The sequence below is a fragment of the Nomascus leucogenys genome, chromosome 15 (assembly GCF_006542625.1).
Source record: "Nomascus leucogenys isolate Asia chromosome 15, Asia_NLE_v1, whole genome shotgun sequence".
Taxonomy (NCBI): Eukaryota; Metazoa; Chordata; class Mammalia; order Primates; family Hylobatidae; genus Nomascus; species Nomascus leucogenys.
The window spans coordinates 90,375,734-90,447,822 of record NC_044395.1 but is presented as its reverse complement, the minus strand read 5'-3'; the positions used below and the strand labels follow the sequence as shown (position 1 = coordinate 90,447,822).

The 72,089-nt window shown below is 38.1% G+C and overlaps 1 protein-coding gene across 1 annotated transcript; it reads left to right on the top strand.

Moving 5' to 3' along the window:
* Nucleotides 1–20,968: 20,968 nt before the first annotated feature.
* Nucleotides 20,969–29,050, top strand: KCNA4 (potassium voltage-gated channel subfamily A member 4). The gene is made up of 2 exons (XM_003254359.3): nucleotides 20,969–21,427; nucleotides 24,535–29,050. The coding sequence occupies exon 2, from the start codon at nucleotides 25,317–25,319 to the stop codon at nucleotides 27,273–27,275; it is 1,959 nt and encodes a 652-aa protein (XP_003254407.2). The 5' UTR covers nucleotides 20,969–21,427; nucleotides 24,535–25,316; the 3' UTR covers nucleotides 27,276–29,050.
* Nucleotides 29,051–72,089: the final 43,039 nt, after the last annotated feature.

Sequence of the window (72,089 nt, the reverse complement as noted above, 5' to 3'; positions counted from 1 at the left end):
GAGATTTGTCAGATTCTTTGTGCAAGAACTGTGCTGAGTAACCCAGCATCTGTTGTCTAATCCTACTTTTTAACCATCCAGTTACTTTACTTATGAACAATTTTTTCCAGCTAGGGTACAACATTGAAGGAAAGCAGTGCAGTCATTAGAAATAGGTTATGTCATCACTGAGTTTAAAATTATGTGCTTTTAAAATTTTATTTCAGGTGTCTCTTTCATTATATTTTTAAGATACTAATGTAGTTTCACATTCCTCAGCTAGTGGGCTTGCTAAATCTTATAATGTATATTGATTACTTATAGATGGAGAGCAACTGAAGTTCCTAACTAAATCCACTCCTTTCTCCTTTCCCTCCTTTCTTCTCTTCTCTCTTTCCTTCTCTCCTCCTTTCCCTCCTTTTATCTAGCAAATATTTACTGAACACTTACTAAGCTCTGGAAGTAGAGTAGTGAAAGCCCTTCTGCACTTAAAAACTTCTAGTCTAGGAAAATTAAACAAATAATATGAGTATTCCAGATAATCATCAATGGCATGAACGTCGTGAAACAGGATGCTGTGATGGTGACTGGGCAGTGGGGGTCCTTTAGATTAGGCAGGCAGGAAAGGCCTGTGACATCTGCCTGTGACTTGAATGATAAGGAGGAGCCAGCCATGGAGAGAACTTAGGTCAGGCCTACCAGGCAGAAGGAACAGTAAGGACAGGGGTTCTGAGGGTGGATAGAGCTTGGTGTTTTTAAGGAGCCAAAAGGCCATTGTGATTGGTCTCTGATAAGAGTGAAGATTGCTGAAGTCAGAGACTGAGGCATTGTCTTGTTACTTAGAACCTTGCGAGTCTCTGTCAGGAGGTTGGGTGTTGATCCCAGTACCAGGGAAATTCATCTAAATGTGGACTTGATATGATTAAAGTTTACAAAGGTAACTCTGACGCGAGGTGAGGAGAAAGAACGTAAGGAATTAGAGTAGAAGCAGAAAGGTGCTTTAAGGAGGCATTTAGAGTAATGTCAATAGAGATGATGGCCATTCAATTTGGGATGTTGTTTCTAAGGCAGAAGGGAGTAAAGGGTGGTAGGTAAGAAACTAGCAATGCTCATTTTAGATAAGATAGTAGAAGACAAGTAAAAGGGGAGGATCTGATTTAAGAAGTGAGAAACAAAATAAACTTGGTTAATCTATATAATTTTTGGAGATTTTGGAGTGTTATGACAAGAATGTGATTTCCTTGTAAATATAAAAATCTACCTAGATCTCAGTTTCATTTTTCTTCAAATCTCTCACAGATGTCACAGCTGAGGCCAATGATGTTACCTTCCTCCTCCTGCTCTCTTCTCTACAACTCTTGCAGGCTCATCACCACTCCAGAGTCTAGGGAAACTCACAAGTTAGGAGAATTTAGGAAGATCCAGATCTGAGACTCAATGCTAAAGCACCCTTCTGATATATGAGGATCACATCGCCTTTAGAGACTTAGATTGACTGGTATTTAAAAATGAACTGTCACAAATTTATATTTTTTAATGATTAAAATTCTAAACACTCAGTATTTTGAGTTTGATATTGTTGTTCATTTTACTAATGAATGGTTCTTAGAATTTTATTGTGCCTGTAGTAGGGAGTCATGTATAAATACTCCTTCTGACAGATAATTTCAAGAGCATTTTAATGGAGGGCCTAAAACATGTATGGCATGACATTTAAGGTAGAGGAAGGCAGAAATCAAAAGTGTTCTTTTTTCCTTTTAATTAGTGTTGGTAACCTCACTATCACAGCTCTCTAAAGTTAAGTTTGACTATATTTGTTATTCTTGAAAATAGGTTCAACTTGACCGGCCAGCCAAGTATTTTCCAACAACCTTCCACATACTCCATTTACACTGAAGCTAATATTGCCCCCACATTTCAATATTATTGTGCTTACAGGAGCATGGCTGAGCTTATTTGATAACACCTCTTTAAATTCAGTTAATTAAATGGAAAAAATGTTAGTAAAAAATCGTTTGTTGCTATAGTAAAAAAAGTTTATTTGACTGGAATCTTTTCTTCTTTTTGGACTGATTGTTTTGGCACTGTAAATCTGCCTTCCAAATTCACCTACAAACATGTTTCTGTGGAAACAGAGCCACAAATAGAAGCAGTGGTTATTGATTTTTCTTTGGGGCTACCACCTGGTTTCTGCAAAACCCTGGAGAGTGTGTGCCAATTTCCATGTGTATTTTATCTCCTCTTTTCTCTCCTTATTGCTCCTATACCCACATGAGTTTTAAAATAATCAGTTATTATTTATCAAAAAGCCAGTAAACTGGCTGTGTCTTACTCATCTCAGGCTGCTATAACAAAATATTATAAACTGAATAACTTATAAATAACAGACCTTTATTTTCTCACAGTTCTGAAGGCTGGAAGTTTGAGATCAGGGTGTCAGCAGGATCAGGTTTTGGTGAGAGCCCATTTCTTCATTTATAGACAGCCACCATATTTGTGCTGCATCCTCATGGCAGTAGGAGGAAGGGATGTCTCCAGGTCTTTTTAATAAGGATATTAATCCTATTTATGGGGCCTCTGCCCTTATAATCTAATTACCTTTTAAAAGCCCCATCTCCAAATGCCTTCACATTGGGGGTTAGGTTTCATTAAAATAATTTTAGGGAGACAAAAGCATCAAGTCTATAGCAAGCTGATACAACAAGGGCAGGGAGTCTGGACTTTTCCTGTTATTTGAGCCTTTTTGATTTGGTCCGCCTATAGCTGGTTTCTTCTGACTCTGGTTTTTAGGAAGCCCACTCAGGCTCAAGCTAACCCATCATCTTAGCCACATCAAAGCTGTTCTTCCTCATGTTCCCCAGTGTCCTCTAGCCTCTCCACAATACTAAGTTCCTTGTCCTTTCATCTGAGCCTTCCACCTGATATGGTTTGGCTGTGCTCCCACCCAAACCTCATCTTGAATTTCCATGTTTTGTGGGAGGGACCCAGTGGGAGGTAATTGAATCATGGGGGCAGGTTTTCCCATGCTGTTCTTGTGATAGTGAATAAGTCTTATGAGATCTGATGGTTTTTAAAACAGGGAGTTTCTCTGCACAAGCCCTCTTCTCTTGTCTGTCACCATGTGAGATGTGCCTTTCGCCTTCCGCCATGATTGTTAGGCTTCCCTAGCCACGTGGAACTGTGAGTTCTCTATTAAACCTCTTTCCTTTGTAAATTTCCCAGTCTCTGGTGTGTCTTTATCAGCAGTGTGAAAATGGATTAAAACAGTAAACTGGTACCAGGAGTGGGGTACTACTGAAAGGATACCTGAAAATGTAGAAATGACTTTGGAACTGGGTAACAGGCAGAGGTTGGAACAGTTTGGAGGGCTCAGAAGAAGACAGGAAAATGTGGGAAAGTTTGGAACTCCCTATAGACTTGTTGAATGACTTTGACAAAACTGCTGATAATGATATGGACAATGAAATCCAGGCTGAGGTGGTCTCTGATGGAGATGAGGAATTTGTTGGGAACTGGAGCAAAGGTGACTCTTGTTATGTTTTAGCAAAGAGACTGGTGGCATTTTGCCCCTGCCCTAGAGATTTGTGGAACTTTGAACTTGAGAGACATGACTTAGGGTATGTGGCGGAAGAAATTTCTAAGCAGCAAAGCATTCAAGAGGTGACTTGGGTGCTGTTAATGGCATTCAGTTTTAAAAGGGAAATAGAGCATAAAAGTTCAGAAAATTTGCAGCCTGACAATGTGATAGAAAAGAAAATCTAATTTTCTGAGGAGAAATTCAAGCTGGCTGCAGAAATTTGCGTAAGAAACAAGGAGCAGAATGTTAATCTCCAAGACAAGGGGAAAAATGTCTCCAGGACATGTTAGAGACCTTTGTGGCAGCCCCTCCCAACAGAGGCCCTTCTCTGTGTGTCTTTGCTGTGTTTCTCTTATAAGGATACATTTCATTGGCGTTAGAGGCCACCCAGGTGATCCAGAATGTGGAGATCCTCATCTTGAGATCTTTGATTACATCTGCAAAGAGCATTTTACCAAATAAAGTGATATTCACAGATTCAGAGGATTAGGACATGGACTTATCACTTGGGGGAGGGTGGTATCATCATTTAGTCTGCTACACATAGTAACTATCAAATAAACACTCTGAAGAAGAGTAGGTGTTAATAATAGGATGATAATAAGTACTTATTGGTAGGAAAATCAGAGCACATCACTGGCTCTCTTTATGTTTTCTTTCTTCTCTAAATTTATTTTATTTTAATTTTTTTAACTTTTACTTTACATTCAGGGGTACACGTTAAGGTTTGTTACATAGGTAAACTCATGTCACAGGGGTTTGTTGTACAGATTATTTCATCACCCAGGAATTAAGCCCAGTACCCAATATTTATCTTTTCTGCCCTTCTTCCTCCTTCTACCCTCCATACTCAGGTAGGCCCCAGTGCCTGTTGTTTCCTTCTTTGTGTTCATAAGTTCTCATTATTTAGTTCCCACTTATAAGTAAGAACATGTGGTGTTTGCTTTTCTGTTCCTGCATTAGTTTGCTGAAGATAATGGCCTCCAGGTCCATCCATGTTCCTGCAAAAGACATGAACTCATTCTTTTTTATGACTGCATAGGATTCCATGGTGTTTATGTACCACACCACTTTATCCAATCTGTCATTGATGGGCATTTAGGTTGATTCCATGTCTTTGCTGTTGTGAATAGTGCTGCAGTGAACATGCACATGCATGTGTCTTTATGGTAGAATGATTTATATTCCTCTGGGTATATATGCAGTAATGGGATTGCAGGGTCGAATGGTAGTTGTGCTTTTACCTTAGTGGACTGTGTCATGCTACTTTCCCATATCAGTGACCTCCCTCTTGCTACTGTTGTGACATGAGAGACTCTTTTGAAATCTTTATATCACTCATTCCTTAAGGTTTAGCTAAAGTTTAACCTCCTCTATGAAGTCTACTATGATCAATACTGGTGATAATGAAAGCACCTAACATTTATCAAGAGCTTACTTGTCATAGTACAAGAAGCATTAATCTCTCTATTGATATCCCCACTGTTCTTCCTTCCTTTGACTTCCTGTAACATTTGTATCTGTACCACCATAAATTCTATTTAATTATATATTCTCAGATGTAGTAATTATAGGTTATGCGTGTAGCCTATGTATAAATTCTTAATAATATATATTATTCATATAGTATTTTACCACCACCATTACTACTATGGTTAACTTTCATTAGAGTACTTAACATGGGCCAGGAGCTGAGCTAACTACAGGTGACCTTCAAACAATACAGGGCTTAGGGCTGCTGACCCCCACACAGTCGAATACATGTATATAACTTTTGACTCCCCCAAAACTTAACTACTAATTGCCCACTGTTGACCAGAAGCCTTACCAATAATATAGACAGTCAACATATATTTGGAATGTTATATGTGTTAAATATTGTATACCTACAAGAAAATAAGCTAGAGAAAAAATATTAAGAAAATCATAAAAAAGAGAAAATATATTTACTCTTCCTTAAGTGGAACTGGATTATCATAAAGGTTTTCATCCTCATCCTCTTCACATTGAGTAGGCTGAGGAGGAGGAGAAAGAAGAGGGGTTGGTCTTGCTGTCTTAGGGGTGGCAGAGGCAGAAGAGGTGGAAGAGGTGGAAGGGGAGGCAGGAGAAGCAAACAAACTCGTCCTATTATTGGAAAACATCACCATATAAGTGGACCCACGCAGTTCAAACCTGTGTTGTTCAAGGATCAACACTGTCCTTAAATTTTCTCTTTTAATCCTCAAAGCAGTTCTGCAATGTATATGCTTCCATTATTCTCACTCTTTAGATGAAGAAGCTGAAGTTTATAGTTGTTATTTGCCCATGGTCTACAAGTGACGGAATCAGAGTTGAGCTAAGGCCATCTAATTTTAGAGACCACACATTGTCTTAAATATTTGCTGCTATATCACATAAGGATTAGCCTTGTCTTCCTAACCATTTGGGTAGATTTGAAGCTTCTTAAGGCTACACCTCTGCTGTCCACGGTTGCCTGTTTCGCTGAGTGTTTGGAATGAATGCAGGTTTTGTCTTGTCTTATATTTTAATGTAGGGGATGATTTAAATGATTCCTTAGCCAAAGACTGTTTGTTTGATTTCCCTTAGAAAGCAGGTAATACCTCTTTGCAATGCAGAAGTAAATGGCTGAAAGACAGCTTAAAAGGACAAAAACTGCTTCTTCAATTTACCTTTGCCCACCTCCTCTTTTGTAAACTTTTCTTCATCACAGGTAGACAGTCAAGAAATTCAGCATAAATTATTTTCCTCCTTGATATTGTAAAGGTCATTAATTAGATAGCATTACTAGCATCAGTGGGAGACTGAGAACTGAAAAAGGTGTGACTTAACATGTGACAAAGCACTCTAAAGTCCAAGTAGAGGAAGATAACTAACATGATTGTTAAGGAATTTATAGGCCTGCTTTATTTGCTATTCTTCAATAGCAAAACCTTTGCTCTCACGGAACCATGTCCACATAAACTCTGACCTGGTGAGATTTCCTTTCCATTCATTTCACTCATCCAAAGAAAAAGAAGATGGTAAGATTTAAAATACATATTTTTTTTTCAAACCATCCTCAGACAGTTGTCTTGGTAGGTAGTTTACATCAGATAGGGTAGAAAAAAGCAGAATTATGGATGTTAACACAGAGAAATACCATTGAGTTTTCTTTGAATTTTATTTTGTTAATATTCAGTTGGTTATTTTATCTTCCATTTACTCTGCAATAAAAAGATTTCTTTTGAAGAAACAAATTAAAAATTCCCCCATCTTAACGAACTGATGAAAATGTTTAGTTATGTTAAGAGTTATCAAAAATTTCTAATAAAATTACCAAACTAACCTGGCAAATAAAAAAGTGAGTCATTGTGTTATAAAAATGTTTACTTTGTCAAATAGATTTTAGGAATAGCAAAACAAAAAACAAAAAAAGGAATAGAACAATTATCTCCTTTCTTATGGCATTCATTTAGTTCTAACTGGTGATGATAATAGTGTTGTTTATGACAGCTCACCAGTTTATGGTCTCGGAATTTTTCATCTTTACTGCATTTGACCTTCACAACAGCTTTATGGTGAAGCTACTGTTTTAATGCCCAATGAACTGATAAGAAAAATAAGAATCAGAGATTGTATATTTTCCCAAAGTCATATAGCTAGTGAACAATAGTCAAGATTTGCTCCTAGGCAGTTAGAATATAGAAAGTGTACTGCGAACTATGCTGCCCTCTCTAACAATTGCTAATATTTTGTTCTTTGTCAACAAACATTTTATATAGTTGACAATGTGACAATGTTGAATTTTGAGTCCTTTGCTCCCAGAAAGCAGCAATGGGGAAGAAATCCTCCTACCCTATAAAGTTCACCCTGACTTGGTGTATTTCAAGCTAAGACCCACCTCCATCCTTCTTCATTACTCCAAAAACTCATGGATGGCTCTCTTTCTTGTCTGTCTTTAAAAAACCCCAGAACCCCTTCCTTTTCTTTGAGATGTTCCTCATTAATGAATATTCTCTCTACTGCAGTAGTCTAAATAAAATCACCTCTTTGGTACACTTGTCTTTCTCAGTTTAGTGCCGTAACCAGGATATGATCAGCCCTTGTCTTGGGAGTACCTGCTTACTCTTCTTAGGTAAGGCCTCTTGGAGCCCTTTGTGGTCCACTCCTGACTGGTGATCTGGGACTCAGGACCCAGTGATGATTCCGACTTCTGGTCCTGTGATGTGGGCTCTTGTCTACCAGTAGTGTGGTAATGATTTGATTTTGTTTCTTTTTGAATATTCACTTGATTCGCGGTGCCCACTTATTTTGATTTTGTGGTCTGAGCATTTGCTGATCTCTGTAAAGAAATGAATGATTTATAGAGATCTTGTCTTTGTTGGGTGAAAGATGTTAGAAACTCTATTATGTTAGTCTTTTGTGCTTCCCTACATGTCTATTTTGAGGACAAATCAATCAAGAGCTTGTACCCACTGAGATGAGAATAGCTCTTTAACATGGACTAGTGAGTTTTGTATTTCTCTGTTTATGCTTGACCCATGACTGAATTTTAGAGTTCAGGCTATAAACTTTTTCTTTCTCTTTACACGTTTATGTCTGTATTTCAGAAAGGCTTTTACCTCTCATTGTATGAGGGTATAATATTTTCCTGCTTCTAGATGGTTTTACCAAATTTGATTATAAAATCTCTTAAAGTTCTATTCTAATTGGCTTAGAGGTAAATTATTGCTCATAAATGGAATATTCCTAAAATTACCAGAAATTCTAAGACTTTCAGTGTGCTAAATTTTTAAAATGTCCTTCTAAAAACTAACTCAGAAAAGTTTTGAGGTTTCAAGCTCATATAATTTAGGCAAATCTTTACCAATGAGACATAAATATTTTTAGTTTAATAAAACAGCCATGTTTTATTTAACTTATCAATGTTAACTATAATACTCATGTAGATTTTTGTTTTACTTGGTTATGTTTTCCCTAAACTTTTACAGGTTTACTGGTAACTATGCTAATATTTCTTCTACTTAGTGTTTAAGTCATAAAAATATAAATGTGTATTTACCAAATTGAATAATTATTTGTATTTACCAATTGAATAAAACTTTATTTCATTAGCAATTATACTTTTTAGTATGCTAGCTTGAAGATAATTTCCAAAATCTTTAGGTAGCTTAAAACCTTGAATTGATAATAAATTGAGTTACTAATGGGCTATTCGTTAGATTCCTCGCTTATTTCTAAGTACCATAAAATATCAAAACAATTACTTATTATAGTTTTAAGTTTGTATGCTTTTTATTTTTACTTTTATATGCTATAAAGAAGCTATATATTTTTGGGCTTGTTAATGAACATGTTCATTTTCACCACTTTGAAGAGTTGTATTGTAAGGATATATATGGCTATAAAAAGGTATAAAAGACTTTTGGAAAAGGAATTTATTTGTCATAGCCAAAGCTGGCTAAAGTTTGATTTATTTATCGCCTTTTTAAAAAGAATATTCTGTCAAAGATTATACTGTTGCAAAACTAGCATTTAGTTTTCTCCATTAAAGTAGCATTTTTAAAATTACTGGTCTGCTCTTCATAAGAGAAAATAAATGGTTATTCCTTAGCATCTGTGTAATCTACCTCAATAGCAAAGATTGTGTTTAGGACTTAACAGACTAACCTGTGGTTTATGCTGACTTTATTATATCCTTGATTATTTAAGAAAACCATGGATTTTCACATAGACTATGAAAAGTAAGCAAGGCTGTGGACAATATCACCAAGAACATGCACATTCTAGCTGAAGAGCTTCAAGACACTTAACCAATGGTATTGCATAACCATAAGATTTCCTCTAGCAACCTCTTAGAATCTGCTGCACTGATTACTCTTAGGTTCAATAACCGACTTTTTAGTGCCACCTATTTTACTAATATTTTCTCTTTTCCAGTTTAGGCATCACTTTTTTAAGATGCCTCACCTCAGATCTCTAAAACAACTGACCGGTTCAACTAGTTTTATAGTAACAATGCCAATAAGAACCATTGAGACTATTTCTTTAACCCTGCCTCACCCCACCTAGGATGCTTATTATTGCTTCTGAGTTGTTGAACGTTGAGTGAAGAATGACATTCGTTTGACCTGGACAAAAGGAAAAGACTGACAATGTTGGACTTTATCTGAGCTCTGTGTTCCCAGAAAAGAGCCATAAGAATAAAAGCCACAAAGGACCACCCTGTTCTGCCATATTTCAAGTTAACGCCCACCTCCATCCTTCCTCGTATCATCTGTCCTATAACACCCATAGGATTCCAGGGTGAACACCTTATGTATCTGCCTCCATAAAACACCAGGCTCCTTCCTTTTCTTTGAAACTATCCTCATTAATGGATGCTTTTCATGTTGCAGTAGGCTAAATAAAATAATTTCCTCAATTCTCCTTTGCATTTTGTCTTTCATATAACTTATTTCATCCAATTCTCACAACAACCTTAGAAAGCAGGCATTATCATTATCATCTTGCAGATGAGAACACTACAGTCAGAAAACTTCAGAAAACTTAATCAAGGTCATATAGCAAGTAATTGATGAATTTTTTTCTGATTTTAGAGTCTGTGCTCTTAACCTATAATTTATATATCAACATAAATTAGTCACATCATTATGTTTTCATACATCACATTCAACTTAGTAATGAAATATTCAATAACTTCCTTAGAGTTGGAGAGAAGAGTATACTATATTGTTCTTTTAGCTTAAAACCAGAGCCACAGTCCACCATTTGATGAGCACTATCTTGAGCAGAAAATTAAATATGTTATTAAATATATTATTAGTACTGGGACTCTGTTGAGCTAAATTTGAAGCACATGGCCGGGCCACTAAGTACATATACATTAGTGGTGGCAGAAGACCATATAAACTGGAGCTCCCTTGAATGATTGCACCAAATACTTTGCATGAGTCCTGGATAGAAAAACCCTCCCAGACGATCACATATCAAGCTAATTTTGTGCATATTGATCTTAAATCTTATTTAATATTATTTTAATTGTCTTGTAAAGGTTAGTATGTCACCCTGCTAAGAATCCTTAGTACTCCTTACATTTTTCAGTAAGTATCTCGCTGCAAATTCTGAAACTTACATACATATTTCTGCAACAAAGAAGGCCATAGAGAACTTTTTAGCTTTAGTTTGTTCCTTTTGAAGAATTTTTTTGTCTCTGAATGAACCTAACAAATAGAACAAGCAATCAAGATATTACTTTGAAGAGTGGCCCTTAACATTTTTGTCAATGCAAGATTCTAAAATAATTGCTGGAATGCTCTGCCTCTCAGAAATGACTCTCTTGGTGCTTTTAACTAACACAGAAGAATTTGCATACATGAAATTATTCTAAGATAAAAGCAATGGTTTGATATTGTCTTTAAAATATCTTTAATTAGGATCGAGTCAGTTTTATCATGCATTATTCAAATTATCTGCCTTTTAAGTGGAGGAAGATTTAGTACAGCTAATAAAATATCAGGAAAATATCATAATGTCTTAAAGAAACCTGCTGTTGTTTAGAAAACTGCAAGAACAATTCCCATCTGCAAATGGTTATTTATTACTTAGTTATTTTTAGATTTTATTTTTGGGTGCATCGTTCACAGTAGCCTCTAGGTGCATTTGCAGAGTTTAATAATTAGCTTTCCTAGTATAGCTTACACACAACATAGAAGACAACATAAACACAGGCTGCATTCACATATGTCAGCATATAAGTCACAAACAAACGAGTGAGGATACTTTTCACAGGGAGTTTATCACCCTATTGGATGATCTAACAATTCTTTAAAAGCCAATAAATTTAAGTATTTGACTGTAATCAATGAGCTACTTCTTTGTGCAGGGATTATGGTTGGTTTCTGGGCCATGCCTTGTGCGTATAAGTTTTTATGAGGCTATAAAATGTTTATGTTCTGAAAATGAAGTTCTTAGCTCTGAATTACAGAAAAAAAAACTGCACATAATTTCATTGTAACATTGTATACTAGTTTGCTGTAACTCAATTGTAAAATAGTTTACCTAAACTCTTATATGGAATGTGTAAATTTTAAGCACACTAGATATGACCATGGGAGGGTCTGTTATAATTATGAGTACCAAGGGTTTCCCAAGATTTTGAAGCAACTGGGCTTGTTGTTGTCAGAATTAATGCACTGGACTTGTGTTGGCTTATGTTCAGAAAATTTCATCCCACCCACAGACCCAGATGACTGACTTTGATTTGGGACACAGGTGACTTGACCACTTAAGCTGGTAAACTGTGATTTCAGTGGCCTTGTTCAAACAGGTAAATCAATTAGATTCCTCCTTTTGGAAAGTTGAAAGTATGTGAAGGACTGTTGACCTGAAAGATCAAGTAACAATGACAAAGTCAGCCATTAGGGGCCCACATGCATGGGGATATGGGAAAAGCAGAGACTCAGAATTGAGAGAGAGGTAGAGACAGGGATGTGGGGTGGGGGATGGGGAGAGAGAGTGAGAGAAGCCTGGCTAATCATCTGTTTTTGTCTTTGAATCTTGCTTCCTCAGCTCTTTTCTGGACTCCTGTAAAATCTGAGTCTTCACCACTGTTCTATATACACTAGCTTGAATTGCTTTCCATTCCTTGCTACCAAAAGAACCTTTAATAAAACAGAAGCTATAACAGAACGCAGCCCATCTTGCCTTTCAGAGAACAGGCAGCACCAGACCCGTGAAAGGAATCATTAACCACATTTACAAATCAGGACACCTGGGGCTAGTAATCATCACTGCCTCTTAAGTAAATGTGAGTGGTATTCAGATGCAGAACTGTGAACACTCCCCTCTAACCCCAGGACTATCTCTCTAACCTCCTAGGGGTGCCCTCCTATCCATTTCCCCGCACTGGGAAGAGTGACTGAGCCTAGAATTAGGTACTAAGTGAAGGAAGGAGAGAGAGATGGGGTGTATTAGGTAGTGGTGTGGTAGAATTAAATTGTGCATTAGATGCTTTGTATTCACTGGGCTCCTTTTGGGAAAGCCTTTACTCTTTACTAACTTTTGAATCACTCTGCCTAATGATTTTTCTTTTTTTCTGCCCCAGATCATCACAGAGCAAGCTTTCTTGTCATATAGTCCTCAGCTCAACTCTTACCTCAGTGAGACTTTCCTTAGCTACCCAAATAGAATTGAAACTCCCTTCCCTGACACTCCATTATTGTGTATTATTTTCTGGGTAACATTTATTGTTGTCTGCAATTTCTTGTTTGTTTGAGAGTAAGGACCTTGTTTTCACTTATCACTACTGCTTAGTGCTTTAGTGCTTAGACTAATGTCTGAGACAAAGTAGATGCTCAGTAAAATTTTGTTGGCTGAGTGAAAAATGAATACTGTTAACATTCTGAATGTTCAAGCTAATGTAATATACAGCCATTTTACAAGAAAAACTGCCAAAAATTCCAAGTTGGTTGAGGAATAAGTTTTAGATGATGAAGGCCTAATAAAATTTTAGTATCATGTTATCACACTGGTGGGTTGCTTGCAAACCTATCAATTCCTTTAAAGAGAACCTATAAGAACCATTTATAGACAACACGTTCTTGAGTTTCAGATACCATTGCGAAGTTTGCTAGTCAAAACAGTCTATGTATCTATTACGCAGTTCTGATGGGGTCTTAGCTCAGGCTGCAAAGACAAAATACAGGGTGATTATCCTTTATCTGAAATGCTGGAGACTAGAGGTGTTTCCAATTTTGGAATTTTTTGTTTTTTGGAATATCTGCATTACATTTACTGGTTGAACATTGCTAATCTGAAAATCCAAAATCTGAAATGTTCTATTGAGTACATCTTTTGAGTGCCATGTCAGTGTTCAAAAACTTTTGAATTATGAAGCATTTTGGATTTTGGATTTTTGGGTTTGGTCTACTCAACCAGTATCACAGTCTGAGTGGCTCAAACAACAGAAATCTATGTTCTTATAGTTCTGGGGGCTGAGAAGTACAAGATCAAGGTGCTGATATACTAGGTTTCATTTCAAGGCCTCTTCTCTAGGTGTTGAGGTGGCCGCTGTCTTGCTGTATACTCACATGAGATTTCTGTGTGCTTCCTGAAATGGTATCTCTTCTTATAAGGATACTAGTCCCATCATGAGGGCTTCAGCCTCAGGACCTCATCCAATCCCGATTACCTCCCAAAAGCCCCATCTCCAAATACCATAACACTGGGAATTAAGGCTTCAACATATGGATTTGGTGTGATCACAAGCATTCAGTCCATGACAGATGGTTATTGTTTTAAAATGATGTCCTATATTTATGTTGTATTTTTATGGTTGTAGAATTCTTTCCCATACACTTTTTCATATGATCCATATTCATGATTTTGTGAAATAGGACTGATGCTATAGTACTCATTTTTACAGACAAGAAAATTTAGGCCTACAAAAGTGAGTTGTCTTAGCCAGAGGCTCTGCAGCCAAGAGGCTGGAGAGAAAAACCTATAGCCCTAGGATCTGGTCTTTGCTCCAGGCCCTCAAGCAAGTCAAGAGCAATTGCTTTGGTCAAATGTTTACATAGCTCTTTTCAAGGGTTGCTATGAATAGTTAAAATTTCACTGTAAACTTACAAATTTAAAGTTATAAATTTACTTCCAAGTTTAAACCTATATATGAAGGAAGAAAAGGTCTCTTTGCTAAAAACCATCCAAAGGAAATGGGTAGTGTTTGTACCCCCATATAGCCTTTGGAGATGACAGCCTAAAATCTCTGTGTTTATTCAGAACAAGAGCTGATATGTGAGACTAACTGAGAAATAAATTGGAGGAGCTTCAAGTGTACATAAAATCTGATGTGTGACATGCTGTTCTCCAGAGTCAATGATGAGAAACCGAAAGTTAGCATCCTTATGACACCCATACTCTCAGCTTTGTTTGTTTTAAATTTTTGTTTTAAAATATATCAGTTGGCTAATCCCTAAAATTTTGTTTCTATCTTTAGCCAGGAGTGGAAAAAAGTGAACAAGTTACAGAAATAATTTTGGGTAGATTTCCCAACTGATCTGTACCCTGTGGGAATTTCTTCCACATGAGAATATCCTTCCTACAAGTATAGTCCTTGTTTTGAAAAGCATGTGCTAGACAAGCTTTTTCTAACACTTAAACAAATCAAAAGGAATGCTGGTCTGATGAAGTAGTCCGGATGCTGGCAGCCTGTAGAAATGCATGTAAACATTCTTATGCTGGAGAACAGAGGCTCTCTGTGAGCTTTGGTGATGGCTGTCCTTGGGCAGTAGGTGAAAAGTGTTGATCAAAATCAAAATGGGAGTGGAAGGGGAGGAGTCAACTCTCAAGAGAAGACTCCAGCCTGACTTAATGTCATTGACTATATTTAAAGGGGCTGCCAATGATTTTGAAACCCTTTTTTTTTTTTTTTTTTTTTTTTTTGCAGGGGATATACCATGATCTCTAGTTTTTATAAAAAGGATCATGTTTAGACATCTGGGGAAAACTCTTTGACATGAACAATTACGCGTTACTGCAAAAGGCATGGTGGTGGTAGTATCTGTAGAACTGAAACACCATCCCATACCCAAACCTTGTCTTGATTCACCTCTGCCCCAAGTTTGCTCCTGATTGGTGCCAGCAGATGAGGCTATGGATAATTTCTGTCTGCGCCAGGATTGGTACTTCACTTTCACTGAATCTCCACAACCACCCTATTTCCTAAGCACATATGAGGAAAACAAAGAGCTAAAAGGATGGTTCTATCTGACAGAGTGGATCTCAACACCAGTGATGCACCACAGTATCAGTGTTAATAATGGGTTGTGTTGCAAAAACCGAGTTATTTCAATTAAAGAGGGGCATTTTTAAATAGACTTGCATTTAGAAAGCGAAATCTGAGATTATTTAAGGTTATGCCAATTCAATTTCACCCACTTGGCCTCTGAGATGCATTCATAAATGAAGGAGAAAGTGATATCATTGCAGCTAGGAGGCCCGGAAATGCCTGCAACTCAGTCTATTTAGTGAACGCTGCAGTTGCTAATCTGGGTTTGCTCAAGGGTGTATGTAGTGCATATAAACTACATCTGTCCTGTGTGTAAAGGTGGAAAGGGTTGAGAATCCTATCATGCAGTGTTTTTCATGGATCCTACTTTGAGCATGGCATATCAGAGTCCTCCCTCACTGCTTCCCTTTCCCATTTCATAGTGGATCCTCAGCTTATCTTTCTTTATTTTCACGCATGCTATTGTTGTTCAGTGAGCTTTTGCCATGGGACTCCTTCTGCCCTGAGAACCTTTCTCTATAACTTCAATTAGGTGCCACTTCTTTCTGCCCCTTGTGTGACTTCTATCGGCATCTTACCACCCAAATGTGTTGACTTGTCTGGCTCTTGCCATCTAGACCACAAGTGTCCACACAGGACAGGCAGCAGCTGTCTTAATCACCATTGTGCCTGGCACCGTGCTGCAATCAGAGAGTCAGAGAATGAGTAGTCAGTCTTTCTCTCCAGGGTTGATGTTCTGTTGCTGCTATGGTCTGAATGCGTTCTCTCTAAATTCTTCTGTTGAAATCCTAACCCCCAAAGTGATGGTATTAGGATACAAGATTTATGGTGAGGTGATTAAACCATGAGGGCTGAGCCCTTATGAATGGGATTAGTGCCCTTATAAAAGAGGCCTCAGAAAGCTGCCTTGCCTTTTCTACTTTGTAAGGACCTAGCAAGAAGGCGCCATCTATGAACCAGGAAATGGACTCTCACCAGACATTGAATCTGCTGATATCTTAATTTTGTACTTCCCAGCCTCCAGCTCTGTAAGAAATCAATTTATATTGTTTATAAGCTATCTAGTTTGTTATTTTGTTATAGCAGCTGAAATGGAATAAAACACTAATTGTAATAAGAAACAAATATGCTCTTCTGATATCTTAAGTTTTGACCAGTGCTGATATGCATAAGATAGATTAGGAAGTGGTGGTGAACAGTCATTGAAAAACCCAAGAAAAAACTAGCGGAGTGAGTCACATTTTATAAGGAATGATGGGCTGCTCAAAATATCCCCATCCATAAATTTGGAAATGGGAGCATGGAACCAGCTCTCCAGGGCCTTCTCACCACCCCCACCCCCATCGCTTCAGAACTTGAAAAGTGAGATAGATAGTTGAGAGGCTGGGGTGAGCAGGTGAAAAAGCGAACTTCTAGTTCTCTCACAACACATTCACTGAACTTTCTTGGCAAAGGGAAGCCTCTACCATTATTCATTCACATTCTACTCTGGGTCAAGTACAACGCTAGTTGCTCAGGATATAATGTCTGTTCTCAGTGAAGTATCACAGGCATGTTTGGGGAGATAGAGGAGTAAACAGAACATTGCAATTCACTGTGGACCACAGTCCTCAAAGAGAACAAAAACATTTATAATGGGCCTAGCTTGTATCCCACAGGGCTTCCTATCGTGCTTTGTACAGAGACGATCTGCTGGCCTCTGCCACTTTCTATATAAGCAAAGGCTTCACAGTGTGATCTGGAACATTTGTACCACCACTGAGAGAATTCAAAGCCAGGGATACATTCTTTGTGGTAATAGGTGTGTTTGGTGGTGGAGAGCTTAAAGAATTTTGACTAGTTGATGACTAAGAAAGGCAAGAAAACAATTTTTTCCTCTTTATAGAAAAGAGGGGCTGGGCACAGTGGCTCGTACCTGTAATCATGGTGAGCAGTTTGGGAGGCTGAGGTGGGAGGAGAACTTGAGGCCAGTTTGAGACCAGCTTGGTCAGCATAGTGAGACCTTGTCTCTACAAAAACCAAAAATAAATAAATAAATAAATAAATAAATAAATAAATAAATAAATGAATAAAAATAACTAGGCATAGTGCCACATACCTGTAGTCCCAGCTACTCTGGAGGCTGAGGCAGGAGGATCACTTGAGCCCAGGAGTTAGTTTGAGGTTGCTGTGAGCTGTGATCATGCCACTGCACTCCAGCCTGGGTGACAGAGTGAGAGCCCATTTCAAAAGAAAATAAAAAGTAAACAAGGTTCGGGGACTAAGACAAGGTAGATTTTTATTGGTCTCAAGCAAAGAATCTTTACTACTGTTTATGGGTTCCTAGAAATTCCTAGGATGATTTCAAGGAGGTTTGCTTTATGAATTAATTATTTAAATGGGCAAAGAGGTAGGGGTGTGTGTGTGCATGCGGTGGGAGAAGGCTGGGAGGGGGCATGCTCTTCCCAGTTGGTCCTAACCTATCTCCAGCTCCAGTTAGTTGCTTCTGTTCCATCCCAGCACCATGTGCCTGTGCATTCTCCATGGCAGCCACTCCAACTCTTACTATTTTTCAGACATTGCTCTCCTTTCCTTGGGAATTCTTGCTTACTTCCTCCACACTAGATGCTGCTTTACTCTTTGCACAAAGGAGCAACATTCTCATACCTCCATCATAACACAAATCCCCTTGCTTCATAATCTGTGTACGCATCTGTGACAGCCACTAGCTTGTATGAACAAATGGGCATAGACTGCATCACTAGCACAGGGTCAGTCTACACTGCGGAGTCACATATGTAAGGCCTTGTTCTGCTACATAATTAGCTATATAACCTTCGGGCAAGTTAGCTAATCATTGTAAGCCTTCATTTCCTTTTCTATAAAATGGTGATTATAATAGTACCTACCACATAAGAAAGCATTTAGTTATGCAAATAAAATTACATAATATACATTCAAAGAACTTAGCACAGAGCCAGGTATGAGGCAGACACTCAGTTAATCTTACCTGCCTTGACCAAGTCCTCCTGAGAGTAGAGATTTCCTCAGCAGCATTCCTGTTGCATTTTAGTAATTCAGATTACCGACACCTAAGAAATGCAAATATTAAAGTCCTCAGGCATTGAAAACTTTAAAATTATCTGGGATAGGAACAAACAGCAAAAGGGAAGCATAATTCATAAAGTTTCAACACGATTCAATTAAAATATCCAAGCTTCAATACAACTATCATCTTTAGTACGGCGTTCCATCTCACTTTTCATCTCCCTGAAAGCATTGCATAGCTATACCGGATTGACCTCATAAACTGCTTTTGGGAAACAGGTCCCAGCCTGCTTTTTACCATCCCAAGAAATATCCTTCTAATGAGCCAACAATAAATATTACCAGTTATTTGCTTCTGGTACGTATGAAACCGCACAGTGATAGCACATTGTGGAGGTACAGAGAGGGTTTGAGGGGAGAGAACATGACCGTTCTCACTTTTAGAGAAACCCGGTCTTCCTGCTCTTCGAATGAACTTCAGTAGGGAATAAATTGAGGCAAAGAACGTCTCTAGAGCCAGCATGAAGATACTTTTCTCTCAGCTCCTCCACCAAGGTTGAGGCCAGGCGGTTACAGTTAAACTTATTCATGCCAAAATTTCAAGCTGCACTAGCTGAAAGACGTTAGAAAAACCAGGGTCCACTCCAGGTTTCATTTCTTCTTTTTCTTTCACACTGATTACAATTCGATTTTGTGTGTGTGTCCGGTTATTTAAAAAGATAAAAGAAAAATCAAACGGCAACAAAAAGCAGCCCTCCAGGTGTCCTTTTCCGAGCCCGCGCGGTTAGGTGAGTGAGTGCAGGGCATATCTATAATTCAGCTCGGGAATATTTCCCTTAATAATTAATTAAGCATCACAAAAGGAGGAGGCCCAATAGAGCCCTTGAACAAAGCTGCTGCCCCGAGGACGACAGTGACAGTCCCGACGCCAACCAACCAGCGGAAGGGCGGATTTGCTCCAGCAGTCCAGGCATAGCGCTGCCACTGCCTGCTTGGTCCATCAGGCGAGCTGGGAGAGGTGTCTAGGGAGACCCCGTCGCCACGTGGGCTTCTGGTTATTTGTGTGTGTGTGTGTGTGTGTGTGTGTGTGTGCGCGCGCGCGCGCGCGCGCTCGCGTGTGTGGGAGTGGGGGTGGGGGGGGGCGGATGGACAGCAAAACCCTTTTTTTTTTTCCTTTTTAATGGAGATGGGCAGTGGGAGAGATCACTAAGATAGAGACCTCCCGGGAGCCAAACCTCTCGCCCGGTTGATTCTGGCAAGCCTGAGACAGGCAAGCTGTCTACTTTCCTGTTTTGATGTGGTCCGAAGAAATAAACAAGAAACAAGGAGAGACCCTTCCTTAAACTGTAACTCCAGCCAATTAGCACGAAAAGCTCAAGAAGCTATTAACCAGAAGTTTCAGCTTTAGGGGACCAGGGACTTGCCTGAGGCCCTGGCATGCGCAGCTAGGTTTAACTTTCAACTCATAGTGACCTTTTCCTTAATTTAATGCAAAAAATCACGCCCAGAGGTGGAGATTTAAGATGCTAATGATACATACGTCCTATGAAGAAGCACGTTAAACCACTATGCATGCACCAGAAAAACTCCACCTCTACATGCCCTGTCTATAGTTCTCCTTATTTCCCCTTACGGAGAGGCCCGTAAAAGAAACCCACACCCTGACTTCGAGGAACAGCCCACTTTTTTTTTTCTTGGTGTTAGCTCCCTTGTGCGCACAAGCTTTAATTAAAAGAAAGAAAGAAAGAAAACCAAAAAACTTGCTTTTTGCTGCGATCTCCCTTGATTTCTATCCTGAAGGATCCAAAGAGCCCTCAGGGAGTCGATATCAGAGCCGCATTTGTTTGTGCAGCAACAGGTTGGCTGCGGGATCTTCCCCCGCCTTCCAAAGCCCTCAGCCCCTGGCCCACCCTGCAACTTACTCATCTCTCCAACCCTCCTCCCCTAGGACTGCTGCCTCCTGTGCGCAGCCCCTAGCCTGGGCCTGATTCCAATTTCTGTAACATTCCCCTGCCCGGGGTTGAATACAGGTTGAAAGTCGGTCTCCTCTGCGCCCCGGAGGCCCAACCCCGGCGCTGAAGCCGCCCAACTCCTGTGTGCAAGGGAGGCGGAGACTGAGGGATCTGGGCGCGCTGGCAGGCACAGGAGGGCTCCCCGCCCGTGGCCTCGCCGGAGATGCACCCGGCTCCCAACCCAACAAACCCGCTTTGGGAGGGGGTGGGGTGGGGAGAAGAAGACGGGGCTCGGGGCTCGAGGGGAGATATAGAGAAAGCAAGTTAGGGAGAGGAGAAGATGTCCCAAAGGACCCCATTTTCGAGACTGCACCTCCCATTGGAGCTCCCCGCTCCCAAGCCCTCTGGGGACTCCCGCGCTGCCGTCGAAACCCCTATTCCGGCCCCAACGGGGACACTTCTCCAGGATTTGCTCCTCGCCTCTGGGGACCACAGCCAAAGACTCCTGGAATCGATCCCAGATCCTGGGAGTCGGGGGGCCAAGGCGGGGTGCGGGGAGTCTCGGCGTCGTGACTGCGCCCCCCCCCCGCCGCGCCTGGAGGCGCCCCTGGCGACCGTCGCGAACGCCACACCCTCGGTTCGGCCCTGGCCCCGCCCCCGCCCAGCGCGCGTTCGCGGCCAGGGGAGGCGTGTGCTGCTCCCGCAGCCAGCGAGAGCGAGAGAGGGATGGATGTTGGAGGAGGAATTCGGGCTTAACAAGTGATCGCTGCTGTCTAGGATTTTGTTTCTTTTCGGGGGAACCTTGACTTCCTTTCCCAGGCAATCCCTCCTGTGCTGAACTCCAGAGGAACCAGGAGTCTTGGGGTCTTCTCTGGGGCAGCCCCAACCCCCACCCCCAGGCTCCAGCCGCGAGGACTCTGTGCACCCCCCGGGCCAGGCAACAGAACTTGTTCTGTGGATATTTGGAGCCTCCACCTGCCAAACCCGAGTGATTCCTTTTACCACCGCCCCCCCGCCCCACAAGATCATTCTTCCCCTCCTCCAGCTGTTGCAGCTTGAGGGGGAAAAACAAGCCAGCCGGTGGATTTTCTTTATTTTTATTTTTCGCCCCGCCGGGGAACGGTAAGTATGATACCTTTTTTTTTTTTTCGATCTTTTCTCCACCCTCTTCTTTTGGCTGTTAAGAAACAGTGGACATTTGAGGGATAAATAATATTGGGAATGTGACAGAAGGGCATGAATGGAAGGCGGTTAAAAATAAACCAGGAGGTGGGAGAAGGGAGGTGCGGATGCTGCGCGGCGCTCCGGGGGGCCAACAGTTGTTATTTTCCCAACCCCGGGGATGCGGTGAGTGCGCCCTGCTTAACGTGCTGGAGCGGGAACCGAGGTCTGGAGGCGAAGGCGCGATTAAAGATGTCGTTTCCCAACGAGAGGGGGGTTAAGATTTAGCATCGTTTCGCCTCCTCCCAGCCGCACCGGTTCCCTTCTTTTGGGAACAGCCGGTGAACGGGTCTAAATTTCTGCCTCTCCCAACGTTTGGATTTGCGTGCATTTTCCGAGCATCTGAGCAACATACATAGGGGCTGCATAAATGGCGTGCGTTGAAGTGTATATTTCTCACGGTGTTGGCTTTTCTGATTCCCTCTCTCAGTTTCTCTCTCTTTCTCTCTCTCTCTCTCTCTCTCTCTCTCTAAGGTTCAGGTACCACCCTGACAGTGACACAGTTGCAGGAATTAGCACTGAGAGAAGAACAGCCTTGTTGTTGGAGGGGTGAGAGGAGGAGGGGCGGGATGCTTGGCTGTTGTTTGGGGGCGCCGGGATTGGGGAATAGGTAGTCTGCAAAATCCTATTAGTTTAATGGTGTTAAAGAAGAAGACAAATTCCTCTGCAAAGATCTCTCTCATAAAGGCTCCTGGGAATTGGCTTGAATAGATTCTCCTAACAAGAGTACCTTGAGAAAGAAGAGGGATTTTAAACCAGTCTGATTTGCTGGGAGGAATGATTTTTCTTTTCTCTTCTTTTCTTTCTCTCTCCCTTTCTTTCTAGATCAGGGATAGTGAAGTAACTAGTAGATGATTAAAAGGAAGGCAATTTGCTACTTGTAGGGTGGAGAGGCAGTTAGGTAAACAAAAACTAATAATCCCAAATAAATAAATAAATATGAAATTATTTGGTGTAGAGCAGAAAGAGGGCAGTTCTAGAACTCCCGAAGAGCTGTTGGTGAATTAGAAGACTCGCGAATTCATGACCTTCTGGGAGTCAGTTGGGTGGGAAGGCAGGTGTGTGTAGTATTCAACTATACAGGAACTTCGGTTACATTGGGGCTTCATTGAAATTATAATTGTTTTGGGGGAGTTGGGGAAGAAACTGAGCAAACTCTCAGGCTATTTGGTCTGTACCAGTCTTGAAAGGATGTTGGCCTGACACTCCACAGTGAATGTCACCCCAGGATGGTTTTGTAAGTAGGGATTTGGAAACTCCTTGAGGGTAAACATTTCAGAGTATGAGATGATGTTAGGAGTCAGGCAAAGGAAGGGAGATGGCATGTGAGATGCCCTCTGTGGTGTATTTTCTAGAGTTTGTGTCACAATCAAATGCCCTTCTTGCCCTAGGAAAATGTGTATGATTGGGAAGGGGTGTATGATTGGGAAGACCTCTGTTTGCCACTTCCATGCTTGTCACTTCATAAAATTCAGTGTGTTTAGGCTTTTAGGCTGACAGGATCAGCAAGGAGCAGCAGGTGGTCAAGAGCTGAATCCTGTTAATGGCTTCAGAAAGCCATTTCTCTTATGCTTTCCAAGTGCTTCCAGTAATAGAAGCTGGTAGATGCCCTGAATTCTGACTATCATCATTCTCTCCAGTTCTCTGGGTTACTCCTTGCATTCTTGGAAGTCCTGTTGAACAGAGTACGTGGAAAAATCAAGAAGAGACAGGAGATTTGGATGGGGGCTTTTACAGGACCTGGCTGAGGAGATGAATTACCTGGATCTTGGGAGAGCAAACTAAGGAAGAAGAAGGGCCAGGAATAACAGGTGACAGAGAGAGCAGATCGGAGATGCAAGGGACATGCAATTCAGAAGTGTGAGATTGTAAATAAAAGTGGGCAGAGAGAGAGAAAGAGAGAGGAGGGGGGATGTTAGGGATGTGGATTTTATTGAAGTGGGGGTAAGTACGATAGGCTAAGAATGAAGTCCACACAAACTGACATTTAAAAAAATAAGGAGATTGTCCCTTGAGCAGAGTGGAGGAGGAACCATTGAGGTGAACATGGAGTGACCGCCAAGGAGAGAAGACGGTTATTAGAGATGTGGAAATTGGCATTAGTTCCTAGTCTGTGGGTGGTAGGGAGTGTTCAGGATTCAAGGGAACAGAAAAACAATGGGGACATGCTGCAGGGAGTCAGGCAGTGCCAACTTAACAAGGACCATTGGTGAGTCTCAGGATGTCCTGTATGTCCTCACATCCCATCTTCCCCTACTTTAGTTTGTGGCCTAAGGACACAAACACTTAGGGCTGTGCAGATAGACAACAAAAACATAGGTTGCTGTCATGTTATTCATAATTGCCAGTGTTTATTGCCATTCATTAGGTAAAAGGCACTGTGATATTCTATCAACATCCATTATCTCTTTTAATCCTTACAAACATGGGATGGGGGAGGTTGTGTTATTATTTGTACTTTATAGATGAGGTGACTGAAGTGCATTCAAGTGGTGCTGTCTGCACAAAGAATAAGAATATTATTTTTTTTTCTGACTTCCCCAGTCCTGAGTCAAGACAGAGAGCAGTAGAAGGGCACTTAATTCAGAAACACTTTATGAGTGGAAATTTTAAAAATTGCCTTGAAATAGATGAATGATGGAAGCAGCTGTAAAGTCACAGCATTATTTTTGTGGAATGAAGAGAGTAACAGTGAGAATTAAGACCTAGCATTGGTGAAGGGGAAGATAGAAGCAAGAGCCATGTGGGCCATGAGTGGAGAGAGGAAAAATAATTGAGTTACCATAAAAATAAACTGAGCTGAAATAATAACTGAAGAAGGAAAGAATGATGTTTAGTGAGTGAGAACAGCCTACCCCATACTCTTGATAATATTGGTGCTTGGTGTGTTACATGACTTTCTTGAAGAAAAGAGAAGGATGTGTATGTGAAGAGAAATGCTCAGTTTTCTCTTTATGATTTGTTTCCTTTTTATTTTTCTCCTATGCTTGTTTCCAATCCTTTTTCAGGTGAAGTGCTTCTTCTGCATGATTTTGGCTGAAGAATGCTCTGCATTTCCTTGATTTCTATGGAGACCTCAGAGCTGGTTTTGCTTCTGCTGACACCTCATCTAGCACCTTCTCTACCTCCCAGGGTCTTTGCCTCTATCTATGGTTTGGCATTGTACCTGGGTCCAGGAAGCCTTTGATGAACTTAAAAGGGGAGCCTGGAGAATCATCCTGATAGACTTTGAGTAGAAATGGCTGGACATACTTCAAACCACATCTTAACATGGTTCGAGCCATCACTAGAAGGCAAGTGCTAACAGTAAAGGCTTATCTGCGTTTTATTTACATTTAATGGACTGAGCATTGGCCAATTTCCATGGCAGAAAAATATATTTCATTTTCTAGGCACAACTTCTGGCTGTCAGACACTTGCTGCCTTTGAATCTTGCAGCATCATCACTAACCACATCCCAGACATATTTCCAAATTTCAACATCTACCCCCAAAACATAGGTGTCTGAGAGACTCCAGCATTTTCGGACTTCTTAGTCTTGAGAGTGCTAGGCTATTTATCTCGACCAGCCAAGCTCTGGAGAGCAATGTTGAATCCCTGAGAAGAGAGAGCATGGGGCGTGCTGATTTAAAAACAGAAAATGCAAAGTTGGACTGAAAATATCCTTAGTCTTCCAAGCAATCTGCTTAAGGGTTCCAAACTTACCTTAATTTGGTGAGAAAAGAAGCTGCCCTATTTTTCTTTCTTCTTCTTCTACAACTGGAACCAGCCATTTCTGAAAACCACCACCATGGAGGTTGCAATGGTGAGTGCGGAGAGCTCAGGGTGCAACAGTCACATGCCTTATGGTTACGCTGCCCAGGCCCGGGCCCGGGAGAGGGAGAGGCTTGCTCACTCCAGGGCAGCTGCAGCAGCTGCTGTTGCAGCGGCCACAGCTGCTGTCGAAGGTAGCGGGGGTTCTGGTGGGGGCTCCCACCACCACCACCAGTCACGTGGGGCCTGTACCTCCCATGACCCTCAGAGCAGCCGGGGTAGTCGGAGGAGGAGGCGACAGCGGTCTGAGAAGAAGAAAGCCCACCACCGGCAGAGCAGCTTCCCTCATTGCTCTGACCTGATGCCCAGTGGCTCTGAGGAGAAGATCCTGAGGGATCTGAGTGAGGAGGAGGAAGATGAGGAGGAGGAGGAAGAGGAGGAAGAAGAGGGAAGGTTTTACTGTAGTGAAGATGACCATGGTGATGAGTGTTCCTACACTGACCTGCTGCCTCAGGATGAGGGCGGTGGCGGCTACAGTTCAGTCCGCTACAGTGACTGTTGTGAACGTGTGGTGATAAACGTGTCAGGCCTACGCTTTGAGACCCAAATGAAAACTCTGGCCCAGTTTCCAGAGACTTTGTTAGGAGACCCTGAAAAGAGGACTCAGTACTTTGACCCTTTGCGCAATGAGTATTTTTTTGACAGGAACCGCCCCAGCTTTGATGCCATCTTGTATTATTATCAATCAGGAGGCCGCCTGAAGAGGCCAGTCAATGTCCCCTTTGATATCTTCACTGAGGAGGTGAAGTTCTATCAGTTGGGGGAGGAGGCCCTGTTGAAGTTTCGGGAGGACGAGGGCTTTGTGAGAGAAGAGGAGGACAGGGCCCTCCCCGAGAATGAATTTAAAAAGCAGATTTGGCTCCTCTTTGAATATCCAGAGAGCTCCAGTCCTGCAAGGGGCATAGCTATTGTGTCCGTCCTGGTCATCTTAATCTCCATTGTCATCTTTTGCCTGGAAACCTTGCCTGAGTTTAGGGACGACAGGGATCTCGTCATGGCACTGAGTGCTGGCGGGCATGGTGGGTTGTTGAATGACACTTCAGCACCCCACCTGGAGAACTCAGGGCACACAATATTCAATGACCCCTTCTTCATTGTGGAAACAGTCTGTATTGTATGGTTTTCCTTTGAGTTTGTGGTTCGCTGCTTTGCTTGTCCCAGCCAAGCACTCTTCTTCAAAAACATCATGAACATCATTGACATTGTCTCCATTTTGCCTTACTTCATCACACTGGGCACTGACCTGGCCCAGCAACAGGGAGGTGGCAATGGTCAGCAGCAGCAGGCCATGTCCTTTGCCATCCTCAGAATCATTCGTCTGGTCCGAGTATTCCGGATCTTCAAACTCTCCAGGCACTCCAAAGGCCTGCAGATCCTGGGCCATACCCTCAGAGCCAGCATGCGGGAACTGGGCCTTCTGATCTTCTTCCTCTTCATTGGGGTCATCCTCTTTTCCAGCGCTGTGTATTTTGCAGAGGCAGATGAACCTACTACCCATTTCCAAAGCATCCCAGATGCATTTTGGTGGGCTGTGGTGACCATGACAACTGTGGGCTATGGGGACATGAAGCCCATCACTGTGGGGGGCAAGATTGTCGGGTCCCTGTGTGCCATTGCTGGTGTCTTAACCATTGCTTTGCCAGTGCCAGTGATTGTCTCTAACTTCAACTATTTCTACCACAGAGAGACTGAAAATGAGGAACAGACACAGCTAACACAGAATGCAGTCAGTTGCCCATACCTCCCCTCTAATTTGCTCAAGAAATTTCGGAGCTCCACTTCTTCTTCCCTGGGGGACAAGTCAGAGTATCTAGAGATGGAAGAAGGAGTTAAGGAATCTCTGTGTGCAAAGGAGAAGTGTCAGGGAAAGGGGGATGACAGTGAGACAGATAAAAACAACTGTTCTAATGCAAAGGCTGTGGAGACTGATGTGTGAATCTCTTTCTCCACCTGCCACTGCTCCCCCCTCAGCATCTCCAAATATATTTATGCATAGAGAGTGCAGTTATGAAAATGAAATATGCAAATGATCCAATGCATACAGTAGTACACTATTTAATGGTTATACATGGCATAATTGTTACTAAACTTGTATTACATATCAAATAAATGATACATCTTGGAGAAGAGGGAGGAATAGGAGCAAATGTATCTTTATATTTTTATTAGAATGCAAGAATTTTGCACATTAACTGGAAAAGATGTTAACAGTAAAGATGGAGAGAGAGTGTGTGTGTGTGTGCGCGTATGTGTGTGTGTGTGAAGTAAATTGTCAATGTTAGTAATTGTGCGGTGATGGGAAAAGTTGGCATTTTGAAGTATTTACTATGTAAGAACTAATGAATTTGAGAAGTCACTTATCAGTGCTTTAACAGCATATCATATGTCTTTGGATTCTGTAGTTGTTTTTTAAAAATTGTAAGAAATACTGTGTAGAGAAAAAAGAAAGTAAATTATTTAATAGAATATAGGTCACAATTTTATCTTGGATTTAATTAAAATTTATTTTTAACTGGAAATTAACTTTTAAAACGGCTGCAAGGGCCTTTAGAAATTGATTATATTTTGTTATTAATTTTGGGAAGATTTAACAGCAAATGTCTAACATTATAGAATAAGTGAAATTGGAGAATATGTAATAAGTTTTGTTTGCAGGTAACAGGACTGGATTTTTTTTTTCTTTGCACTACTTTATATGCTGGAGATTGAGAGAGACTTCATACTGTGAATGTTTACTAATGTAACAGTTCAATGACAATCATTGGAAGAATGATTTCTTTAGTCTTATTTTATTGTTTACTTTTCATTGTTTGAGACTAATGACCATGCAGATAATATCACAGGATTCTCTCCTCTTTTAAAATCTACATAACTGATTGACAAAGGAATTATGAAGTAAAATTTAGCAACTGAATCTTTTGAAATTGGTCTGTTACAATGATGCTTCTGAAATCATACTATTTTATATATTCTTCTGCCTTTTAACTCCAGAATAATTTAACCAAAGTTAATGCATGCACTGAAAGAATTCTTGAAGAAGTAAGATGCCAAGCAGCTACAGTGATTATGGCTTAAAATTTTTCTATTAAATGTGAAACATAAACGCTAGATTTATTAAGTTTATTTTTTTTGTGCAGTTATATAAGAACAGAATTTGGGGATTAATCTCTGATTTTAACATTATATTTGCTAAAATGGATATAAGGAAGAATTGTGTCAAACATTAGGTTTCAACATCGCCATCATTATCATCTTTATTAAAGCAATTTATGACACATATAACTGCATTTAACTCATGACAAGCATTCTAGAATGTGAGATAACAACTAGCGATCAGCCTTGCACTATGAAATCATGAGGTATAGGTTAGAAAACTCAGAATGCATAAGAGGCCTTATTATACAATATTTAACTTCTGTTCTTTATAAAATAATTGTCTTGAGCTCTGGTTGGGGACGGGGGAAAAAACAAAACAAACAACACTGCATACACTATATCGGCACATAGTGAACTCTGGTAACTGTGAGCTAAAAGCAAACAAACAAACAAACAAACTGACCTAGAATAGCCTTTCTCAAGCTTTTTAAATTCCAGTCCATCATTTCATAATTGCATAAATCCTACCTCTCCTTTAATGGTATTTGAAATTCAAAGTACATTCAACATTAGGGTTAAAAGTAAAACTGCACCCCCTCTCCACTCTTTCCCCACCACTTGTAGAGAAATACTTTTCTAGAACACCTTTTAGAGAATGAAAACAGCAAGCAGGGCTTTTGATTGAATGTGAAGAACAAAGATCAACAGAAGACAATAGAGAATGATACAACAAGAAAATGCCATCTTACAATAAGATTTCAAAGATAATGTTTTAATACATGTTAGATTTGGGGCAAAAATGTAACAAGCATTAGACAATGGGGGTAAGGCTATTTGGACAGGCTATAATTCATTTGGAAAAGTCACTTAACATCTCTGCACCCAAATTTCATTATTGGTAAAAAAGAGGGCAAATGAAGCATGTTACATTACAGAGTTATGCAAAACAAATGAGAACATGCGAAAACTCTGAAATGTTGAGTTCCATACAAATGCCTGATGTTATGTCTAAATTGTTTAATCTTCCTCTGGGAGAAAAAGGGATTTAGAATGCACAAGCATACATCTACTTTATTAGGATATTGTAAACACTATGAGTAATTGCTTTAACTCTGCAGTCCTTACAAGAAGTTGATGTGCAGATACAAGAGAGTCTATTGCTGATAGATTCAGGGATGTTATGGTATAGAAATTTGACTCTGTGAACAACAGACCATGTATCTTACAATATAGCCAACTAGGTCAGATTATATCTTAAAATAATTTAAGGGCTAGTTAGTATATAAGGGATGTTTATTGAACTTTCTATGACAGCAATGACAACGATTTGGCTATGTTTGGAAGGGAAATGTACTGTATTTCATTGTTTCTATAATACCTGCTTTTAAATCTGAAAGTTATATTAAATTTGATTGACAAAACACATTATATTGACAATTCTGAGAATCCAGGAAATGTAGTCATTTGGGGCTTACCTTTATTTCACATGACTGTTTTTTTCTTTTTCTTTCTTTTTTTTTTTTTGGATAAGAAGGTCAAGAAGTGACAGACATGAGCTTTCAAACCAAATATTATTAGGTTATCATTACTAAGCTCATTGTTTCTTTCCCCCTGCAAGATGCATTTATTTTAGAGTATCTAGATCTTGATCCCACACTGAGAAGGAAGCTTTTAAGCCCTCAAGATTTGTATGGGGGTACTTCTGTATGGAACACTTCTCTTACAAGATAATTCATGAATTCAGTACATCCAGTACAGTTGTGAATTCATAACATTTTTCCAGTTGAAACTAGTCAAAGTGCTTTAGAACCATTTGTAAAGAATTTATACTGTTGAATATGCTTTCAGGATGTATTTATAACTAATTTAGGAAACTGTATCTTAAAGGCCACTATACACATTTGGTTGTAAGATAAAAGGGAAGTGACCTTCTTTAGAGATCATAATTCTTGGGATCTGGGATCCTTTTATTGCTTTTCAGATGATAATAGATGTTACCAAAAGCACACGATTTGAGGGTCAGCCTAATCAGAGTCTTTTCAAGGGAAGATGCATTGTTCTCTCTTGCAAATGATTGGAAAGGAAACAGGCATAACAGTTATGGGGAAGAAAGAAGGAATAAATAGTCCTTTTGATTTCTGTGAAAGGGAGTCAGTGGGTGCTAGAGGAATGACAGCTGGTCAAGGGAGTCAAGAAAGCTGGCTTGTTAATCGTGGGCAAATCGTTTTATCTCCTTGATCCTCGGGAGTGTGTGTATGTTTGTGTGTGTGTGTGTATCTAACACGGGGATATTGGGCTACATTATTACTTGGTTCCTTTTAGTACCACAATTCTACTGTGGAGTAAAAGAAATATCGGACTAGCTTCATATTTTCTAAGTACCATTCCAGTCGTATCAGCTTGGATTTTTTTAGTAAGTAATAGGAGCAAAAATAAATAAATAAAAACAAAAATCTCACTGTTAGGTTAACCGCAGAACAGGTGTTTGAGTTTTTTCGAATGTAGACTAAGCTGAATGAATAGGATGTATTTTGAGCTGTTGTTGTTCTAACAACTTCTAAAGGGAAGGGATTCATTTAACGAAAAATAACTCTTCAGTCCTCAGTTGAATACATATGGTGAAAATTGGTAAGTAAACATTTTGATGTCTTGCTTTGTTATCGTGCAGTCTTGTCACTAAACAGCATTTTGACCTGTGCTGGGGAACTCATTTTATGCTTAAACACACGTAGTGTTTCCCAAGTGCTACTGCATGCTTTGTCAAGTTTGTTTTAAACAGGATCACAGAAGCTTCCTGAAATTTTTTTCATTAAGCATGTGTTGAAATAGAACCCAATATATGAATAAGAAAGATGTAAAGAAAATACTCTGAACTAAGATACATATTTTCCCATTTTAAAAAAGTCAATATTAACCAATGGAAAATTATTTTTAATCACATTGGAATCACAAACAGTAGCCCCTCTACCTTCCAACAAATCAGAAATGGTGTTCTTCGTTGTTGTTAATTTTCAGGGTTTGGATGAGCCTTTAGTACTAACATTGCAGCTATTGCTAGGGAAAGTAAGAAATATACCTAGATTCACTTCACATTTTTAAAATGAACCTGTGGTGATGTGCTCATGTGCAGGAAACAAAGTGTAACATCCTTCTTTATGTGTGTGTATGTGTTTTTATTGATACAGTTTAAAATGATTACGGGGTGTCATTCAGTGACAAAAGGGCCTGTTCCAGGAAATCTCCGTGACCCAAAAGTCACTCTGAATTCTTCAAGAGACATTTGATGTGGATATAAGGTACCTTTTGGTTTTCCTGCCTGTAAAGAAACTTGACTTTAGGCAAAGGATCTTCCACACCAATGTAGCCATTGCAGGTCAGAAGACAGTGCTACTTTCTAGTATGGAAATCAGTATTCTTATTTGAGGAGAAGGTTGTTGGAGTGGTTGTGTTCAATATTGAATGAAGCAGAGCTATTTTTTTTTGTAATAAATGGGAATATGTACTTCTGAAAAGTAAATTAAGATTAGGACTGTGATATGAGTTTTATTTCTGGCTTGGTTTTGTTTCCATAGCAGTCCCAATTTCTCACAGTAGCTTCTTCATGAAAGTATGCTAATACATATCAGACCAAATGGCCCCATTTGAGGTTTAGAAAATATGGTCATCTTATTTATGGATAAATAAATTAATCCCAGGGCATAAGTTGGTTGCTTAAAAACATGGCACATATTTAATGAGCGGTGGCTCTAAGTGAGATTCAAGCATCCCCCTTTCAGGCCTGTGGGATGGGAATAAATGTATGAGGCAAATAATGTGCTCAATATAAAGTTGTGCTGTCATCTTGAAAAGCATATTCCCAGATTCACTGGAGGTAGTGTTGCTGACTTAAGGTTCAGCTTTTGGTCCATTTGTTGTCATTGGTGTCTTGGAAGGAGATTTTGCATCCAGGGTGCCAGGAGCTAAATGATTTTGTTAGTTGATCCACAAATAGTCCATCCTTGCTTCCTACCTGCAAGCAATCTGTTTTGTAGGTTATCCATAGTTGGTTTCTCACCTGAGGCTGGCTTTACTCAGGCTCAGAAGCCTATTGTCTTGTGTTAAACAACCAGTCCAGAAAAGGTAAAATTATAAAAAGATAAAACAATCCAGTACAAAGAAACAACAAAAACACTAGAACTAGAAAGCCAAGCAAAACCTAAGTGGGAAGCCAAATCTGTTGTTCAAACGGTTACATATGCTAGAACTAATTATGCAGGATTTTGGGGTAACATTGGTCCTGCCTCTTCACCATTAGCAGAAATAACCAAGAAGTGACTGTTGTGATGGAGGACATAAAGCAGAAATAACCTGCCCCATGAATATATAGATCAACATTTTCTGTGAAAATGATAGAAATGCCAACCTACCTTAGCAGTGGTTTTAATAGTAACTATTAGAAATGACTAATAAATATGAAAGATATGCTGGTGTTTTTTCCAGTTATTAGTATTATGTGGGAATGTACTTGGATTGTTTCTCATGATTCCGTACACCAAGGGCTATTTCAAAGTCAAAGAGCATGAAGGCATTTTTATCCACAGCTACTTAAGCTATTGGCTGTTGAGGGGCCAGTTACCTCTTAAATCAATCAAAACAGTTAAATAAATAGTCCCTGTGGATATCAACAAAAGCTGTGCCAGTGCTAAGTCTAAGAATTATATTTGTTTCAAAATAATTATATGAATATATAATATATTCATATGTTCACATACCTTATGTATTTTATATTCTGCCAACAAATATAAGCAAAATGAATGATCTGAGGTATTGGAAGAGACTTCTCAAAGTGAAGTAAAAATGTATAATTCCCATTAGTAGGCAAATGCATGTATTTTGGAGAAATGGTGAGGCTGGAGGATTAAAAAACCTTTCTTTACACTTTTGTGCCCCATAACCACAATAATACTAGTCCTAAGCTCTGAGACATTCCATAAAGGTATATAGAGTTTCATTCCCAGAAGAAAGGGTTAATTTTTATGCTGTATGGAACACTGCAAAATGTTGATTTTATTTTTTTAATGCACATTATTCTCATTATATAAAGGATGCATATAGCATGGAAACTAGACCATATGACCTGTAGAACTACTGTGTGCTCTTTAGAAATAGAATTACTAGAAGCCATTATCTTTCTGTATTTTTTTGTGGTAGCTTTTTTTGATGTAAATTACTTAATTCTCTCAGGTTCAATTACAGCATTAAAAGTTTCAGGTTATTGTTGTTTTTGGTGAATGTTCCAATACATTTCTTAGGCTCTGAGGGCACACAAACAACCATTCAGTAGTTGGAAAATACCATATCTCTTGGAGACTAAGGCGATATTACCTGAACTCTCTCTATGATAGCAGCCACATTAGTTAACATGGAGGATGTATGTTTTTCTATTTATAAACTTAATGCACTCGTACCTGAATAGAATGATGATTTCCCTAAAGAACCCTAACGGTGTTGATAGCACCTGAGTGAGCCTTTTTTTCCTCCTGTTAATTGGTAGGGATCATGATCCAAATGAGGCTTTCATTTGCTATCAGGCAGAGAAGGAAATAATTAATGAAGCGCCCACTGGACTGAAATCTATCAACAGGTGATGGAATCTCTAGGGAATGCGTTAGGATTTTTATTTATTTACTTGTCATTCCTAGTTGGTGTCATTATGGCATGACTGTTGGGGAAAGATATTAATTTTAGGATGATTTACCTAATACTAAAATGACTTGATAAAAAACAATTCGAAATTATAAGCATTGCACTATCTTATTAGCTTTAGGAATATCTCCAGTTAAAAATTTTAAGAAATTAATATGAGATTTGGAGATTGCAATAGTTATTTGGAGAGAGGTGTATCCAAAGAATAATGACTCAGTGATTCAGATTTATTGAGAAATCTGAGTTTTATAAGCTTTGCAAGAGATTCAAAAAGTCTCTTTCAAAAATTTTGCTGCAACCCCGTCAGATTTCAGAAATTCAAGAATTCCTCTTGAGAGGAAAATGGTACCTCTTTTTCTTCTTTTGTGTGTGTCTTTTTCACATTCATGATTAAATTGGTGGATTTTATATAATCATTATCTTCTAGCAAATTAAGTGAAAGACTTGGCTACAGATTGATTAGAGGATGACAAGATTGTCTAATAGTCTTTCTTTGCAACATTTGCTGTTGATCAGTTTAGAAGCTGATTTCAGTATATGTGAATTACAACACAGAGAAATGGCTATGTACTATATTAGAATCTAAGTGACAAAGCGAGAATATTAGGAATAGGATTTACTTTTGAGTTCCTAGAACTGTTATTAGAGCTCTTGACCCATGTTCTCCAGATCTGATCTAGCCAATGAGAATTTAGGAAACTCCTTTTTTTTTTTTTTTTTTTCCCTAGAGCAGCGACAAGATATAAACAGGATCAGTGTCAATTGGGAGATAGGAACAGGAGCAGGGAGGAGGGCAAGGGACGAGGAGTTATGCCTAAATGAAATCACTAATTTGATGGTGAAAATAGCTAGGTCAGTCTAAAAACTGCTTCATTTTGTCGTGCTAACTATTAATTTTTGTTAACCCAAAGAATCCAGGAAAGTGAATTGATCTCTTAGAGTAAGCATATATGTGTATATGTCCGAATATTCCCTTTGCTCCTCGTCTTCGAGGGCACTCACATACAAAACCATAAAACTGCTGCTGGGAGTTAAAACTGTATGTCTCATTAAGGATAAGATTCACCTTTCCCTTCAGAGTAAGGGACTCATGTCTTTAGGAGATTACCACTTGGACATTTACGTTTCAAAGGGAGAGAATTCTCCCCCTTAATCTAATATAGAATGTCAGCATAGCAGTGCATTCAAGCTAAGACAGAAGTAAGCAACCAGTAGAAGCCCTGGGAATGAATGTCACTAACACAGAGCTGAATGATGTGTTTATGTTGTTTATTGCTGGTGTGCAATTCTTAGAAGAATGGAGAAATCATAAAATTTGTGCAACCTAATTAGAACTCTGCCATCATATGCTCCTTGCTGATTTAGCTGCTGCTGCTGCTGCTGCCGCTGCTTCTTCTCATCTACACGGAAAAGAGGTGTCATTTCACTACTAGAATCCACATACTTCACAGGTTTCAAGGCAGTGTGAGAAACAGTGGAGAAAGAAAGGGTTAGATTCGATAGATAAGGATGAAGCAACATACAGTATTTTAAGGTGTGAATCATCTTGTGACACAAGACTATTTTTACTCAAGGGACTAAGCAGAATCTTTGGATGGGAGAAGCTCTGTTCAAGAATTACCATTTCCTTTTTGTATGTCTATAGTATCACTATTAGAGATCAGTCTAGTCTAGCAAGGGGATAAATTCTTCCGTCATTGCTAAAACAAGCTGAAAATTACATGCTGAAACATTTTTTTCCTTATTTCGGTTAAGAAAAATTGTAGTTGTTTTATAAGCTTTGCAAGAGAGATTCAAAAAGTCTCTTAACTGTCAAAATTTTGCTCCAACCCTGTCAGATTCAGAAAGAAATTCAAGGTAGGGGAGCCTAATAGAACTTCAGACCAAATATAAACTTGTTCAAAGTAAGGTATCCAGGGATCTCCTTCCAGTTTCTTCCCCCATTCCCCCATGTTAAGTTTTTCTCTTCTTTCCTTTTAACTGCAGATCTAGACATGTCAAATGTTTGCTTTTCTCACTTTCCCTCCAGCCTATCTCATCCCATTCACCTTTGCATCAACAAAAGCCCAGATCAGGAAGCCTTTTGCAGTCCCTGTTTGCAGATTTCTCAGGGAGAGTTTTTATGTGTGATTTGGGTAGACATCTTCCCATTTTATAAATCAGGTCATGCCAGTGCATATCCAGAAAGCTTCTACAACCACCTGCAATGTGAGTCTGTTATGTTCTGTTGTTATGTTAGCTATTTTCTGCCTATTACTGAACAGCTGGGATTTTAGAAACAGCTGGATGATTAGTTGTGTTTTTTCCATTTTTTCACCCAGATGCTTTATTACTGTGTAGAAACAACCCCAATGTGGAACAACCTGGGAGTATAATAGCGAAAATCTGCTCTGATGCAACTGTTGTTATTAGGAGTTGAATCAAGCAAATTACAGGCAAACAGTTTTGACTATTGTCTGCTTTACAAACATGTTTGACACAGCATTCTCATTTCCATTTCTAGGCAAAATGATTTGATTTAGCAACTTTAAAATGCCTCTTCCATTATTCCTTAGGCTATCGAAGCCATGCTTTGGCTGTTACGTTTATTTGCTTAAGGGGAGATGTCTACACACAATGAGGCATCACCGGAGTTTTCCATTCACTGCTGGCAAGAGGAGTTGACAGAGGCAGGCAAGTGACACTCCTCACACTCGCCACAGTATTTTTAGGTTGGTGCCTTTGTGGCTGACTTCAGCCCTGATGGGATGGATTGACGTTCAAAGACAATGAAATATTTTATTATGAGGATTTGCAGATCTATAAAACTGGATGGTATTGTGAAAGTGACAAATTTAATTCAGGTGCTGTTAGTTGGTTCCTTACCCGGGGCTAAAATTAGAATAAAAAAGATGGGTAGACGCTTTTTCCTTTTCTAATTATTCTTTCAACAGATGTTTGTTAAGCTTATCCTAGCTGGCTAGGCTGTGTCATGTACCCAATCTCTAGATGTACTAAGATTTCAGAGAATCACAGTTCATGTAAGGATTTTTTGAGATATATATTCATTTTTCTAAATAGCAGGATTCTTGTTGATTATTGTGATTCCATTTTCCCCCTTTAGAATCTATATGTGTGGCTAGGTCTAGTTTCTCCTTGGGGAGTGAATTGCCAGGCATCATGCTTTAATAATACTTCCTTTTTATAAGTTCTATCTTGTTTCTGTTATGTACTTCATTTTCTGTAATAGCTTCTGTATAAACTGCAGAGTAAATGAGCCTGAATCCAACTTGCCAATTTTTTATGATTCTTGCATGAGCAAAAACAATACTCAGTGTTTTCAAATAGCAGAGGTGATTATATGAACCATATTTACTCCTTTTCATTCCTGTAATGTATTTCTTCTATTCAATAACATGTGATTAAACTATAACTCAAAGAAAGAAGCAGATTTAACTGAAATATTAAACGTTTGTAAAGCAATAAACAATCTTTTTTTAAATTTCAAAGTAATTTGCTATGACCATGGTTCTTCTTTCCACACAGAAACATTTTTTTCTTTTAATAATAACCATCTGTATCTTTCTATTTGGGAAAGATATGAGTGCCATTGATGGTTCCTTTACAAATTCTGGCTTGAATAAAAACCTGAGTTTATTTCTTCGATGCATGTGGAAAGGTTTGTTCTTTTTGTGGATATTCCTACTACCTAGGCAAACCAGATGGAATTGCATTCATTACTTGGCTAAGTCAGGACAGTTGAGGCCAACTTTAGGGATTTTTCCGAGGTGCCTTCTATCTGCATCGATTGATTTCAAGAGGTGTTTGCTCAGGTTTCCATTTGCTTTCAAGATAATGTCTGATACATTAAGTTAAAGTTAAGGCTTTACCATTTGAAATGCAGTTGTAATAACATTTTTAGCTCTCTCCAACTAGCTTTAATTTCTTAAGAACAACTTGAACTTCTATGAAACGTATTTTGAAAACCACCTTGTTTGTTTTCTGAGTGTTTCAGTACTTATATTAGAGCCCCTGGCTTTTAGTCTTCATTCAAGCCAAACAACCATTATCTTTAATTGAAGCTGCTTCTACTGGAAGCCAAAACAATTGGTGGAGTCACTGAAGAAAAGAAAAAAAAAAAAGCCAAGATGATTGTCTGGCATTGTGAAGCCATTGATTCAATTCTGCTTCATTAAAGCCATTAGAGGCAAACAGATCCTGGATTCTCTTTAACTTTGGGCATTTTTCAATTGCTATCTATTCTGTCAAGGAAATACCTTTAATTGTAAAACCATTGTCTTGTGGGATATTTAGTTTTACTTCAGCAAACTGCAACTATTTCTTCTGCTTTAGAAATGTGACATTCTGTATATTAAAAATGCAAATGAAACCATGATTTTTCTATCTTAAAATGAAGAATTTTTTTCCTTCACATTTCTTCATGAAATGTATTTGCAAACTTGAAAATGTATGTTAGCCTAAATTAGCTGACACATAGTTAATATTTGAAGATTTTTAGACAAATAACTGAGTTGCTCATTATTACTATATGAAGAAGGAAATGACTTACAATTTTTTTACACACTGGAAATTGAAAATGGAAGGCCATATATTTATTTACATTTTCTGAAAGAGACCAAAGGTCATATATTTATTTAGATTTTCTAATGGATCCTAAAATGTTCTGTGTGATTCATTCAGAAGTTCTTCAATGGATGTCAAATACATTTGAACTATGTCAGTCAAAGGGTACAAAGGCTCAGATGGGAGGAATGAGTTTGACTTTCTTTGAGATTAATTCCACAGCATGGTGAATATAGCTAATATTTGAATACTGCACATTTCAGTAACGCTAAGAGAATAAATTTCATATGTTCTTATCACAAAAATGTTAAATATTCTAGGTAATGGACAGGTTAATTAGCTTGATTTAATCATTGTATTAAAAAATCTTAAAATTTCTTTATATTCCTTAAATATATACAACTATAATTTGTCAGTATATAATAAAAATTAGAATTTTCTACACCTAACTAGAAATGTAATTTAGAAATGTGATATTATATTGTATAGATCACATTTCTGATATTTAAAATACATTTTATATTATGTAATATTACCCTATTACATGCCTGTTTTTTGTTTTTTAGCATACTAAATAGCTTAACAAGCTATGCGTGAATGTTGTGAAAATAATTTGACAGTTTTAAAGTCTATATCCCTAAAAGATCAGTTATATTTTCAGAAGAAAATACCTTTTTATGTTCTTGTTTGAATAATAAAAGTTAAATATCGTTAACCTTGATTTTAGATCGTAATCTTATAATTTGGCCTTACGTTTTTCTTTTTCTGTAGTCAAATGGATGGTTCACATGGCACTAATTATTAATTACTTCTATTAGGAACATTAACATTTACATTAAAAATAGGAGGAATAATTTGTACAGATTGACCCTTGAGATATTAACACATAAGACAAAATTCCTCTTTTCACTGGCTATTTAGAGCAATTTTTCAGTAATCATGTTTTTTTGTCTTTTAAAAGTTTCAAGCACATTATTTCACTATTTATTGCAGCCTGGTCATACTATTTATCAAAACCTGATTGCTGTGGAGAAGTAAACCTGTTGCTCGCCATAGAATAGTATTAAAAGCATTTTACAGTAAAACTTTTGCCAGAAAGATGGTTCCATTGCAAGTATTCAAGGAGAGTATTACAGACCACCCCAGGGTATATAATGGAAAGTACAGACATCTTAAGTGATTCAATTTCATAAAAAAAGTCTAGGTTCTTAGCAAGCTGAATGATGCCATAGCTCCGTCTTTTAAACCATGCTAGTTGCCAGCTGTTAATTAGTAGTGTATGGTCAAATAAAAAATTGGGGATGAAGTACATCAGTATAGAGGTTTTGCTGTTAAAAAAAAGAATTTTTTATTTTATTTTTTGCTATTCATCCAAGAAAGTCCTAATTATAGGTAATTCTTGGTATTCTAACTAACAGATAACAAGTACAAGAAGTTCAAAGCTGGATTAATCATGAATAAGGAAAATTTGCCTTTTATGTATTTGTGCCAGAGGCTGTACAACAAACCTATTATCTTATAATTTTTATCATTAGCCTGCTAATATCAGCATATTTTAATAATTTGTTAATTTTCAGGGATGCCTAGGAGGTAAATGCAGCTAGCTAAGAGTTAGCTGATGGACAGACATGGTCAGAGAAGTTTCCCATCATCCATGACTACTAGTTTTATGAACATAATTGTGCTTAAAGCTTTTGTCATATTTCTGTTTTTTGTCAGATTCTCAGAGAAGAAAGGTATAGACAGTTGCAATTTTTTTTCCTATTCTCTTTTCGAAATGGAGATCATGTAGCAATGGAGTGTTTGGAAGAAGCAGTTGTCTGTTTTTGTAGTCTTGGCCACGTATGTTGTTGGTACAATTCAAGACATTCATTCTTTGGTGGATAAAGTGCTTAATGAATGCTCCTTATCTCTGTGAAGTATTTTAAAAGAGACTCATATACAACCAAAAAAAAAAGAGTCTTCAATTTTATTCATGCTAGTGGAAAATAAGCTTCATCCTTAGCCAGGCTTAGGCTACTTAAGGACATTGGAGACTCAAGGGGATGGGATGTGCTCCACGCATTCCAGCAATTTGTAAGATGCTCTGGGTGTATTCCAATTGTGTCTTTATATTGATGAAGCTGACCAAATTATTTACCATGGCTTTTGTGGAGGCTGTGCAATTGTTTATATATATTTTAAAAAGTGCTAATTGAAATATGTTTATCTCATGATATTGATATAAGGTAATATATAGTAATATAGTGATTACATGTAGCCATGACAGCATGGGATTACAATGAAAAAGAGTAACAACTCTTGTAATTAAGGCCCAAGAAGTTATATTAAATATTTTTTTACTATAACATTACTATATTGTGTTTTTAGTATGTAAAATAGAGACAAGAGGAAAAAAATGTGTTTAGTTATCCGAATTTTCTCCAGCTCCGTTTTCGCTATGCATCTTTATCCCACCTCTTTATAATTGTAACATACAGTGTTCAGATACAACATTGACTTGTATCTGAGGAGGATACATTCCAGGACCCCCAGTGGATCCCTGAAACTGCAGATAGTACTGAACTTTCTATATGTTTTTGTCCTATGCATACAACCTATGATAAATTAGACACAGTAAGAGATTAACAACTATAGCTAATAATAAAATAGAACAATTATAACAGTATAGTGTAATAAAAGTTATGAGAATGTGGTCTTTGTCTCTCAGAATATCTTATTGAATGGTACTTGCCTATTTTTGGACCACAGTTGACCACAGTAACTGAAAGAAGCCACCAAAAGTGAAACTGAGGTTAAGGGGAGATTGCTGTATTAATAATCTAGGTTTGAATTGTGTTTTTCTCCAAGCATAGTATCACTGCCTTTTTCTGGTAGGTACATCATTTGCTACATTGCTTTTGTGGATGCTGTGCGATTGCTTTCAGATTTTTAAAAAAGCACTATTGAAGTATGTTTATCTCATGATAGTAATAAAATGTAATATATAGTAATATAATGATCACATGTAGCTATGATGGCATGGGATCATAAAGTAGAGTTTCAACTCTTGTAATTAAGGCCCAAGAAGTTATTTTAATTTTTTTACTATAATATTACTATATTATGTTTTCAATATGTAAAATAGAAAAAAGAGGAAAAAGAGATATTTTGTTATCCTAATTATCTCTAACTCCTTTTTCCCTATGCATCTTTATTGTACCTCTTTATAATTGCTATGTAGTTAGCAAAACTATTCCTTTTAATAATTGCTATGTAGTTAGTAAAACTGTTGTTATGTAGCTTTTTAATTTTTATTTCATCTTTTTGCTGTGATTTTGTGTCTACATCATATTTTATTCAATTGATGTACATACATTTCTTGGTCATTTCAGTATAATATTTCCCAGATTGCTTTACTTTTTAAAATTATACTGTTATACTATTTAAATCAAACTATGATGAATGTTTTCATAAACATAATTTTTTTTTACTATTCTCTAGGCTATCTTCCCAGAGGAAGTTGTTTTAAATAAAGAGATTTTAATTTTAAATGATATTGCATTATTTTATAATATAATGTAATATATTAATAATAAATCTAGTGGGGCATGAAGAAACTTTTGAAAATTATTTGTTTGCTGTTCTCAGTAGTTGAACTAGCATTAATCATGCAAGTATTATCAATAACGTAATACTTATATGTTGACCTCAGCTTTGCCTATTTATATAGCAAATTGTTTTCGATGCTAAATGTTGCTTGAGCAGCGGATGACAAAGTGGTTCCTATTTGTTTTCTGCTCTTCTATTGCAAGCAGACTCCTGCACCTTTCATTTGGCTCATGGTGATCAGGTTAACTACATGTCTCTATCTCTCCATGTCTTAGGTAAAGGTCTTGCCTTCAGCTCTCTAATCTCTTTTAATTCTACCATCACTCAATTGCTTGATTTGTCCTTGAGAAAACATAATGTCCTGAATTACCTAATCTCTGTATGGTTTGTGAATGGTTTCCTAGTAATTTTATGAAGGGGTACTTAACAACTGGACACTGTTTTTATCTTCAGTTGTTTCTCCTCTTTGTTCTCCTCTTTTTTCTTCAATTTCTTTTCTTTATGTTTCCTGAATTGAATATTGAACTTTTTGCTGACTTGATGATTCAATACTGAGGCACACGTAATAACTGGGAAACCCTCGGCACACTTCTTTCTTAACTACTTGGAATTGGAAGATCTCTTAGAAGAGCTTAAAACTGTTTAGACGAAAGCTTACCGTACTATTTCCTAGTAAGAGAATTGAGCTGCAAAACTCAGTAGTCTCACTGAGTTTTCCAGAGAATAAATATATATTTTTTAGTGTAATTGTTTTTGGAAAAATACAGAGAATAAATATATGTTTTTTATTGTAATTGTTTTTGGAAATAACACAGGTTATTCCTGAGAATAATTCGTGCTCTTGAAGAACAATCTCTATCTTCAACATTTTAATGAAAAAAGGCAGGTGTGGAAGGAGCGAATAATTTTTTTTCTTTCCAATGGCAATTGAAAGCATATTTTCAGCTCCCTTTTCCAGAGTTCCTGAAAGATTTCTGGAATCTTTTTAAAACTGTACTTTTTCTGAGCTCTGAGTCTGTAATTCTTTACTATGTTTCTTATTATCTGCTTATCTTTGGGATTGCTGGTTTGGGGGAACTGATCCAATTTGATTACAGTTGTTTCCAATTGTGCCTGGAGCCATCACTTATGCTAGGGAGAGACTGTAAAATAAACAAGTTTCTTTTTCCCTTTTAAAACTTTGAATCAATTTATGGTATCTTGTAGACAGCTTGCCAACTGCATTTGAGAATTCTTGGTATTTTAAACCATGAGATACCTCATGGTATCTTGGGGTCTTAGGGGTCAGCCATTTCAGTGAAGAGGCAGTAAAGCCAGGAGCCAAATCTCAGTTTCTACAACAAATGAGTAAACGAAGAAATTAGAACATTTTAACTAGCTAAATGAGAAAGTTAAGTTACGAATAATGCTTCTATTTTTGAAGCCTCATCAGTTGTGTTTGGGGCTGATTTTTGTGCAGTGGCATAGCAGTTCCAGTTGTTAAATGTTGAAATGCATTTGTATTGGTTAAGTAGTCAGCTGATGCTATGAAGTCCAACAAGTGTCAATTTAGGCTGTGTTCAGCTGGGTGGTTCTTCTTCTGATATAACCAGAGTTCCTGCATATAGCCACAGTCAGCTGGAAGGTCTACTCTTGGCTATTCTTCCCAAGATGGCCTTGAACACATGCCTGGAAATTGATGAAGTGACCAAACCATGTATCTCCAGCGTCCAACAACATAGCTTGGGCTGCTTCACAGGGCAGCTGGGTTCCAAAGGCAGCAAGAGAGGGTAAACATGTTGCAAGTACTTTTCAAGCCCCTGTCTACATCCTGTTTGTTAATGTTCCATTAGCCAAACAAGTTACACAGCCAATTCCAGATTCAAGGAGAGGAGAACTAGATTTCATTTTTTTGATGAGAGAAGCTGTGAAATATTTGTCACCATTTTTCTTCAGCTTACAACAACTTTTTGTGACCATTTTTCTTCTCATGAAGAAAGTAACACAGAACAAATAGTTTAAAGATAGCTATTCTTGTATGGGGAAAGTATGCATGGGAAGAAGATGAAATATTTTAATTTAGCCTGCTTTTCAAACTTTCTTATGCCTGATAAATCTTGGGACATTTATAGACTGTAGGTTATATGTGTTTGTGAAGGTATTGTTTTATAAAATATATTTTAAAATTATTTCTCTCAATTAGGTTTTTCTTTTTAAACTTCTTTCCTTCCTGAACAAATTATAAGTTTCAAGAGATCAAGGATTCACTATTTCTTCTGGTGTTCTTTCCTAGTCTGGGGCCTGCACATTATTGTTATTGGCTAAACTATACGCTCCACTGGCTGTATGTAGACAAGAATTTCACATTAAGCATGATTCTATCATTTTGTTATATTTGCTTGTGATTCCTTGTACTTTTGAGTAATTGTTTAAAACAAGTATTTGAAAAATACAGATCTTTGCGTTAATACATCTCTACTGCCTCTTTGGGCCTTGAATTTTGAGTCAATAACATTGCTTTCTCTGGTGAATTTAAAGCTTATCTTGCATGGAATTTTATTAGGAAATGTGTGTCCAACTTTGGATCTATGTTTTCATTTGTGGAGCGCAGGAATTTCATCGACCAGTAGACTGGTTCTAGTATACTGCTGATGAAACATCTAATAATGCTGTATCATACCCTACAAGCCATTTGGTATATATTAACTGAAGTATCAATCTTATAACAAATTTTTAGGTGATTCCAGAGCATTCATATTGGCTAATTGCTGACATTAATAACAGTTATGTTATACTTGGTACTTCTCTTGCCATGTTCATCACAGATGTGTTGTACTTAGAGGACAAAAAGGCTGGTATTTTTTCTAATATACCTGTGAGGAAATGACTTGAGACTTATGATGTTCTTTCTCCTCCCCATGGTATAAAGTTATTTTTCCAAATGCATTTGATAGTATTATATATTAGCAAATTTTTTAATCAATTTTTCAGGAGCTCTGGAAAACAATTGGTGGAACAGATAGATCCATTTATTTAGAAAGCTTCTTATCATTACCCATAGTCACATAATAATTGTCGCTTCATTATCTCATTTGCTGTGGTTGTATCAACACCTATGTGATTGTTTCTTGTTCCCTGTGGCTCAAAAGTCTAAATTCATTGTTCTTATCCATAAAAGTTTTTGAATGCTTCTTTTGTTATGTTTAAATTTCATACCTGAGGATTGCCTATTTATTTCCAAATAGCTATTAGGTGGCAAAGTCAGTGCTTTGCGTGGTGTCAGGGTTATTTAATAACCAAAGGAAATCCTTTTCTGTGTATATTTTCATCAGTTAAATTTCTCACAGAGCCACCCCTCTATACATACATGTAGAAGAATTCTCTTAGTGTTCTCTGCGTGTGTATAAAGTTTGAATAATAGAATAAGTGTGTTTTCTAAACACTTGTTTACTAGATAATACACACGCTCATTGCTTGGTGTGAGTGGCTTCATTTAATGTTCCATTTTCAGGGATTCCTAGGGGAAGATAATGAAAAGTGTACATTTTTATTTAATGAAAGAAGATAGTAGTCAAAAGTTGCTTCATAAATTTCCCTTCTGTTTTCTTCTTGAACTTTTGTTTAGCTTTTCGTAAAGAAACAAATGGCATACTTACAGGCCACTTCTTGTATGCTCTTTGCCCAATGATGTGGTAGCTAATATTAGTTAGAGGAAAAATATCCAGGAAAGAGAAATGATGGGGATGATAATTGAGGGATCTAGAAGATTTTGCAATATGAAGTATTTGTCAAAAATAAAACAAATGGCCAGACTTAGACTTCTCTTCTGTGTCCTTTACCATGTTGATGGGACCTTTAGTTGTATCTCTTTATATCACTGTAAAATGTGAATAATCACATTCTAAAAGCAAAAGGGGAGCAAGAAATTGTTTTCTTGGACCACTTATTGCTTATAGTGCACTCATCTGCACCAGTCGTCCTGATTATGAGCTCTTCTGTGCCTTGGTCTCCTCCCTTCTAACAGTAGGGATCAGTGATACTTGATCCTCCCACTTTCCCAATGGGTGCGAAGTAGTAGAAATGACAGTTGAAGCTCTAGAAATATAGGCCACACCATGCAAATTCAACCTATTAATTCTATTATGTTTGTTTCTTAAATAGCCTGCTAATTCTTCTTGGAAAATATGTCAAGATCAGATACAAACCATTTTTAAAAAATTATTTCTTCTTTTAAAATCATCTTTATTGAAGTATATGTACAATAAACAATATCCATTTAAAATGTATAATTCAATGAATTTTGACATATGTATACACCCATGAACTTACCACTACAATCAACGTACAGAATTCTGTCATATCCAAAGTTTTCTTCTCAGTCTATTCCTCCCTGGCTCTCAGATCTCTGGCTCCAGCAATCAACGAAATCTTCATTTTGTCACTTTAAAATAGTTTGCAATTTCTACAATTATGTATAAATAGATACACGTGCTATAGATTTTTTTTGTTCCTGGCTACTTGGTATAATGTTTTTGACCCATCCATGTAGTTGTGTGTATCAAGAGTTGGTTTCTTTTCATTGCATAGATATACCACATTTTGTTTACCCATTTACCTTTTGGAGGACAAGTCTATTCTGTCTTCATATGGTTTTTTTTCCACCAAATCTTGCTCTCTAGTACCACTTGCTAATAGTTTTATGTCCTTAAGCCTAGTTTTATTTATATTTTGTCATTTACTTTACCACACTGATATATAGTTTCATTATACATTACTAGAGAACCAATATATTATTAAGAATTTATATAAGGCATGTACGTTTAAGTGGAATTATTTATGATTTAAAAAATGAGTTCTTGATTTTTTGTCCCAAAGTAAATAGCATCTAATCAAGAATGTATAATCTTTTCTTCCAGAGAAAACTTTTTTGTCTCTGGCCCATTTTGCCACTTTGATGGCAGCAATAATGAGGATTCCTGCAGAAATGTATGCTGACATCTAAGTAGATCAGCAGCCCTTCAACATAGCACTTCCTTGGTTCAAAGAAACGGTACATGACAAGTAGGGAGATTTCAGTTACAAAAGTTGGTAAATGAAAGCTTTTTTATATTCCTAATTCAAAATTTAAGCTTTTTGAGACTTTTATTAATGTTCCCAAGATGACAACCATTTGAGCTGGAAGTTGCATTCACCAGGAGAGCAGCAGCCTCTTCACTGAGGCAAATTTAAGAAGACCAGCTTTATCCCTGTCAACCATAGCATTGCTACTGAAGTTAAAAGCAATGCGAGTTTAGGGAGTTGTTCTTTTCTTTTAAATCTTCAGACTTAACCTCCTAAATCTAATATTACTGTCTAAGTACATTCACACTTTTAATTTCTCTGGGGCCATTTTCCTTTCTGTCCTCTCTTCTCTCTCTGCAGTTTTCTTCCTCCTTCATTTTCCATCTGCATTTGCATTTTTCTCTTCCTCTAGTCATAAAGATCCTCCAGGGAAGGATTGGCCACTAGAAAAGAAATTCTTTTTTCAGCTCTGCTTTGACTATCTTGCTTATGAAATTTTGCTTTCCTAACACAGAAATCTCAATGATATCGCTGAAGCAACTTCTGTATCCTATACCCTGGCAAGGTTCCTAGAACTGGTCCCAGTGGGATTTCTGTTTTAGAAGCTGCCTTAAGCTTTGTAGCATCATTTGGTTTGGTTTCCTAAAAGAATTCCAAATGCATCTCCTTAAAATGTTTTGCTAAACTACTTGACCACTCCATCAGTGTAAAGATGGTATATATATACACACAAACATATGTGTGTGTATATATATGTACACACATATATATATTCTGCACACGCACACACACACACACACACATACATACACACCTCTCTAAATAACTAATTAAGCCTCTGAAAGCACCTTCCTCTTCTACCCCAATAGCATTTCCTTCCTCCTACTCATAGATGCTTTGACTGCACTGACTGTATGAGACTCCTGGCATTCTATCTCATTCCATTTCATGCTAAACTAATCACAGCATACCGTGGCTTAGTCATGATGACGTAACAATTAGGTGGTTCTTCTTGTGCTGCTAAATACAGGCTGGGCCCCTGGTGAACAAGTTGGTTTAAGTGAGTGACTGAATGAGCAGTGGGAGAGGTATTGAGTAGAGGTATTGATAGGCTGTCGTGGGTTGATTTTGAGCATTAGTAACAGAAAATTGCCATTTATTATTTGATTTATACCATATTAGCAATGAGTCTTCCATTAGGGAGAAAATACATCAGATGGGCTAATGGACAGTTATGGGTTTTGTAAAATGATTATGATTTGATATGTGTCACTTATTTTAAAATTCAAAACACCACTAATATATGGTACAATCATTTCTTAATTAGGTATTTAACCAATATTTACTGAGCCTGTACTGTATATATAGAACATTTTACTGTGCCAGTGAAATTGATGATACATTTTCTTGATTTGAGTACCATTTAGGTCTTTGGAATCAATTTATTAATTTATCATTCAGAAAACTCAGTGAGTACTCATACCACTCCTTTAGAGTCAACAAATATTCTGTATTGTGAAGATGAACACGAATGAAGAAGACACTCATTCCTACCCTTGAGTCTTGCAAGGGAGACAGACATGGGAACAAATGATGATAGTACATTGTGAAACACACTAATGAGAGTACATACACAGTGCCATGGGAATCTAAATTTCATTGTTACTTGGCATGCCTTTTATGCCAGACCCTTCTGGAAAACTCATGGGGGCGTGGGGGAAAGAAAACTAATTTAGTCAGCTAGACCAATTGCATTGCTTTAGGGGGCCTTCTCTTTAGGGGAAAACACACAAATTTTGATCTTATGGAAAACACACAAATTATGATCTTATTTTAAAAAATATTGTTAGAAATATGTGTTTAGAACTGTTGTTTTAGTATTCCTTAAATAGTGTTAATTGCGTTTTGTCATTTGTCTTTGGAATAATGTTTCCTACTGGAAAAAAGTATTTTATAGCCCACATTTATAAAGATGCTGGGGAGCAATGAATTAGAATAGAGCAAAAGCAGGGACATTCTGACAAATGATGATATATTTTCTTTGCAGATGATTCTAAATTCAGATATTAGTGTTTACAATCGGGTTGTGTCTATCTTTGCTGATCTTTATGATTTCTTCATGCTATCACTAATGTGGTATTTTCATGAACTGACAATTTTGTTGTTCATAGTGGGTTTTGGTTGTTTTCTGGCATCTACCTCTTGCAAAAAATAGCCTTGCAGAAAGTTAGTAATTGATCATCTTAACAATAATGGAATTCCACTTATGGCATTTTGCTCTTTCAGGTAATTGAATTAAGTGAGAAAGCACATAGGTCATTGCTGTGTTCTCTCTTTCTCAAAACTATGATAGAATGGACCCCAGTTAAGTAATAATATAATTCATCTCACAGGAATCCCCAGGTAAGCAGATATATTAGGCATTTATGTCTACATTTCTGTTTTTGGCTTATGAAGGATGGCTTTCATACAAAGTATCTGTGTGTTTGAGTCTCGAATAGAAGAGTAATTATCAGGTGCATTGTAGACTAGTGTCTGACTTGTCTAAAGTGAGTCCAGTAAGAGGGCTGTCTCATATTTCATGGTTGTAGCTTGAGTATTCTCCCTGAAGTACTGTAGAAGAAAAATAACCTCCGTCTTTTTTTTTTTTTTGAAGAACATTATCTAGTCCTGACTAATCTCACCTTGCGTTCCTACTCCATGGCTTCTATCTGCTGGTGTTGAAGGCTGCTTTTGTGGAGAAGGTGAGAAGGCAGGGACAGACAATCAATGAAATCAGAGCAAGTCACAAATAATATAACACATGTTAAGTGCCTACAGTGGTACCTGGCACATAGTAAGTGCTCAATGTTTGGTCATGATCATGATTATTATTCTCATTACTCCACTTTACTTTTACATGAATGTCTCATGATTATGTCAGATTGAATAATAGAAGTATTTCTCACCATTCCCCATAATCATTAGCAACAGAAAATGTTTACCTTTTAATATATCAAATTGACAAATAGAAGAACGATAACAGAATCTTTCCAGATTTTTCTTTTTGTGATTAATCTGTATATAAGTCACATTGAAACATATTCAGGCATTAGTTTCCTGTTGCTACTTCTAAAAATTACCACGAATTTAGTGGCTTGAAACAACACGATTTTATTACCTTACAGTTCTGGAGGTCATAAACCCTAAAATCAAGGTGTCAGCAGGGCTATTCCTTCTGGAGGCTCTAGGGGAGAATCTGTCTTTTGCCTTTTCTAGCTTCTAGGGGCAGACTACCTTCCTGGGCTCCCGGCCTTCTTCCATCTTCAAATCCAGCAGCCACATCTCTCCAACCTCTGCTTCACATCTCCTTTTCGGACTCTGACCCTCCTGTTATAAGGACCCTTGTGATTGCATTAGGCCCATCTGGATAATCCAGGATAATCCCCCCTTCTCAAGATCCTTAACTTAATCACATCTGCAAAGTCCCTCCCACAGGTCCTGGGAATTAGGACATGAACATCTTTGAGGTACATTATTATGTCTGATGCAAGATCAGGTGAAAATCATGACCATTACATGTTGGATGGAATGATAGAACTTTAGATCTAAGAAATATTTCGGATCATGCCTTTGGGGGATTAAAAAAACCTAAAACAATGGAGAAATATTATACCACCTAGGACTAAAACCCAGGTCTTAGATCCCTAATCAAATGACTTTTCCACTGTCTTTATGTAGCATTTCTTTAAACTATGCCCACTGGCTAATTAATCAGTTTTTATTAAGAGTCCATGTTATAAAATTCCAGATCGTATTTGAAAACTTAATTTGAGGCCACTTTGAAATGTGGCAATCTACCCTCTTGGACTTCAATTTTGACACACTTAACAGAAGAGCTGGATACTTCAAAATTAGTTCAGTGACATTTTTGAAAAGGGAAAATTACCTTAGGGCTTCCCCAAGAAACCTGTAAAATTTATAACTGTGGCTCCAGTTGAAATTGTGCAGCCCAGAATTCTTCCTCCTCAGAAGGGAAAATATAATCCTTGTGAATAATTCTCATTAAGGCCCCAAGTAAGAGACACTCATACTAAAAATGGTAAACAATTGATTTTTGTGAACAGAAAGCATGATTAGACTTGTGCCTTGTTTATTTTGAGAGACTATTTAATGGGTTGTTGAGAAAACTTCTGGTACCATTTGATTTCCTACGTTTCATCTGTGTAGTGTATCAGGATGCTATAGTCAATTAGAACAGCATGTTCTTATGTACAAATATATGTGGTTTTTATGGAGCTCACCCAAGAATAAGTTAGAAACTGGCTCACTGCCTCTATTTCCTTTTTCTTTTTTACTGTTTTGGCAGTTTGAATTTGTACAGTCTATAGAGGATATATTTGGTCACTTTGATGCTGCTTTATTTTCTGGGGTGCCTTTCAGGTGACCTGAAACGTAGACAAATGATCTTGCCATTTGTATTCACAAAACATTTGTGAATTACCTAACCCAATAAGCACATTTTTATTGAGCACAGTCTGTGTTCAAAGAACCACACTGGGGATACCAAAATGAATGAGACACAACCTTTTGTAGTAGGAAAGCTATCAACTTCAGATTCAACTTTAATTCTTATCTCCTTTTTAGCCCGTAGTAATAGTGAGACTGTGGCAAATACTTAACCCCTTTGATTTTGTTTCCTTGCCTTCAGAAGTGGAAAAATGAGACACATCTCACAAGGGTGTTATAAGGATTACATTGAGGTATTATCTGTGCAAATATGAAATACAATGTGTGGACAGAGCAGGTGCTTCCTAATTGTTAGTTTCCTAGTTCAGAGATCTCACTGTCTAGTAGGAAAGATGAGATGTCTATAAATAACTGTAGTACAGGGTGAAGGTGATGAGTGAAACAAGAGCCAACCAAACAAGGAGCTGTTGGAGTTCAGAGATGAACTGTGTCATAGGGATCGGAGAAAGCCCCTTAGAGCATCTTCATGGCATTTTAGCTGGCCATTAAAAAAGGAAAAGTATCTAGACTTGTAGAGATATAGGACCTGTGATTTATGCTCCTGTTTCCTGGTTGATCTCCCCACTTGATGACCTTCTATGCCATATCTTGTGCATTGCCTAGTGCTTGGATTTTCTGGTTTTGTCTCTTTCAATCTAGCTTCTGGCTATGCCTTCGTGTCATCAAAGATTAATTGCCTTTCCTGCAAGGGCACTCTGGGTTATTGCTTTTTTACACTTCTCAAAGGTATATGTAATGCAAATACAATAATTTTATTTATATTTTAAGAGGTAAGTAATATTTCCCCCAAAATAACTTCTGGTAGTGAGATGGATCCAATTAATCTCATGTGGGTGGTTTGCAGAGATTTAGGGCTAGTTTTGGGGTATGCTTTTGATGGGAATTATTCATGGCCCATGGAATCAAGATTTTCTGAGAAAATAAGCTATTGTCTATTTTTTATTTTCTTTTGGATGGTGTGGTGCTGGAAATCCTGCCCCTGACAGTTGCTCACACAGCTGGCTCCACCTGTGTGACTAGGCATCACAGCCCATCTTAATCACAGTATGACCTCCATTGGCCTCGGCAGACCTAATTTAGAAAATTGACTCATTTTGCACAGGCTACCGAGCAGCTATTTGGAGCTGCTGTCTTCTAGTGACTTACAGCTTGAACTAGTTGAGAGTCTCAAATTGACATTTTCCTTTCACTTACTTTAAAAAACATACAACCTTTACCAAATTCTATGTATTTCACATACCCACACTTTTGCTAATGTTAGACTGGCCAAGTTTTCTGAATCAAAGCTTGGAATATATTGTTTGGGGACACAATATATTGTAGGACACAATTTTGGGGCCTAATATATCTAATGTGTATGTGTGTATGCATACATATATATGTATATGTGTGTATGTGTATATGCATACATATATATGTATATGTATGTATGTGTGTATAAATATATCTTAAAGCTACTTAATTGTAGCTCTATTATTAATAAATAGATCATTTTCTCCTCTTTGGGATTTAAATTTTAAAAAATTAGTATCTTTTAAATTTCAGCCCTGACTGGTACCAAGATGGGTAAATCTGATTAGAGTATAAAGTATTAAGGGTTCTTAATAGTTATTTATAGCTCTTAATTAATAGTTATTAATAGCTCTTAATGATGTAAGAGGATGTGTTTATATTTGGGGGAAACTTCGGCAATGTGCTTGTACTTTTGTTTCTTCCTAGCTCATAATAAAACATTCCCAGGGCCTCTATTTTTGGTTTTGGGATATAGCAATTGTATGCGGACATGGCTTGGTCCTCCATTCTTGGCTGGGAATTCTCATTAAAGAGATCCTCTACCATTAACTCACTGTTTGCAAGATCTTGGTGATGAAGATTCAGAGAGGAAACATCTGCTTTCCCAGAAAGGAACCATGTCATTATTTTGTTTCTGTCTCTGCGTTTGGACTTCAACAAATAGAGGTTTGTGAGAAGAGAAAAAGTTTACGCATGCTCCTATGATCAGGTGTTGCTCATCTGAGTGGGCAGATGAGTGATGCATGGGTCACAGACACAGGATTCCCCTGGGGGCCCTGGCTACTCTTAACAACAGATTGAAGTTTTGCTTTAGGCTAAATGTCTAGAAGATAAAAGTAAAAGTCAACAAAGTATTGAAGCTTTGTGAAATTTTAGAACCTATTCAATATGTCTTTTGGAAGAGATAGAAACTGGGAATTTGATAGGAATGTATATGAATCCATCTAATCAAGTTTTGACATGTGTTGGGGTAGGATGATTTGTTGGGGAGTATAAGGACCTGGAATGTTTTTTTCATCCTGTTGTCAACCCAGTTTCTCATTCAGCTGTGGCTTTACCCTATTTAGGTTCTATGTGCTTTCTTTAAATATATGAATGTGGGTGTTATGGGATGGTTAGTCCATGTGAGTGTTGGATCGTACCCGGTACTTGACTTATTTACTTATTGCAGTTTTCAGGGAGTAATTGACTATGAGTTGGCTCTGTGTCCCCACCCAAATCTAATCTTGAATTATAATCCCCACATGGTGAGGGAGGGTCCTGGTAAGAGGTGATTGGATCATGGGGACAGTTTCCCCCACGCTGTTCTCGTGATAGTGAGGGAGTTCTCACGAGATCTGATGGTTTTAAAAATGGCAGTTTCTCCTGCGTGTATGCACTCTCGCCTGTTGCCTTGTGAAGAAAGTGCCTGCTTTTCCCGTTTGCCTTCCACCATGATTGTAAGTTTCCTGGGGCCTCCCCAGCCATGTAGAACTGTGAGTCAATGAAACCTCTTTTGTTTATAAATTACTCAGTCTCAGGTAGTATCTTTATAGCAGTGTGAAACAGACTACAGCAATTATGTTCTTATTGTGAATGATATAAAATAGTCACAAGTGAGGGCAGAATTCTGTTCTCAGTATTTGTGAATCTTGAGCAATACCATAACTCCAAGAACTTCTAACTCTAAAGCATGAGCTGAAGGCATGAAAATCTTTTTTTAGGATGTGCTGCTATATTAAAATGAGTCAGTTTCAAACTCTAGGTCCCTGTTTGTACTTTGACTCCAGGCAAATATGCAGGAGCCTTGTGAATACCATCTAACGTACCAAAAATTCACTTTGATACAGGTAATTCTGGAGCCCTAACCAAGATTTTCATTTTCTTTTACCTTTTTAGTTTTAACCAGATATAGCAAAAGGACTTCACTGTAATTCTGTCTTTTTATAATATGGATCCCATGGATGAGGTAGTACAGCTTTCTGTGTGCTGCACATATATATGTGTGTGTGTATATATATATATATATATATATATATATATATTTCCTGTGTTGCATATATATGTGTGTGTGTGTGTGTGTATATATATATATAGGCTACAGGGAATTATAGTCTGTAGCAGTTTTCTCAAAGGATCTCTATAGGCAGTTAATAGTTGAAAGAGGAAACTGTTTCTGAATTTTTGAGTTAAACAGTAAAACTAGTTTCTTTGTGGTACTTCTCAGAGCCTAAAATCTGCTAATGTGTGTAGTGAATTTCCATGAGGATGATGTGTGGACTTTCTCCCATTTTTAAATGTAACCCCTCCTCCTCTTATTTTTTGGCAGAGTATCTTACTGGATTTTTGTTTCACAGAATTTGGTCAATGATATTTACAGGATTAGAAATAAGCATTCTTGAATTTTTTTGTTGAAATTCTATGAAATAGCTGTTGGATCTAGGCTTCTAAGAGTATAGTTAATGCTTCTAAAACTTTAATATGCCTGTACATTTGCTGGGTATCGTGTTAATATGCAGAATTTGCTTCAGTTGGTCTCCATGGGGGCAGTGATTTTGCATTTCTTCCCAGGTGATACCGATGCTACTGGTGTTTTAGCATTCTTTGAGCAGTAAGGCTCCAGATGTACTTAAGTGCTTTCCTAGGTGAAAAGTGTTAAAGATAATCTCTGCCACCTGGCCTGGAGGTAAGGTATTTAGAGAGGCTTCACCTTAGGGCACTGGAAGTTGGAGATGAGTAAGTAGTTATACAAGCCAGATTATTTACTTGTATATTGCTAATAATCTGTTTATTTTTCATTGTATATTTTTTCCTGGCTATGAGAGATACACAAACATATTTTCAGAATAAAATAGCAAATACCTATATGCTTTGACACTTGCTGTGTGTGTCCAAAATATCCCATGGCCTTTTGAGAGGTCTTTGGTAGGGGAGTTTAGATCTCTGTTCTGTAAGCAATAATATTGAATGGGAAATATACATGTGGAATACTTAGTTAGACCTCGTTTAACCCCTTGCCTATCTCAACATTCATGTCCTCAGCCGAGGACAAAGACTTAACTGATTTTCTATGTGAAAATGTATCAGTGATTCAGAAGGGGTTTTAATTGTTTAAGGCTGGGATAACAATTAAGGTTTGCCTTCTGTGTTAACTCTATACATTTGTTCTTTAATATCTAAAGGGATGTCTATAGAAAGACTCAAGGCTATGGTCTGAGCTTGATGAAAAAGACTGACACATTAGATTAACAATCTCTCTTCTGGGCATGGGAAGGAAAATATCCTCACAGGAGCTGAGCTGCATATTTGACATCCCTGATAAAGCATTAGGTTATGCTGACACCACATTGTCAACAGATGATCTTTGCACCTTCTGATTTGCTTAGTATCCATTGTCAAACACTTAAATATGGGTTAAGGCTACTATAAAAATTATTTACTTAATTATTTACTTCTGCTATTTTTTTTTTAGTACTAAAACTGCATTTTAGGCTGTGTGCTCAGAGTAATTGGGCCAAGATTCCAGTGAAATACCTGAATGGTGCTAAAAATAAATTCAATGAGATTCCCTTAAGTCTTTTCTCAGTGGTTAGATTGTTTACTCCTCAAATTCCTTGCTAACAAATTCTTCCTAATAGAGGTCCTGTTAGAGTCAATTAGTTAAGATTTATTTATAATTAGAAACTCCTATTTGCATGCAATTGAATCTTTCAAAGTCTTTCAGTAGGTTAAGTTTGTTTTTTGCAGTTTTGATTACAAATACTTCATTTTAGTTACAAAGTTAAGCTTTAGTTTAATTCTTGGTCATATCAAAAATTTTAAATTCATTGAGTCTAAATCATGAGTTGATTATATTAGAACTGTGTAATAAAGCATTAACAATCAACAGTTAAGATGCTTCTTTTATGTGGTAGTTCATCGGGACAGAAGACAGCATAATACAGATGCCCAGTGTAAAGAAGTTAGCAGATTCAAATTATCCAGTGGTTCACTCAGCTAGAAACTCTAATTTTTAAAGAATGACGTAAAATTTGCTGGGCATTTGTGTGTACTTGCGTGCATATGTTCTTGTGTTGTTGGTGTATATTGTTCTGCTTTGTTTTGTTGTTATACATTCAAATAAGAGCTTTTCTGATTTGGTAGTAGTAGGTCAGGATAAAGAGCTGGGGTGTGCTATCCCCCACTTGTGAGTTGTATATAATTTGTTAGGCTTCTTTTGTGTCCACCTTTTTTTTTAATTTAGATGGCTGGCTCTGACTGCTATAACAAGGTATGTATCACAGCTATGTAACGTAAGAATGCAAAATCTACTATAGTTGTACTATAAATTCAGTACCTGTTACTGTATAATTAAGATACTGCATTTGAAGACAATAAAAAAGCTAATTCAAATATGTGTACAGAATATTGTTTTCTCATTCTTATATTAGGAAAGATGAGAATGTAGATTACTAGGCAGAAAAATAATAGAGAAATTTGTGTCAGAGATACTTGTAAGCTTATGCTTACATTCTTAACGTTTGTGTATTTGCTTTCATGTAGCTTTATACAAATCACATTGTCTAATGCATGGGGCAGAAGAGACCATAGCATGATGGAGAATCCTCTTTGAGAGCAGAAACTGAGTCTTTTATATTTCTTTCCCTGCATGCCCTGTGCTGTGCTCTGTACAGAGCAAGTGTATTGATTGTAGAATCTCCAAATCATTTCTATGTCTTTGGGCTGTAAGTAGGCATAAAATCAGACAAAGATGATAAATGAGGACTATAATATGAAATGGTTAAAAATGTCTATCAAAAGTCATTTATGGTGAAGGAAGGAGAGAAGAAAGACTCAAAAGTATTAATTCAGTCAAAACAGGTGATAAACCAATTATAATAAAGTATTGGTTATTTGAGTTTCTTCAGATTTTTTTTAAAGTACATACAATTCCATTATTTTTGGTTTGTTAGCTACTGATACATAATTTTCTTGAGTGTGTTTTTCCCGTGTTGTGAGTCATTTTTCCAGCCTCAGACTTGCTGCTGCTTGGGCAGCACTGAGAGTTAAACTTAGGACAAATGAACTATCCTCTTGTGCTCTCAGCAGAACTGGCTCTGTTATCCAGAAGTCATTACCAATCGTCAACAACATAGGAGTTTTTAGCCTTAAAGAGAAATAAGTGTTTTGGAGTTATGTATCACTATGTAATACTTTATATAAATAGGAAGTTATTTTCACAATGCAGCCTGATGCCAAACACTTTATCATGTATATATAATTGGTACCTATTGTCAATGCATAACATGGCTGTCTTCTGTTTGCTTCAAGAGCAGCATGGGACAATAAGATTAGAATGTGGAACTTTAGCCATGAATCTGAATTGAGTTTGCTAAAGCGCTACTTGAAGTTTTTGCAGTAGACTTGAACCAGTGCCACTTTTTTCATTGAAACATAACTCATTTAAGCATCTTTTTCCAAGGTCAGAGAAAGGTTTTAATGAGTTAAAATATGCCTTATTCACCATGAGTTAGTGAGGATTATGTATTTTACTCTATGTAAAAAATAAAGGTAATATAAATTGTGATTATGTGCTGTAAGGACATTTCTGTTGGACTTCAATTCACCAAGTGTAGACTTTTCTTCTTGATTAGTCACCAAATCCCATTTTGTGGAGTGAAAATCAGTGTCCTGGGAGACTTCATTAGTTTGCCCCAAGTCAGTGAGTGAATCTGTGTTAGTAGCAATCAGATTCTGAATCCTATGCTTGGATCAAGCTGTTCCTCAAGGCCACAGTGTGTAGTTATCAACTTACTAAAAATAGTTAACATTTATTCATGCTTGTTATGTGCCAGTAACAGTATAAAACCCTTTGCATGCCTTACATCATTTCATTCTCACAACAAGATAATGTGGACTATATTATTTAGTATTTACATTTTTAAAAGATTATAAACTGAAGTTCAGTAATTATAAAGAACCCATCTGTATTAGTCCATTTTCACACTGCTGATAAAGACATACCCAAGCCTGGGAAGAAAAGAGGTTTAATGGACTTACAGTTTCACATGGCTGGGGAGGCCTCACAATCATGGCAGAAGGCAATGAAGAGCAAGTCATGTCTTATATGGATGTGGCAGGCAAAGAGAGCTTGTGCAGGGAAACTCTGTCTTATAAAGCCATCAGATCTTGTGAGACTTATTCACTATCATGAGAAAAGCATGGGAAAGACCCACCCCATGATTCAATTGTCTCCCACTGGGTCCCTCCCAGGACACATGGGAATTCAAGATGAGATTTGGGTGGGGACACAGACAAACTATATCACCATCCAAAGTCACATGGGTAAGAAATGGGTGGAACTGGAGTATGAAGCCAATTTGTCTGCCTCTAGGGTCCTTGCCCCAAAACAATATGCTATACATCCTCCAACATATTCATTCAGAGCGAGCCAAAAATTTAAATTTTCCTCACAGAACTAAAGGACTTCAACTTCATTGTGGTGGGATTGAGATATTTCATAACATGATTTGTGGAGGTGTAAAATACAAAATATTGCATCTATTAATATATTAGGTAAAAATTAGTTTTAATCCAGAAAGTCTTACGAATTAGTAAATAGAGAGTTTTTTTCATATTTTATTTCAGCTTCTGATTCTCTGGTGGAAATTACTAAAAACAGCTTAGTTGAAGCTTTCCTCCTAGGACATATTTCAATGTACTTTGCAAATAGAAAAGCAAATTTAGCTCCAAATTCAATTCATATCCAAATTTATCTTCTACAATAAATACCTAATTTTCTCTCCAGATGAGTTTGTGGAATATATATTCAAAAGGAAACAATTTTGAAAAATTTTTATATATTTTCCCAAAGGAATCCAGAAACCAGTGAATGTCTCAATGAAATGTGTTTCTTTTCCTTTTCTATAAGCAGAGTGTGCTAGTGGGAAAAGGGGGCTTAATTAATTTGAGAAAACATGCTACAGCACATTTACTGAAATGCCATAATAAGTAATTAAACCAAAATTGCTCTTGTCAAAATAAATGAATAAACTTGATAAGGCATTTTCCTTTACTTTGCAGATTTGTTCCACTTTACCACTAATTCATAAAATCCACAAAGGGTCTCTAGTCATTAGTGTGATTAGTTAAAATCTGCTGCTGTCACATTGTTATGAAAGAGAAATAAAAGCCAGAAGTGCGTATCAGGCCACATGAATAGGGTGAGAGCATGTCAGGTGAATCAGAGAGATACAGTCCTGGGGGTCAGGTGTGGTATCAGGAATAACGTGGGAGGCCGGATTGAAGTCTGGGCCAGGAACAATGGTAATTGTGGGAGACTCAACAAAGAGTGAGTATAGCTGAAGGAGCCTGGGAGCAGAAATTATATGCCTCAAGTGTGAGGAAGAAAACAGATTTTGGAAGTTATGAGAACTGTAGGCAGTGAGTTGAGCATAGTTTGTGATTTTTAGGGCCTCTAAAAGTATTAAGGCAGCAGCAGCTGCTGCACACAGACATGAGGGCTAGGTTAAAACAGTAAGGTCAAGTTGTTTGGACAGAAAGGCTACAGGGTGGGGTCCCGGCTCTTGTGTAAGAATTCTGACCACACTAACCATGCCTAGGAAGGAAAGGGGTTGTTTTGTAGAAGGGATTGGGATTTGGGAGATTAGCCGGACACGATCAGCAGGGAGAGCATGTGTGTTTTTATGAGAATTATGCCGAGATAGGTAACAGATGAGGAAGAAATTTGGGCTTGACTGAAGTAATGGGGGCTGTCTGAAGCCTTGAGGCAGTACAACCCAGGTAATTTGCTGAGCCTGATGGGTGTCAGCGTCAGTCTAAGTGAAAGCAAAGAGAGGCTGGGATGAAGGGTGCAAAGGAATAGTAAAGAAAGCATGTTTGAGATCCACAACAGAATAATGGGTTTGTGCAGGGAGGTATTGAGGATAGGAGAGTATATGGGTTTGGCACCATGGGGTAGATAGGTAAAAACAATTTGGTTGATAAGGAGCAGATCTTGAACTAACCTGTAAGGCTTGTCCCGTTTTTGGAAAGATAAAATGGGGGAATTGTAAGGGGAGTTTATAGGCTTTAAAAGGCCGTGCTGTAGCAGGTGAGTGATAACAGGCTTTAATCCTTTTAAAGCATGCTGTGGGATAGGATATTGGCGTTGAGCGGGGTAAGGGTGATTAGGTTTTAATAGGATGGTAAGTGTGCATGATCGGTCACCAAGGAGGGAGTAGAGGCCTCCTATACTTGTGGTTTAAGGTAGGGAGATAGAAGGGGAGGATGTGAAGGAGGCTTTGAACTGGGGGAAAAGGCAGCAATGAGGTGTGGCTGTAGCCCAGGAATAGTCAGGGAAGCAGATAATTTAGTTAAAATGTCTCGACCTAATAAGGGAACTGGGCAGGTGGGGGTAACTAAAAAGGAGTGCTTAAAAGAGTATTGTCCAAGTTGGCACCGCAGTTGGGGAGTTTAAGAGGTTTAGAAGCCTGGCCAGCAATACCTACAACAGTTATGGAGGCAAAGGAAACAGGCCCTTGAAAAGAAGGTAAAGTGGAGTGGGTAGCCTCCGTGTTAAGAAGGGGATGGACTTACCCTCCACTGTGAGAGTTAACCGAAGCTCGGTGTCCGTGATGGCCTAGGGGGCTTCTGAGGCAGTCGGGCAGTGGGCAGTGTCAGTCTTCAGCGGTTAAGCTGAGAAGAGCTGGGAAGGAGTCTGTCAGAGAGCCTTGGGCCAGAGTTCCAGGGGCTCTGGGAGTGGCTGCCGGGTTGGACAGTCCGATTTCCAGTGGGGTCCCGCCCAGACGGGACACAGCTTAGGAAGAATCCTGGGCTGCGGGCATTCCTTGGCCCATTGGCCAGATTTCCGGCACTTGTAGCGAACTCCTGGGGGAGGAGGTTCTGGAGGAACCCCTGGCAGCTGCAGTTCAGGCGTTTGGAGTTCTTGTGTGCTGGAGATGTGGCTGGGGTTTGTCTCACAGTGGAGGCAAGGGATTGCAACTCAGAAATACATTGCTACTTGGCTGCCTCTACTCTATTATTGTACACCTTGAAGCCAAGGTTGATTAATTCCTGTTGTGGGGTTTGAGGGCCAGATTTTAATTTTTGAAGCTTTTTAAATGTTGGGAGCGGATTGGGTAATAAAATGTATATTGAGAATAAGATGGCTTTTTGACCTTTTAGGGTCTACGGCTGTAAAACGTCTCAGGGTTGCTGCCAAATAAGCCATGAACTGGTCTGGGTTTTTATATTTGATGAAAAAGAGCCTGAACGCTATCTGATTTGGGATAAAGAAAAAGGAGCATTAACCTTGACTATGCCTTTAGCTCCAGCCACCTTTTTAAGTGGAAATTGCTGGGCAGGTGGGGGAGGGCTAGTCGTGCAACGAAACTATAAGCTGGACCGGGTGTGAGGAGGGGAGGTGATAAAAGGATTATAAGGTTGGGGAGTGGAGGCTGAGGAAGAATTGGGACCTAGCTCTGCCTGGCGAGGAGCAGCCTGGGGAGGAGGGGCCCTCCCCAGATGGGTCTGTAGAAAAGGAAGATTAGAAAGGCTCAGCGATGCTTGGGATTGGGACTGAGGGGACAGGCAGGAGGGAAAAGAAGGAGGATTTGGATGAGTCACATTGGGAACAGAGACTAGAGAGGGAAAAATGGGTGAAAGAATGCCTGGACGTCAGGCACCTCAGACTGTTTGCCCATTTTATGACAAGAATTATCTAGATCTTGTAGGATGGAAAAATTGAAAGTGCCATTTTCTGGCTATTTGTAACCACTGTCGAGTTTGTACTGGGGTCAAGCAGTGTTGCAGAAGAAAATAAGATGCTTAGATTTTAGGTCAGGTGAGAGTTGAAGAGCTTTTAAGTTCTTGAGAACACAAGCTAAGGGAGAAGAAGGAGGAATGGAGGGTGGAAGGTTGCCCATAGTGAAGGAGGCAAGTTTAAAGAGAAGGGTAGAAACATGGAGAGAAGGGGTTGGGGGGTGCTTGACCCCCAGAAAAGCGGTGCTTGCCGCTAAGGGTGAAGGGCCAAGGCAGGCGTCCCCGCGTGGTCAGATACCTCTGAAACGTGGGTGAATAATCAGGCAGGCATCCCCACATGATTAAACACCAAGGGAAGACTGTCTTCCCGAGTCCGTGACCGGCGCTGGAGTTTTGGGTCCACGGATAAAACACATCTCCTGTCTCTACCAGAAAAGGGAAGGAACTGAAATTAAGAGAAGGGAAAGATTGAAAGATGGTGCCAAGATTGAAAGGAGAAAGAGGTTGAGGGATAGTGAGAGACGTTGGAGAAGAGAGTAGAGAGAGGCCGCTTACCCGATTTAAAATTGGTGAGATGTTCCTTGGGCTGGTTGGTCTGAGGACATGAGGTCATAGTTGGATTTTTCTCATGGAGCAAAGAGCAGGAGGACAGGGGACTGATCTCCTGAGGGAGGTCCCGTGATCCGAGTCGCGGCACCAAATTTCACTCGTGTCGGCGTGAAGAGACCACAAAACAGGCTTTTTGTGAGCAACGAGGCTGTTTACTTCACCTGGGTGCGGGCGGGCTGAGTCTGAAAGAGAGTCAGTGAAGGGAGTTAGGGGTGGGGCCGTTTATTTGGGTAGGTAAAGGAAAATTACAGTCAAAGGGGGATTGTTCTTAATGTCAGGCTTGTGAGCCCAAGCTAAGCCATCATATCCCCTGTGACCTGTGCATATATGCCCAGATGGCCTGAAGCAAGTGAAGAATCATAGAAGAAATGAAAATGGCCTGTTCCTGCCTTAACTGATGACATTCCACCACAAAAGAAGTGAAAATGGCCTGTTCCTTCCTTAATTGATGACATTACTTTGTGAAATTCCTTCTCCTGGCTCATCCTGGCTCAAAAGCTCCCCTACTGAGCATCCTGTGACTCCCACCCCTGCCCACTAGAGAACAACCCCCCTTTGACTGTAATTTTCCTTTACCTACCCAAATAAACGGCCCCACCCCTATCTCCCTTCGCTGACTCTTTTTGGACTCGGCCCACCTACACCCAGGGGAAATAAACAGCCTTGTTGCTCACACAAAGCCTGTTTGGTAGTCTCTTCACACAGACAGGAGTGAAAGAGCATATATCTATAAGTACTTTAAATGAGACCATGTAAGCCCGTGTTATATCTGAGGCCAAGGCAGGAGTCAATAGTGGTCAATATTTGTATGTAAATACTGATTATAGTAGTTATTTTTTTTTTGGACAAAAGGAACATTTAGAAAGTATTCAGAGCAATGCTTTCATAATTAGAAAATCAGACTAGCCTGTTGTCTCATAGTACAAACTACAGAAAATAAAGCTTGACCACATGTTGAGTTCTTTGGCAGGATATATGTTAGGGCACTAGGGTGAGCCCTGAGTGAAGGCAGATCTGTATGGAATGAAAATATATCACATATTGCATATCAGATTTGCTATGTCAAAAGTTTCAGTTAAAAATTATGTTAATGCCACTGAAATGATAAAAGAAGATAATATTGAGGGGGTCATTCCTATAACTAGTAATCTGAATTTAAAGCAAAAATCCAAGCGGAAAATCCTCTATCGAGTACCTACTGTGTTCAAGGCACTGATTTAGATAGTATAGGTGGTACAAAAATGAAACATCCGTGGGCTTGCCTTCATTCTGTATTCTGGTATAGTCGATAAGATATTTAAATAATTGCAGCAAGATACCAGGTAATATTTGTTGAAAAAAGTCCAGAGAATTCTTCTAGGAGATTAGAGTAAGACTTTGCCTCTGACTGTGGAGATTAGGGTGGTGCCTAAGCCAGACAATGAATGACAGGGAGGTTTCGGATTTATGGATGTGGAGAACACTTCCAGGCTGATGGAATTATAAACAGATTTCTAGAGGTGCAGAATCATGCTTAAGTTTGGAGAATATTAGATTGTTTTCTTTGTCTAGAAAATAGTTATAGAAAAGGGTATAGACTAGCATGTTAGTTTAGAGCCTGAACTTGGGGGACAGGAGGGTCTGAGATGACAGGTTAGGAGTTTTAATTATTTTTGCAAGATAAATTTGTTGGCAGGGGTCAGGGACGTGTTAATGAGCAGGAGAGAGGCATTTTCCCTTTGTTCTTCAAAAAGAAATTGAGCAGTGAGATAAAAATCAGTGGGGGAGGTGTTCAGAGTTGAGAAGAATGGGGAAAAGCTATTGCAATTGTCCAGGCGAAAAGCATTGAAATTCTGAAATAAAGTAGTGATAGGAATGGAGAGGTGGTAGGTTAAATGAGGGGGATACTGGGTCATAGAATGGACAAGATTTTGCATGTGATTTAATGACAAATAAATGGGGAGTCAATTATAATTCTGGACTCAAGTCTGGATCATTAGGAGCATGTACATGCCATTGATTGTAAGAGAAAGAAGGGGAAAACCATTTGAGAAGGAAGATGGTGAATCTATTTTGGACATAATGAATTTGAAGTGCCAAGGGATTTGTAGATGGGGATCTTCAGCTAGCAGTTCCAAAGGCAGTGTTTGGAGTCCAATAGCGTACATGTAAAATGTTTTACAAGTATTAGACATCAATTTATAATGTTGAAACTGAAAATAGGGTATTTGTTTTCTTAATCCATAAATTCTTTGCTGAAAGCCAAGGCTTTATTCTTGAATATAGGGGCAAAATCTGTTGAATTAAAGAGATCCATATTACTATGAAGCAAAGGAAAGAAGTTTTAATAAACAGGCAAATAGCCCCAAATCTTACAATGTTTAAAAGCATTTCAGGCCATTAGAAGACCATAATGACAATGGTAGCTACTCTATACTGATATTTCTAATATTACTATTACTTCTATTAGGAATATTAAGAGCTATGACACTTGTTAACAGCTCCATAATATTTCATAACATTTCATTAGTCTTCTGATGCATGCTTGGGTTGTCTTCCTGTTTCTCATTATTATAAATACTGCTCCAGCAAACATCCTTGAAAGTAAGCCCTTGAGTATGTATGTATGCAAATATTTTTGTAGGAAAGTTTCTAAAAACTGGAATGGATAAGTCAAAGAGTATCCCATTTAAAGTTTAACGGGTACTGTCAAATTTTTCTCTAAAAATGTTGGTACAATTTTTATTCACATCAGAAAATGTGTAATAGTGTATTTCCTTCAGAGCTTCACTAACACCAGTTATCAATCTTTTAAATTTTGGCCTATTTGAAAACCAAAAATCGTATTTGCATATTGTTCAATTTGCTTGAGTCCCTTTTCACGTTTAGTAGTACTTTCATCTTTTTCCTGTTGGGAATTAGGAAATAGTCTTTTCTTTGATTTTCCCTAGAATTATAATTATTACCATTTGTTGATTGGGTACATGGGAGCCCAATGAGCAAAGGAACCTTGAAACTGGTAATACCAGCAAAGTTAGTGATGTTGTAATTAAGAATTCCTAGATAATAGTAATGACTGCTGGCTGGTAAGTTCTTGTGATACTGAGTTCAAATCTGGGTTCAACCATTTCCTGATTCGGTAAGGGGCTGAGCACCCTGAATATCAATTTTTTCATCTTTAAAATAGAAGTAAAGTTAAAACCTTCCCACAGGGTTTTGTGAATGTTAAAATTCAACAATAGGAACAAAGTAGGTTCTCACTAAGCCGAAGGCTGATTATGTTGAAATTGTTTGAAGTTGAACTTGAGGTTCCTATAAAGCTTTTATTGTAGTCCTGAAGTTTTCACTCATACTACTATCCTGTATGCATACAGGCCAAGACAGTGTTATCTCATGAGAACAGAGGCAATATTCTACAACCATGTCTCTGATCATCCCATTATTAAACATGACTCTGGGGCAATAGGGCCAAAAAGACATAGAAAATGCAAATAGTCTCTAATAAACAGCTACGAGAACAGAATTATTTAAAAGATGTGTGGATTTGAAACTCATGTCTCAAAGAGGCCACTGAAGTGCCAAGCTAAACATATATTTTTCCTGATATAGAAATTCATATGTCAACTTTAGGGATTACTTGTTTTATGAAATAGTCATAGGAAATCTGTCATTTTGACCTGAATTTCTCAAGGTAAATATAGTGCTTTAGAAGCCCTACAAAGGGATGTTTTTAAATTCATGTCTAAGCTCATAATATGAGCATTAGGAAAATGATAAACCTGTAAAAATCCATATCATATATTTTGAAGTTCAATTTAAGCATTTACTTATTCATTCCAGTCATGCTGTTGAATAACCCATTGGGTGGCAGGCACACTGCTGATCATTGGTAGTGTGAAGAAGAAGAAAACCACTAAAGACCTTAGGAACAAGAAGACAATAAACATAGGTGATAAGGGCTAAAATAGAGGTATAGAACATCATGGAAGCAGTAAGGAGTGACAGCTGGATAAAGCATCATGGAGGAGGTGACCTGTGATTTGGGCAGGCAGTCCACCAAGGAGTGAAGAAGGCAAGAGAGGTTCAGAAGAAGGGAATAGCCCATATAAAAGTATAAAGAAGCATGATATTTTCAGGGAACATTTTCAGATGTCTGGATTATAGGGCACTGGAAGTGAATACTAGGAATACAGTAAGTGATTTGAATTAAGCCCTGTATTCAGTCTCTTTTCTGCTTCCCTTTCCAGGCCCACTGCCATCAAGTTACTTCAGACACGATTTACTCCAAAAATTGACAGTGATATAAAAGCGCATAGACTATTTCTTCCTAAAGCTGATACTATGTCAGAGATTATAAACTGCTATCTTCCCTTCTAATATTCCTAAACACAGTATTGATTAAATTTGGGTCTATTTTCTTTTCCACTGTTGCCTAGCACAGAGCTTGATTTGATAACTTGTTCTGGTCAAACAGTTGACTATGAGATGTGGAAGGGTAAGCAAAAATAAAACAATAAAATACTGGATGAAGATTCAAACTTCACATTTAACTCAGTGAGGTTGGCAGTGGCTTCTTGGAATACTGTGTTGAGATGGCACTTGAAGTCATGTTGAATTAACAGAAAGAATGGTAGTTGATTATGGAATTCTGCTATGGACAAAGAAGGCAGCAGTGGTGTCATCTGCTATTCTCAACACTTTCCCTGCCACCAACCTCTAACAGTTTTATGATTCTACAATTCTATGCCATGTGTATACTGCGATGGTGGCCTACCTTTGCCCATAATATTAGGCATAACATATTTATTGTAGTAACCGAGGTTTTCTAACCCCTGGACCTTATATAGTTTTCAAGTGGCTTGTGTCAGTTTCTCATACAGACATCTAATAAATAATTTCTGTTTTGCCCCAAACTTCTGAAAAGTCACCCATTCTTTAATATTTATCACTTTGGCTACCTACTTTGGTAGCCATCTCCAGTCATCCAGAATGATCACTAACTTAGATGTTCTATTGCCTTTAATGTCCATATTATCAACGTGGGATACAACATGGTTGTCTTTTTTTATATGTTTAGTTGTATGTGTATTTGCCTTACCCCCCACCCTCATTATAAATTCCATGGGATTTTGAGATCTATGCTGTATTCACTTGGTATCTTATATTATCACTGGACACAGGACCAACACAGAGATGCTCAAGAAGTATTTGTTGAATTAATGAATGCATGAATAATTTTCTATGCTTTTGTTTCTTTTCATTATACATATAATTTTTTTACATCTACTTTGTTGAAATTTTACATTTTCATGGGTGGGGGTAAAATGTATTTTATAAAAATTAAAATACCGGCCGGGTGAGGTGGCTCATGCCTGTAATCCCAGCACTTTGGGAGGCCGAGGTGGGTGGATCACGAGGTCAGGAGATCGAGACCATCCTGGTTAACATGGTGAAACCCCGTCTCTACTAAAAATACAAAAAATTAGCTGGCTATGGTGGCGGGCGCCTGTAGTCCCAGCTACTGGGGAGGCTGAGGCAGGAGAATGGCGTGAACCTGGGAGGCGGAGCTTGCAGTGAGCCAAGATCGTGCCACTGCAGTCCAGCCTGGGTGACAGAGGGAGGCTCTGCCTCAAAAAAAACCAAACAAAAAAAAAACACACCTAGGAATTTTTTTCTCAAAAGAAGCAGTATTTTTTTCTCACAATATGAGAATTCCTAACTTACAATAATAGATTCAGTTTTTTCTCCCTCATTTTAAAAGTTAGGTCCTAATTAGTTGAATTAATTTGATCAAGAACTTGATTTAATTTTAAAATATGCATATTTACATGGAGAAACTGATAATTTAAATTTCAATATTTATCTTTGTCATCTTCAACTATTTTTCAAAATCTTGTTTATATTGGCAGCCTATTAGCAAAAACTTATTTCTGAAAGTAAAATTCTAGAGTTTTTTTATATTTTATGAACGCATAAAGAAATTTATGAGGGTAATCTGTTTCCTATAATTACTGTAATTGCTGTTCATGTTACATACATTTTATATTTGAGAGAAATTTATTTTTAAATTTTTTCCTATTTGATACTTATCACTGGTCAGCACCACTATAATGATGATCACCTGGGTTTAGGCAATGTTTGAAGTTTTAATCCTACTAACACTTGGATCTCTTTCCCCCTTTTTCTAAACCAAGGCTATTTGTTCTTTCTTTTTTATTTTGTCATTGTGCTCCAAGAGAATTCCATTTCCTGCAAACCATAACCTTCCAATTACATTCAAAATCATCTCTATTAAAATGCACTAAGTTAATATTAACTTAAGCAACATAATAAAAATAGTCAATTCCTTTAAATTTTTACCCCAATATTACTATTTATAATGTCTGAAATATTCTAAAACTTTTCATTGTCTAAAACATTTTATTTTTATATTTTTATTTACAAAAAATAAATTAGGTACAGTGACTCACACCTGTAATCCCAACAATTTGGGAGGCCAAGGAGAGAGGATTGCTTGAGGCTAGGAGTTGGAGGCCAGACTGAGAAACATAGCAAGGCCCACTCTACAAAAAATAAAAATAAAAAAATTAGCCAGGTATGGTGGTGCATGCCTGTAGTCCCAGCTACTCGGGCTAAGGCAGGAGGATCGCTTGTGCCCAGGACTTCAGGCTGCAATGAGTCATGATTTTGCCACTGCACTCCAGCCTGGGCAACAGAGCGAGATCCTGTCTCTATAAATAAGTGAAAATTAAATTTATATTTTACTTTTATTTATAGAATGAGACAGTGGCTAAATTGAAATTATAACTTATATGAGAATTATATATTTTGTTTCATCAATTTGATCTATAATAATCTTATAATTAGATAATGGTCACATTGAGGGCAGGGATGATGATTTCTTATCCTGTATGACTTGCTCTACCTGAAGAGGGATTAAGCCTGTGGGGAATGTTTAATAAGCACTTATTAAACACAGAATCAGAATTGTAGAGGTCTTGAGGAGGTCTACAATGTTATCTGCTTCGACTTTTCATTTTATAGATGAGAAATCTTTTATTTTCATATTCTTCCCCAAATATCCATAACTTGCTGTTAAATATAAAATCATGCTAGCACTAATTTTTTCAGTATGTTAACTGTTTTTGATAATGTAACATTTTTGCTTATTGAGGTGGGTTGAGACACAAAACAAATACATCTCTCTTGTGCATTTAAATTGAATTTTAATTCAATTATTTTCACTCAGTTTTCTGTTGATGGAAACATATCCTTAAATCTTTCTATTCAACTCCAACTACCACTTTAATCCCAGCTAGCAGTTTCTACCTGGGATTTTGTCTGCTAGCATTAATTTTTAGTTATCTACATTCAGAACACAATATTGTGATCTGTTGTGGCCAATCTGGGAACAGTTACCACAAAGCACAGGTTCTTTGTGGTAATCATACCCATAAATATGTTATGTGAAGCTATTTCTTAGGCCTGGTGGCACATCTCTAAGTTACATGAAACACCAGAGTACGCAGATAGTTCCAACTCCAGTTTGCTAGGTAAAGAATCTAAGACCAAGTAAGAGGTGAAAGATTTACTATGGTCATATAAATAATAAATGGAAAAGAGGGGGTCTGATTCCAGTGTCCTTGACTCTGCCCATTTTCTCTCCATACTACCATGGCTACCTCTCAGGAACAACCCCCAGAGAGCACACCTAGGTCATCTCGGTTGCTTAGCTACATTGAGAAAGATACTCAAATTGCATATCTCCACATTTTCAAAACTTACCCTTTTGATACAATTTTCTCCATATCAAAACTAAATATGTTAGATTTCATTTTCATCCGTAAATGGGGATAATCGTGTATGCCACTGGGATTTTGTGAGGTTTCAAATTACTGACAGACACACACATACTTAGAATTGTTTAGACAGTAAGTTAGGTGGTCAGTAAGCTTTGGCGATTATTACCTGCAAATTAAATCGCCACACAATTTCACATGCTTTTGGCTTGCAGGTCCTGGAGGTGGAGTTGGAAAGATTTATAGGCTAGAAAAAAAATAAAAACTTTCTCAAGAGTTTATCTTATTCCACAAATATTATATAGAAAGTTCACTATGTGTTTGCCACTGTGATGGGCTCTGGGACATAACAGTGATCAAGGTGGAGACAGTGGTTGCTCTTACGGGATTCACATCGCAGTGTAGGAACCCAGCAAAGAACAGATAAATAGGAGTATAAATAAATAGATGCAACCGTAAAATTGGAAGAAAAAAAGACAACGAACAGAGTTAGAGAGCAACAGAAGGAACCTACTTTAAATAAAGTTTTTCAGAGAAGGTCTTTTTTAAAGCTGATTTCTAAAGAAAATGGTAGGAGCTAGCCATGAAGTGGGTGGGTGTGGGGGTGGGTAAGCCTTCCAGGCAGAGAGTAATGTGTATTGGTCCTAAGGTAGGAAAAAAGCCTGGGATTTGCAAGGAACTGCAAGTAGAGCAGGGGGAGTAGAGTGTAGTGCACAAGTGAGAGAATGACAAGGAATTAAATAAGAGGACTAGGCTGTGGGTAGGTTATGTGGATTCTTGTAGGTCATAGTAAGTCTGTTTTTTATTCTGTAAGTTTCGTGGTAAGTCTTTTTTTAATTCTGCAAGTTTCACAAATCAGGATGATT

Excerpts from the sequence above, each read along its gene's own strand:
- KCNA4 (XM_003254359.3), top strand. The coding sequence starts at position 25,317 with ATGGAGGTTGCAATGGTGAGTGCGGAGAGCTCAGGGTGCAACAGTCAC.